Source organism: Haliotis asinina, chromosome 2 (genome assembly GCF_037392515.1).
Source record: "Haliotis asinina isolate JCU_RB_2024 chromosome 2, JCU_Hal_asi_v2, whole genome shotgun sequence".
NCBI classification, from domain to species: domain Eukaryota; kingdom Metazoa; phylum Mollusca; class Gastropoda; order Lepetellida; family Haliotidae; genus Haliotis; species Haliotis asinina.
The window spans coordinates 35,901,573-35,973,661 of NC_090281.1; the positions used below are offsets into that span (position 1 = coordinate 35,901,573).

General features: G+C 40.1%; 2 protein-coding genes across 3 annotated transcripts; one reads left to right on the top strand and one right to left on the bottom strand.

Annotated features, from left to right (window-relative positions):
- Nucleotides 1–2,729: 2,729 nt before the first annotated feature.
- LOC137272513 (alpha-tubulin N-acetyltransferase-like) lies at nt 2,730–17,266 on the bottom strand. The gene is made up of 11 exons (XM_067804902.1): nt 17,092–17,266; nt 15,684–15,747; nt 14,307–14,398; nt 10,070–10,241; nt 8,918–9,065; nt 7,596–7,649; nt 6,327–6,484; nt 5,429–5,514; nt 4,508–4,674; nt 4,026–4,149; nt 2,730–3,103 (listed from the first exon to the last, which is right to left on the bottom strand). The coding sequence occupies exons 1-11, from the start codon at nt 17,187–17,189 to the stop codon at nt 2,890–2,892; spliced, it is 1,377 nt and encodes a 458-aa protein (XP_067661003.1). The 5' UTR covers nt 17,190–17,266; the 3' UTR covers nt 2,730–2,889.
- Nucleotides 17,267–17,463: 197 nt separating this feature from the next.
- LOC137273663 (guanine nucleotide-binding protein-like 1) lies at nt 17,464–29,328 on the top strand. 2 transcript variants are annotated; one of them, XM_067806452.1, is made up of 13 exons: nt 17,464–17,694; nt 19,138–19,294; nt 20,592–20,679; nt 21,354–21,482; nt 22,183–22,323; nt 22,661–22,874; nt 23,715–23,807; nt 24,446–24,613; nt 26,497–26,549; nt 26,746–26,871; nt 27,471–27,636; nt 28,003–28,143; nt 28,826–29,328. In XM_067806452.1, the coding sequence occupies exons 1-13, from the start codon at nt 17,622–17,624 to the stop codon at nt 29,023–29,025; spliced, it is 1,749 nt and encodes a 582-aa protein (XP_067662553.1). In that variant the 5' UTR covers nt 17,464–17,621; the 3' UTR covers nt 29,026–29,328. The 2 variants fall into 2 exon arrangements, with proteins under 2 accessions (XP_067662553.1, XP_067662554.1); XM_067806453.1 differs by having other exon boundaries at nt 17,473–17,694; nt 24,449–24,613.
- The last annotated feature ends 42,761 nt before the right edge of the window (nt 29,329–72,089 follow it).

Below are 72,089 nucleotides of genomic sequence, written 5' to 3' on the forward strand. Positions count from 1 at the left end.
AGTTATCATGAAAATATTTCAGTATTGTTATAACTAATTTTAGGATTAAAATTCAGCCGTTAAATGTGTCTTCATCATGGTTCAGAGGCTGTGGGGTAGTCTAGTGTTTAAAGCATTCACTCGTAACACCAACGGTTCAGTTCCACAGATGGGTACAGTAAGTGAAGCCCATTTCTGGTGTCCCCTGCCATGATATTGCTTGAATACTGCTAAAAGTGGCATAAAACACAACTCAATCACACATGTTGCAGTAATATCAGCAAGGCAGCCAGCAACTGAGAGTACCAACAATTAACTGTGGGTGACAAGGTCCAGCCTATAAATTTACCAGATTATGAATTCCATATATATTTTAGTCAATTTGTTCATTACAAAAGGTCAACATACATAATTGGGTCATCATAGATATTATGACCAATGTGACATGCATACAAAACTAGCAAACAAACAAATACAGTATTACCACATTATGAGAAATTTACACTCCATATCAGTGGAAAGGTGATTGACAAAGAAGAATCATGGGTACTGTGTAAAATCCCTTTGCATACAGCATAACCCCAGTAGTTAGGACATGTCGTTCTCTCTAGAATCATCTGGAATATCTTACTTGGAGTTTAGAATACTGTCAATTTTACCTGAAGTCATGGTGGTGCATACTTTAGAAATGATCACTAAAAGTTTGAAAAGTGGGCGTCCACATTAACAATGTCTGCATGAACATGTAACGTGTGGACAATCCAAAAAGGAATCAAACAGAAGGACAGCTTTCCACCTTAACACCGTTTCATCAAGCTGCTTGTATATGAACATGCAATGAGACATAAAGTAGGGTTTACTGATTACAGTGCTTTGCATTAACAACTAGTGCTTGTTTATAAATTAAGTTATGAAGTTGTATAGCAGACTTTCCAATTTGGTAGTACACATGTACTATGGCAGTGTATGAAATAGTGTCTGCCTGGCGGCCCACTGCTTGCTAGTTACACGTCGGGCTTACAACCCTATTTTAATGCCAGCATGGTGGGCAAATACTCTTTCCAAGGGTATATATTCGGTCATCATTGACTATGGGAAATATTTCAAAAATGATTTACAACTGTGGTAGCTACAGACGTCTGTACAGTTAATGATCAATCAAACCCTAACTTTCACATATCAACCTACCCATTTATCTGACACTCTGATAGGTCTAGAGAATACTTTCATCCAATGAACAATGGTGTTCTTTTCTGATTCAGATGGCAGTGACAGTGAATGAATCAACAGAGACCACCAAGTTATGGTTTTTTTTTCTCCATTTGCACATGATTAAGTTTACATCAGTACAAGTTATTCATTAATTACATTATTTTAATAGTAAAAACACCTTATCCCGATTTCCTATTTTGAATAACAGGGCTGGTTACATGTTAACAGGGCCAGTAAGATTTTTCAGTTACCAGGTATCACCCCTGTGGGCTTTCTCTTTTATTTAGGAGTTTCATACACTGACTATGGATTTGTACATGACATGGAGCGAGGGTTAGTCATGGGTAGTCATTCACATTATACATGCATCTCCATTAATATCATCATCATTCCCCTGGCCATACATCACTAACAGTCCCTGAAGGTATACAAATTCCAGACAGGAGGTGGAGTTTCAAAATTGACAGTATCCTAACTAATAAAGGTATCACTGTATTTTGGGGATTTTCAAAGTCCCAGAAATAACTCTGTACACATCCTCAACCCTGAAATTATTATAATTTACATCCATCTTGGCACACAGTGACTATATACAGTGACAACAAAATGGCATAGTCAGTACTGTGAACAGGGAATATCATATTATGTACATGTAGTATTGCAGTAGGCTATATAAAGGCACATATCTGAACAAAACAATGTGTGAGTGAATGGCAGCAACTGATCGATGAAGACCTAGGGTATATTTCTGCAGGGTTCACAGAATTCCTCCCCATGAAGACCTAGAGAATTCTTTCCGTTTCACTCAATTCATCCTCATCCACTCCACTTCGTATCACCATCTTCATAGTGATCATCATTATCATCATCCATTCCATAAACCACAAAACACCCTCGATCGATGAAGACCTAGGAAATATTTCATAGTCACTGAATTCTTCTGCATCCTCCACATCTTCCTCCACTGCCTCCTCATTATCATCATCAATTCCATCCCAGATCTCCAAGGATGAGTTCACTACATTCAGTAAGAGTAACAGAGTGTACTTCAGTAACAGTGATACTTTGGATACATTGTCAAACCAGTGGAAAAAGTTCACACATTTGACTCAAATGTGGAAGTATGTTTCATAGCAATGGGTTGTTTGTTACAATTATTATCAGACATAAATTAATCTTTCAGTTACCCTGGTCATTCACTAACTACATTCTTTCAAAGATTTCCACACAAATCAGGTCACAATCTTTCCTTAAACTTGCCATGTATTGTAATGCAATTATAACCTTCCCCCTTTCTGGCAGGCTGTTCCTTCACCCTCCTTGAACATTAACTAGCAAAACCTACTGGGCATATTTATCTATATATGTAAAATAAAATATATGTAACATTTTTCACTGGTTTGTTCAATTTGTCCCAGGTCCATTTCACACAGGTTTTCTCACCTCCTTAAGTAGTGTATGGAGACTGTTGTTTCAAATGTATCTGTGTGAAGCACAAACTGCTACTCAATGGAGAAGCAATCCCTTGCATGGTATCACTTATTTATCTCATTCTCTACGGATTAAAGACATTCGTTTGGTGGGAAAATGCAAGGCCTGTGATCAAACAATTCAACCCTGAGCAGTGATGGTGTTGTACATGTGTCACACAACGGTGATTTCACTATAGGAGATTCATATTGATCCATTCAGCCTTGGTCACCACAAGCGACTGTGCATGTTGTGTCGAGACGCAATACTCCTGTGGTTGGGGACGATGCCATGGACTGTCCAGGTGGTGTCCTTGTGAGTGGCTGGCGATGGGGTGAAGGCTGACCGGGCTGATAGGGGGTTGTACAGCACTGGCCCCGGGGTCCGGCCCCCAGGGTTGTGGTAACTGTTGTTATGCGGGGGCCGATGGACTTGTGGGAGGCTAGAACATGATGCAGGGTTTGAAATTAATTGTATGTCAAAAGTGTTTTGACAAGAGAGTGAATGAATATTGTTATACACTATGTTTAGCAACATTCCTGTTATTTCATAGTCAAGGAAAAGGGGCCAAATATGTCATATCCACATTGTAAAAATTCAGGAACAGTGATTTCATAGTCTGCTATTTATTTAGAAAAGTAAAGCATAAGCTGGGATAAGGAAAAATGTATACTTAGTGGATTATACCTTCTTTATTATATCATGGTGATTGTGATTTTTAGGAATAGATTCTTATACCACTGTCAAATACTTCTATTTCTTAAAGTACAAAACTTCTGGAAAATCTCTCTAGAAACCATATCACTGATAATCTACTCTAAGTGAACCCCTATTTCATTTAAACAAATAACAAGATAATTATATATGAAGTTGTAGATTGAAAAGATAATTTCCCGAGAACTAACAATGGGAATGAGGTCATCATATGCTACAACACATTCCAGTTCTATGATGAACATTGATTTGATTTCAAGTGAGTGAGTGAGTGAGTGAGTGAGTGAGTGAGTGAGTGAGTGAGTGAGTGAGTGAGTGAGTGAGTGAGTGAGTGAGTGAGTGAGTGAGTGAGTGAGTGAGTGAGTGAGTGAGTGAGTGTGCAAGCAAGTTTAGTTTAGTTTACAGTGCACTCAGCAAAGTCCAGCTACATGAAGTCAGTCTGTAAATACTCTGGACCAGACAATCCATTGATCAACTGCATGAGCATCAATCTGCACAGACGGGAACTTATGATAGGTGTCACCAAGTCAGTGACCCTGACCACCTGATCCCATTCGTTGCCTCTTATGGCAAGGATAGGTCACAGAAGATCAGTTGATCAGCGTGATCTTCACTGGTGGAAGATAGGGAGATTCAGATGCTAGACATACGTGGATGATGAGTGTGACTGCAGTTTGAGATGTCCCTGCCTGCCCTGGTAGTCCTGATGGAGATTCATCATCTCAGCATAGCCTGGGGGAGGACCTGCTCGCTGCAACATTGGTGGGCCAGGATCTGTTGGACCACAGCACAGTGTCAACATGACACACAACAGCAGCATACATGTCAGCATATGGCAAATTTTGAGAGGTGACTAGCTCCAACTTGACACTAAGCATCATTCTAAGTAGATTTGAGACTGTCAGTCTGGTCAGAGAAATTGAAAATGAACAGCGCTTCATAAATTTGAAAGTTGTGTTTCAGAAAGAGATGACTGACGATGAAGTTGGTTTCTAGCAACAGTCAAGGATATGATTTTCCAGATGTGTACAAAATCCATGACCAGGTGACTTCCCCAGAACAAAATCGGTAACCCCCAAAAATCATCATCAATCCCCTTTGCCAGAAATTGTAAATAGTCTCTTTTGAATACCCTGTACTCTTGACTCCAGTGCATTAAGCCTGTCTAGGCTGCTGTGCCTCTGTAAACGGGTGTCAGGTGGGGCAGCATTGTGTTGGCTGTTCATGTTGATGCCTGCACCGAGGCCGCGGCTGCTGTTACTGCCGGCTGACAAACTTCGCATGTCCAGGTGCACTGGGCTACAAGACAGGTGTGATAGAAGCACATTTATGAAGGATTTCTGAACCTGTTGAAATGTGTATCCTTTCAATTCATATTTTTAGCTTGGGAATGTAACCAAGGAAATTCATATATCTCAACATTAGTCTACAGGACAGGTGTTCACCTAAGTACATCAGTCCTTGGAGTTAACTAATCCTATATGAACATGATCAAAATGTCACCTTTTGGTTGGGGTCTAAGTCTGTTGCAATACTATTTCATTAATGGAAACATGGAAATGTTTGCTTAATTACAGGCTTTACCCATGCTTGAGTGAGTGAGTGAGTGAGTGAGTGAGTGAGTGAGTGAGTGAGTGAGTGAGTGAGTGAGTGAGTGAGTGAGTGAGTGAGTGAGTGAGTGAGTGAGTGAGTGAGTGAGTGAGTGAGTGAGTGAGTGAGTGAGTGAGTTTAGTTTAGTTTAGTTTAGTTTATCACAGCATTTTAGAAGTATTCCAGCAATACGGGAGGTCACAGTGGGTGACACCAGAAATGGGCTTCACGCCTTAACCACTTGAGTACCCCAATATGTTTGTTTTTGAGCTTCCTGAAGAGTGTTGCAAGGAGATCCTCTCCATTATATACTTTGACACATTGACTCTTCATAGTCATTTCGTGAAAATCATCAGTTGCCAGTCTTCAACATTCACTACTTTGGTGGTGAAACTCATGAGGACACATTTGGTCCTGACAAACCACTTGCAGCAACTTGTGTCCTCATATCAACTGAACTTACTTGGGGCTCCTATGACGGGTCATCTCTGTCTTTTTGGAGCCACTGTTTGGACGAGAATTCAAGTTAAGATCAATCATCTCGGGATTCTGAAAATGAAAGTTGGAAGGTTTATGCCTGTTGGGTTACATAAACAACACTGGGTGCATCTAAGTGAGTAAGTGATGATTTATACCACTGTCAGCAATATCAAATTGGGGGTCACCAGAAATGGGCTTCAGACATTTTATCCACGCAGAGAATCGAAGCCAGGTATTCAGCTGAATGAGCATCCTGCTACCCAACATCCCTCAAAATATCTACAGACTGCTGCACTGTAGCTGGAATATTGCCAATTTTGGAATCAAACAACAAACCAAAGAAAAGCATCTTATATGTAAAAGATAAGGGTTCTGACAAGGATCCTTTGGAACACAAGGGGCAGTGATGGATGGACTGTCCAAAGCCAGACTTATATATACAGCAAGTTCGAGATGTTGGGATCTAGCCCACCTGTGACTGGAAGTAAGCACCTTGGAGTTCAGACAACTTTGTGTGCAGACTCTTTCAGTGTTGTCACAACCCCTAGTGTTTAGTCCACAATGATTTCCATTGGTAAATGCCCAAATGGTGACCACAAGAATATACAGGTACAGCAAACATGCAGTAAACCAAGATAGTAGTGCATAGTCCTGTGACAACATGTTCACTCAGCTGTAAATGAGTATGTCATAAGCCTCATTAGCTTGGTGTGGCTGCAAGTGTTATATCCTCCCCAGGGAGTTGAGATTGATAATATGATGTGCTGTTCAGTCATCAGTCGAGGTAAATACAAAGTGCCTGTGAACAGCCTAGCTGGAACATGGCTCTGTATAATCAGATGACATGAACATAACAACATATCATTAAAAACATGACATACTTGATTGTTTTCTTGACCGTCATGTGGGTTGACTGGAGGTGGGTTTGGACATCTGTTAGAGGACTTGCCAGACGGTGGCCGACCACGCACATAACCAGCAGGTGGTTTGCTGTCTATCGTGTAGGCTCTACTGTGCATTCCAATGTTCCTCTGATCCTCTGTAGGAAACATAATTTCATCAATATATCCAAAAAATATCAAAAACAAAGATGCCAATGTCAAATGACAAGTTTCACAAATAATGAGAGTGTGTGAAATAGATTCTTATCAGCTTAACTTATTGTCAAAAGTAGAGGACACTATCAAACAAACAGTACAAAGTTCACCTATCATGAAAATACAAGCCTAAACAGAGGTGAGGTGAGTTTTGGGCCGAGATGTTTTATGTGTTCTTAAGGAATGCAATACAGATGTTTCTAGTGTATCTTGGTTTAGAGAAAGAAAAGCAAAAACTTTGAATCGCAAATCATGAGAGTTCATGAAAGGTTTTATCATCATCTTACTTCTCTCAAAACTATATACCACAAGTCAACTAATCATGAAAATATGAACTCTGTCAGGCCAAATAGACCAAATATCCTCTATGTATTTGCAAAAAGTTACATCTTCATTTAACTTTATTTAATGTGTTTGTTAAAAGTAGCAGTCAGCAATATTCCTGCAACAATCTACACCACTTGGATATGATAATACTAGCTAATTCATTAAAGTCTCCTGTGACCTCTATGTTACTAGGTACTGTGTTAACCATCAGTGTGCAAATTAATTTCCAAATTTTGCTGGCCATTTGGCTTAGGTTTGTCTGAAATTTGCTAGTCCATAAATTAATTCACTACCTCAAATGTAGAAACTAATAAAAATATTACAAAAATAGATGATAATAAGATATTGTCGGCATAACATGGGTTTCATCATTAAGCTGCTTATGAGATGAACATTTTTATCCAGCCATAATCTTGCAATCATGAATTACAAGTTACAATAATGTAACAAGACACAGAGAGAGTGATATATTTACTAGCCAGTTGGACCAGTGATCAGTGAAATTTATTGGCCCAACTGGATTTTTACCAGCAACAGGCTAGCAGGTGAGTATATCATACACTGCTAACTGTGAAACACCACAGTATCCTATTTCAAATCACCATTTATTTTCCTTCATAATGAAACTCATTTTAGGGGTACCCCTCTTTCAAAATCCGAAGTTTGGTAGTTTTGTTTAGTCTTTGAAGTCTTCCAAAACATATTTCCCTTAACACAGCTTATTACCTGGTTTTCTGTAAACTGGAGGTCGACCACTTCTTGATCTACTCTGATCCACATCTGTAAAACAGAGATGCCTTAATGACTATTCATTCAGTGAGTGATCGAGTGATAATTACGATGTTAATTCTGTTACATTTAGATCAGATAAAGTATTCTGATTCAGTCACTCTCTCTTTGAGATTTTCATGGTGGTTAACCATTCATGTCAGGTGAACATTTCCACCAGAATTGTGGTTCCAGAATTCTCCATTTAAAGTATGCAAAGTAACATATTAGACTTTCAGGTATTCAAGCTGAACGTAAACAGGAATTTATAAAAGGAGAATACAAACCATACACATTGAATATTGTGGATATTTAAACACACTGTTGTTAAATTAGCATTATCTATTCTTCATCAGAAGGCTTTATCATCAGGATCAGATTTGTTGGTGATTTATAGGGCTGCAATGATTTGGTTTGATTCATCAAAAATCAAATCTGACATCTTAGTTTCAAGTTTTGATAATCATTATCACTGTTTCGATTTGGTATTTGAATCACAAAGCCGGAATGCAAGTTTCAAGTGCTGAAATGGTTGGTGACCCTGGGTTAATTATCCAATGAGAATTGTTGTCAGCAGACATCACCAAGCTGATGATAGATTTTTCATGCTACAAAAGGCTGACTCTGGGAGATAATGGAACCTGGTGATGTTTTTCCTTGTATGAAGTATCAAATTGAAAATGATCCCATCAAGGGTCCAATATTGAAAACTGAATCGAATTGAGGTCTGGGTAAATCATTGCAACCCTAGCTATAAACAGCAAAAGAATTGATTCAAATGACAAAGAATGCTAGTTACAGCTAAGTAACTATGTCAGATGAGCTTTGCATGTCAGGGTTATTATCATTCATAAATAAGGAAAATTTAGATTAAGTCACAAAACCACCAAAACTTTTGCTACAATGGGAGGCAACTCTGTTCAAACCTTGCTACCACTTATGATAATGACTGATGTTTGATAAACTATTGTCCTGATCAATGCTCATGAAATGTCCAATATCTATTGAAAATTAAACTTTAAAACTAAATGTTTCCATATGTTCCCAATTCCACAAGTCGATACACATTACAAATAATCCGTCAATTAAATAAAAACACTCATTTGTATCATGACAATAAATGTTATTTTATTAAATAAACTAAGAAGGCGTTTAAGTGACTGTTTCAGCAGTGAAAAATGTTCTTTTCATCTGATCCTATATTCTTTCCTTCATTAAGGTTAGAAAATCATATATGATGTTTCGGTATTGCTTAGTTAATACCAAACCAAGCAACTTACCAGTTCTGTTTGAGAAGAATCCCTCAAAGACAACAAAGTTGTTGACCTGTGGTATGACAGCCCGTAAGTTGTAATGCTTGGCCAGAAACATTGAGAACTTGTGTGATGGCTTGTCAATGGCAAAATGATTAGGACGAACATTTTCACACTGAAATAGAGGTAACCATACTCAGAGAGATTTCACTGTTTGTCATTGTGCTGGAGCAGTTGATTGAATAATCAGTCATTCATTTGATCTCAGCAATTATTGATGGCCAGAAAAGTGAGTGAGTTAAGGTTTATGCCACACTCAGCAATATTCAGGCTATATTGCATCAGTCTGTAAATAACTGAGTCTGGACCACACAATCAAGTGATCAACAGCATAAGCATCAATCTAAGTAATTGGGATATGCTGAGAGGTGTCAACCATCAGCATGCCAGGTCACCTGATCCCATTAGTCACCTCTTATGACAAGCATGGGTTACTGAAGATCAATTCTAACCCGGGTCTTCATGGCGCTTCGCAACAACCATAAGTCTGAGGGATTTTATGGGACAATGAATCACAGTTTCTTTGGTCGCACCTCAGTGACCTGAGTTGCATTGTCATGGTGATTGAATTACTTAAGGCCAAGCAGTTCACTTAGAATCACAGATCTTACCATCAAGAGACAGTATGCACAGACTATGTCTTAGCCTGGTATGTTCCCATGGTTACAGGCTTACATACAGACACTACAACAGTATAGTCCCTGTATGGCTAGTCTGGGTAAAAAACACCTGATACTAATTATCTCTGAACTGTTTTTTACCACCCTTTAAGGTATACTTTTGTGTAGTGATTTGGACTTACATCACCTTGACAAAGACTTTTGTCAAATGGCGTAAGTCACCGACTGGTGTATGTATACATACATGGTTTACACAAGAACATTATGAAAAGTGTATGTTGCTTATTCCTGAGTATTTTGACTTCTATATTCCTGAGTATTTTGACTTCAAACAATTACATAAGAGGCATAGCCGAGCTGTCATAAGTACGTGTTAAATCGGCAGATGGTATTCTGTTTATAACTTCTTTACGGAATGTAATTTTGGTAATGATTTACACGTCAAATAGTAAGATCAGCTTGTATCCAAGGTTGGCTATTACCCCATCGACTGACTCACCTTGAGCATGTATTCGAAGAGCCGCCTGCCACACCCCTGCCTCTGTCTGGACTCATGGACATAGAAGTCCAGTATACACAATGGCATCATCTCATGCTGTACCCCGAAGTTGTCATACACAAACAGTTTCTTGTGTCCCGTCTTCAGTAGTCCAACTATTGCACCTCGGCCGCTGGAACCAGAAACATGAACTCTGTAACCATATACTATCATTTTTCAATGCATGCTTCTCCATAACACAGTCCCCTGTAACACAATATATATCCATAACACAGTCCCCTGTTACACAATATATATCCATAACACAGTCCCCTGTAACACAATATATATCCATAACACAGTCCCCTGTAACACAATATATATCCATAACACAGTCCCCTGTAACACAATATATATCCATAACACAGTCCCCTGTAACACAATATATATCCATAACACAGTCCCCTGTAACACAATATATATCCATAACACAGTCCCCTGTAACACAATATATATCCATAACACAGTCCCCTGTAACACAATATATATCCATAACACAGTCCCCTGTAACACAATATATATCCATAACACAGTCCCCTGTAACACAATATATATCCATAACACAGTCCCCTGTAACACAATATATATCCATAACACAGTCCCCTGTAACACAATATATATCCATAACATCTACAGGGATTGGGACAAAGAACTTTGACAATGGGACATTTTCAGTATTAATAGTCATTTTCTGAGTTTAGAATGGGCCACTGCCCTTGTGTCAATAGTAAACTTCAAAATTTAATGGGCCATTTTTTATTCTAAACTGCAAAATGGCCCATGACCCCTGCCTTTCCCAATCCCTGCATCTAATATATGACGTGGCAAAGTGTGACCAGATGTGCAAAGGCTGTGGACACTGGCCATATTACTTCATGAACAGCTAAAGGAGTTTTTGCTGGACCCCATTTCTTAAAGCTATTGTAGTGCTTCAACTGTTGTACCTCCTATGACTGTGCATAGATTCAGGCGTAGCTCTATGACAGCTTTCTCAGATGGGGACCTGAACAGTTACACAGAGATGCCAACCCTATTTTGATCCCACGTGTAATGACGTTGAATAAAAAGTGTAATTTGGGGGGTTGGAAGTGTATTGATGAAACAATTAAGTGAGCTCACCTTTATTTTTATTACTGTAGAGAAACATATGTTGCCTTCTTTGCTTTCTGCAAAAGATTCTTATCTGGGATTTGTTCATAGCATTTCAACTGTTCAGCTCCCATGGATGATTTCAAAATCATCATGGAAGAAAGTGCTTCTACAGATAGATTTGGCCTAAAGTCAGTCTTGTTTTTCCTCATTTGAGAGAAAATTCTCTCACTATCAGCATTGCTGTGTGGTATTACACATATACCCAGCATCACTTGTGGCAACAATTTGTACTTCATCTGTCCTTCTGGGGTTTTAAGTAATGATACTAAATTCCAAGCTTCATCAATTCTCTCTGACTGTAGGATCTCCTCATTCAAACTGTCTACTTGACAACTGAGAAATTCTGATTCCAAACTGTCACTGACATCACCAGATTCAGCCTGCAAGGATTTGGTCAGAACTGGGAATCTAGTGATGAAATACTCCAAAGAGAGAAACTCTGTAGTAGTTCTCAATGCAATGTCCAAAACTTCAGCATGCTGAAGAAGGTCCTTCTCCAATGGAAACGATTTCAGCATGTAGTTACATGAATTAACAAAAAACTGTCTGACTTCTCTGTAGAAATCTTCTACTGTCTCCGATTTCATTCCTGCTTCAGTCTGGTCTTTGATATAAGTCCTGGCTGCAGCTCCAATAACTATCTCCTCTTTATTTCTCTGGTTTCTTCTCTTTTCAATGTCAATATTAAATATGTCCTTAGCTTCTGCCACAGCTTTTGGAGTTAAGAATCTCACATAGAAATCTGTTAACACTCCTTGTACAATCCTTTTCATTTTATGGATTTGTGGAGACTCCATTTGTAAAGCCAGATTGGCTTTATTGAAAATGGGCAAAATGTTTATCAGAAAGAGCATGTACAGTTTGGTTCTGGGGTCCTGAAAACCTGCCTGTATTCTTGTAATCCTTGCCTCACTACCATGACCTTTCTCCAGAGTCTCACTTCTACTTTGTTTCTTCTTCTCAACTTTTGATCTTGCAGCCTGTCCAGAGGATGAACTTTCACTTTTCTCCTTTTGCTTCAAATTGTTTTGTGATCCTGATTGGTATTTAGTTGTTTCCTTTGCCGTTTCAGCATGATCATTTTTCTTTGAGTGTTGCTGCTTTATTTCTTCCTTTGTTGAATGGTTATGATTCTTAGTTTTCTTACTTTCACTGTCTTTTGGTTTATTCTGTTTTGATTTTGGTACTGGTTGTGACATGAAATATTCTTTCAGAGGTTCCCACAGTTCTACAAGTCTCTTGACACAATCTTCCAGTGACAGCCATCTAGTTGACACATGCTTTATCACTCTTTTAACTTTCATTCCATATTTCTGTTGCAGTTCTTGCACTTCATGTTTTCTTTTAGAGCTTTTGTCAAGATAAAAATAACAGTCTATCAAAAACTCTTCAATGTTGCAAGTCAAAGCTTTGGATGCCTTTTGTGCAGCTAGGTGGATTAAATGACAAGGACAGCCTTGTATGTGAACATTTGGATTTTTGTCTAAAACAAACTTTGACACACCTTTGTGGACTCCCATCATGACTGAGGCATTATCTGATCCAAATGAAACACAATTTTCCCAAGGAATGTTTCTCTGACTCAATTCAGTGTCCATAATTCTGAAAATGTTTTCACCATTCGATTTCCCATTGCTGTCAGGCACTGACAACAAGACAGTCACAACTCTGCCAAGCTTACTGTCAAAATATCTTACAACAATTGGGTACAACTGACTACTAGTCCCATCATTGCTGCCATCGGTACAAACTGAAAATGGACCCACTTTCATATGTTCTGACAATTTCTGTGTTTTATCTTCTGCTAAAGTATTCATAACTGCAGTAGTTTTACTTCTTCCACATGCGTATTCCTTTGCTATTCGCGAATCTGGAAACATGCTCTTGAATAATTTTGTTGCATGGTCAGACGCTGCAATCGGAAGATTGTGTTCAACCAAAAACTGGGTAAAGAGCACTTCAGCATTTGTAATGGAATTAACTTCTGTCTCTTGCTTAAAGAAAGTTGACAAACGTTTATTACTTTGACAGACTGTAGCATAATCGGTATGTTTTTTCGTTTCAACATGTCTTTTGCAGTCGTAATGGCCTCCATGAGAGACTGAAAAGTCAACTTTACACAATGTACAGAAAACATGCGTTTCACCTAATCATGACGCTTTCAGACATGGTCATTCCTTGCTATACTCCTGTCTGAACTTTTGAACTAATTTCTTTTGCTTTGTAGAAGATTCATTGCCTTCCATGTCGAAACTCTTTCGTTTTGACATCTTGATCGCAGAATCACGAACCGGAAGTACTGAGATGCAGCGAAAACGTGCACACAGCTCCTTACTTTGATATGAAACATCACGTGACTTTTACTATCTAACATAATGTAGGAATCGTCTGGAATGCCATGCAATGCTGAGATTGCTTAAGCATTATGGTGAGTCGACAGTTTGTTCCCTATAAGTGGTGTGTTAGCAACCTGTCGCCTCTGTTATTTTGCACACAACAGACTATCGGTGATTTTTTGGTTAAAAATCGTAATTTTTTTAATGTGAAGCGTAATAGCGTAAAATGGGCATGAAAAACGTAATGGTTGGCATCTCTGGTTACAGGTGCCTGTAGCTGATCAACTGCATGGGTGCCAGACTCAAGACTGTTAATTATTCTTGTCCAAAGGAAGACTAGTTGCCTTTTAAAGTTGTCTTGTTAATGGCAGTGACATGAAGCTCAGCGACAATGAACTTGAAGAACATACTTTATGTTGTTTACTGAGAAGATGCAGGTTAAAATTGATTTTCAGCAAATCATGCTTGTCATGCGAGGTGTCTGATGGGATCGGGTGGTAAGACTCGCTGACTTGGTTGACACACATCACTGCATCACAATAGATCAATGCTCATGCTGTTGATCACTGAATTGTCAGTTCCATACTTAATTATTTTCACTGCCAAATAGCTGGAATATTGCTGAGAGCCTTGATGAACAATAACCAACCAGTCAACCAACCAGTCTTTCGGTTTGTAAATGACTCATGCTGATGGTTACAGTCACTTACCTGTTAGCACCTGGATCCTTCATGAGATAGAGGATGTGATCAGATAGTTCCAGTTTACGCCCTCCTGTGATGGCTCCATACAGGCCTTGAGCCTAAAACAATGACAAAGTATGATCCTTGCCATAATTAGAATTCAGAGACATCCTTGTGATGTTACAGTAGTCATGACTAGGTACAGCAAACATCTATGTAACATGTTGTTTAAGTGCCCCTTAGAGGTGTACAAAGGGAGATGGCAGCCCACACCATTACAGCCTTGTGTCAAACCTGTTCTCTTCCTGCATGCAGTGTAAGGAACAATATTCCCTACAGTGTCTGTCATCTTCCATGTATGGAAAAGAGAAATGCACTAAAGCAAACAGGCAAATATCTGTGATGCATAGACAGTACTTCTAAATCCTTACACAATCCTGGTATTGGAGCATCTTTCACAACGAACCCATATGAGCTTATCCTGTGTAGCAGCTGAAGCTTGTGGTTGATAGGACTGCAGCTAATTCAGTTTGATGCATCAAAAATCAAATCTGATCTTTGTTTAGATCTTCATTAACCATTATCACTATTTCAATGCGATATTTGAATACCTATTTAAATTATTTCCACACAGTCAGATCAAAATTTTGGAATCCAACTCATGCAGATTCGAGTGCTGAAGAAAGGCAAAATGTGAATGACTCTGTGCTAATTATCCAGTGAGAATTGTTGTTAGTAGACATCACTAAGTTGATGATGAATTTCAAGCTAAAATAGCCAATTCTGAAAGTTACATTAAATCTGATGTTTTTACTTGTATGTAGAATTGAATCAAAATGATCGAATCAAGGTTCCAATATCGAAAATCAAATCAAACTGAGGTCTGGGTGAATTGTTGCAGTCTTACTGGTTGACCTGATCTGGGTAGGTTACGAGTTGACCCATGTGTCTGATGACAGTTCATCAATGGTCTATTTATGGTGCTTGATATAAAGGCAATGGCCTAAGCTGAGTTGCCTGTGTGCAGTTAGGTGATAGCATTGCTGGGTTCAGCTTCTGACAGTTGTGTCATGTTTTCACTTTTCACTTGCTGTACAATTGTGATGACAGACAAATAAAACAACATACCATTTTCATAGCCAAAAAATCCATGTTTGACACTGGTTTGTTTGGCTGCCACCTCTGCACATGATTTGGTGGACATTTTGTGTGTTTCACACAATTTGTGGGGTATTTTGTGTCAGTACTTTATCCCAGCCTCACCTATCACCATGATCACTTCCAGTGCATGCATACATCAGAAATTCATATTTGGTCTTCACTTTGTACAACTATCAGCAAACCTTTATCAGATATTTACAACTTTTCTACTTGCAGAGTATATAGTATCTTTAATATTGTTACCTTAGCTGATGCCTCCCCCATCCTGTCAATGACATGGAGAAGCTGTTTTCTGTGTTCTCGGCTTCTGTTAACATAAAAGGCAAACATGGCCAGATAAACATATTGCACCACTTGTACATTGTTTGCTGATTGTTACTTAATAACAATCATAAAATAACCAGAGTCATGTGGGATTGACTGGTCATACTTGGTGACCTGCTTGATGCTTTGGGAAGATTAAGTGGATTGATTTGATATTCATGAGGCCATAATGGACTGTCTAACATTAGATAGCCCTCATAACTCCAAAGTGCCGACATGGGACATTTATCTTGTGTCTGGGATTCTGCTTCACCATGTTAAGTGATACCTATCGCCTGCTCACTTCATTAATTCACATATTTCTACTAGAGTTTGGAAATTGAAGCCAAAAATATATCATTTCTCCTCCCTATCACTAAGCCTTAGTTGACATCTAGTCCTGTCTTAATTTGCATGTAACTGAAAATTCAACATTTGACAACACCTCATGATTCTGATGTTTCAATATTGAACTTACAAGAATGTGTCATGCTATAATATGTGGTGGGATTTCTTATATGATCGAAAACCAATTATACTGGAATATATCCTGCCGTTTCCCATTCTCGTGGTTCTTACGGATATCGGATGAAAAAATAATACAAACAGTTCTTTTCATGTCAATGCTTGTTGTTTTAAAATGAAGAGACTCTCCCTCTAACATATGCATGGCCATTCACTTGTCGAGGCGTCTTCCATTCTCACGCCATAATGAGGAAGTAACCTTATTAAGTGTAAAGAAAGGGAATCCTGAAGGAAACGGCTCGAAATAATTATGATTTTTCCAAGTTGGTAAAAACTCATGAACATTCGTTATATCTACTGCAAAATTTTGAACATTCACAGACCTGGGCCACTTCCTAGCTACCGGTCAGTGACGTAAACAACCGCTAAGTACCAAGCATTGGCGATCTCTGGAGAAAACGTGTTTACCGCGAGAATAGGAGACGGTCATATAGTATCTAAGTGCTACTGAGACATTCACCCAATAACATCAGACATTATGATATATTTGCATGATTATATATAATATAAATGTAGAATTACCTCTTACACACCTAGATTGCATGTTTATGGGGCCTGTCGCTCTCACCATATTCCGCATTGTTCGGTGATACTCTACCCTGTCTACATGGTTACTGATCGACATATATGAATAATTAACACGCACTGTCGTTGACAATGGTTATATCTATTCTGAGTATTCACGCGCTTCAAACGGTTCTATTCACCGTAACCTTGCATGACACCAGCTATTTCATGACCACACTTTGATGCTATGCAGCACAAATCATTCACCATTCATCTACCAGCTAATTTCTTTAGAAAATAGATTTCTTAATCTCACCTGTCATTGTTCATATGAGATCCCCGTGGAAGTACACGATGGTCCAGTCGCGTAATGACATCTTCAAGTAAAGCGTTTACACTGAATTCAAACTCCATGATTGTTACAGATCGTTGAAATCATCAGCTCTTGAGATATTATGAAATGTGTTCCTCACATTCAACTACGCAAGTGCTTTCCGTCGCCATGTTTACTTCGCTAGGCAAACATTATAGTCGCGCAGTGACTTTCTGAAAACAGTAGAGTGTTATCAAAATTAGAATTTTCATTTGAGACAAACACAAACCCATATTGTAACAGTACCCATATTGTAACCTGCAAAAAGAAATTGCTCTCTCTCTCTCTCTCTTGAACTGTCCTATGCTTTTAGTTAATAACTTTACTGCGAACCTTCAAGATGTCAGCTCGCAGTCTGCAGCTATTTCTCTTGTTATGAAATACACTGAGAGGCGGTATTTCCAAAAGCGAAGCAACCCGAACACGTTGGAACATTATTTCCTTGCTAGACACATGCGGATATTAATGAAAAAATGCCAAGAAAAGTAGCGTTCAGTGTTAAACAGAAGAAAAAACAACTGCAAGAACGACGACAGAGGAAACACGGTTTGTTTATGTATTAATCAACAAATGGTGACATTTTGCTTTGGTGACGTTTTAGCCTGCACCCATATGTTTCTGTACACAGTAATGTACCATAAACAAGGTCAAATATAGAAACATGCCCGGCCCTTTACACAGACAATGAGTCCATATTTCAGAACCAAAAACCAAAACCTTACCTGCTTATGTAGTTGTTCCCATTCAAGTGATTGCAAATGGTACTGTGCTGCATACAACTGAATAACTGCTTTGAAAAAAAAAAAAAACCAGAAAAACACTGGGGAGTGGAATTGTCCAAGGGTATGTTTCTATATTAGAATTTTGACTAGGGTATGTTTATTTATACAGAAATATACTTGAGGAAGACATCTGTAGAACCCGTGGGGAAAACAGCCCCTTAATAGATGTATGCTGATACTGGCTGTCCATATTGTGTGTGTGTGTTTTTAACACAAACAGGTTTTGTACTGTTATCACTAGTATAACTCTCAAAATAAAGAAAACCCAACTCTCTAACTCTATTTAACAACAATATTATTCCTTACACATTGTTTTATTTTGTGTCTCCATCACAAATACACTGTATACCAGGAAATTTTAGAAGTATTTAATTTTCAAGGTTTTCGAGGTTAGTAATGCAACCCCAAAAATGTTATATCCATGATTTTTTCCAAACCTTTGGGTTAGATTTTCTATCAATCAGCTTTTCAACTGCCAGCAACCAATTACTTCCTGACATGCACATAAACTCTGTAATGCCTGTTTAAAACTAATCAAAATGTTCAATGAACCTTGATGGCCTGAATAAAAAAATACAACAGAAACGTGGTGTCAAGACTATTTAATTGTAATTGTCATGATTATTGGTCCAGAATGACTAACATTACATAAAAATTAGGTGATTCAGTCAGTGTCTTACATGTGAAGTCAAACCAACTGTCAATACACTTGATGTCACTCTCTGACCAAACATACTGTATCAGCAATAGTTAGTTGTTAAGAAAACAATAATGTTGAGAAAAATAACCGTCATGTTTGAACCCTGCCGAGAGAGTGTTTCATGGGTCATTTATCACAACAAAGGATCAAACATTTGTTTTCATTACTAGTATTGCTGCCATGGACTGGTATATCGGTAGTTATAACTGTCAGAAGGCAGTTATCACTGGCTACTAGGAGTTTTGCTGATAGTTCAGTGAGTATTGGTCCGGTAGGTGATGTTTCTGGCCACTTACTTGTAACCTTGAAATAAAAATTTTTTCTAAAATACTTATATACTTTAGGTCCCCAAACCTCGAAATATAAATCACCTTCGAAACCTCTGGGGGTCTCAAACCTCGAAATCTTAGTGCTTTGAAAATTCAAGGTTTACAGTATACATGTGCAACAATTTGAACTAAGCTGATAGAGATGCTAAAATGTTGATGTAATAATTTACCTGTTCAGCCAGATCAAATGCCGACAGTGACACCGACTCCGACAATGGTGATGTACAGGGTGGAAGTGTGGCTGAAGGAGCAGCTGCAGCAGCAGCAGCCATTTCTGTCAACAAGATTAACCAGCAGCCTTCAAAGGTTCCAGATCGCCGACTCGATCCTAACAGGTTTGCCATTTGTTTCTTTCTTTTTGGACAGTTGCACGAGATCTAGAATTTTACTTTTTAGTCTTATTGTCATATTCTTCATTCATATTAGCCAACTTTAACCATGATTATAATGATTGCTGCATTAATTGGAAAATGTTCAGGTCCAGTTTGGAAAATTGCAGACATTTCCTGCAGATACATTTCTGGATATTACCCTCTAAGCCTGTATAGATAATTCCCTGTGATGTTGTGAATAGCCTCATCTGTGAAACAAGAAAATAAAATGATCTCTGGAAAATTTAGATTAAACATTTGTCTACATGAATCTTTAGAGTTCTTTGTAATGTTTTAGGCCCAGGTGCCATGTCAGGAAGAACTTCTCAAGTTGCTGTTCATTTTTCCCACACTTAGGTTTTGCAGGTTCTCGACCAAGAGAGTAACCCTGCTTGAAGTAAGAAACAACAAATGGGATCGAGTGGTCAGGCTCAGAGTATCCCAAGTGTGTAGATCGATGCTCATGATGTTGAACACTGGGTTGTCTGATCCAGACTTGATTATTTACATATTGCCATACAGTTGAAATATTGCTGACTGCAGTGTTAAACATCAGTCAAACAAAACTTATTATTTTTAATGTTAAGAATAAAATTGTTTGCCTGGCCATTTTAAGGGTTTGAGATCAGTTTTATCCCTTTTTTAGAAAATTTCCAACAAGGTCACGACAGGGGACACCAGAATTAGGCCTCACACATGCTCATGGGGGCAAATCAAAACTAGGCCTTCAATGACAAATGAATGCTTTAGCCTCTCAGCTACCCGTCGCACCTTCCCAATGTATTGATAAGGTATTCTTACTAGTGTCACTATTTGAGTTTATGTCACAGGGGGTTCAATTCCCCATATTGGTACTATGTGTTCACAAACAGTGATTCAAAATAGGTCCTGTAAGTTTCAGATGTCTGTCAGACCCACTGAAACTTCACAGGACCTATAGAATAGAAATTTAACTCACACTTCCCATTTATTAAATGATTTAACATTTCTTTTGATGTGCATTGAAATTATTTACAAACATGAAGTTTATAAACCTGAAACATGTGTCACGTCTCATATGTCACTGACATCTTCAGTCAGAGTCAAAGTCTTTGTAAAGTATACAGTCCGACAATAGGGCAGGTGGATTGCAAACTTCCAGCAACTGTGCCAGATTTGTCAGAGGGTCAGACACTATTCGTGAACACTGCCTATGCATGTATTGCCTCATATTGTCAGGACTGTCATTTGATATGATGCTTCTGGTCAACTCTATTTCCAGATTCCGCCTCCATTTCTTCAAACTGAGTGACAAGGAGCTTGAAAAGAAGAAAGAAGAATGTAGGAAACCTATTATGATTCTACCAGAGGTACTGACTTGGAAACAGAAAATGCATGAAATGAAACTCAAGACATGTTTAAGGGGCATGAACATGATGAAATGTGAAACATTTACTCTACTTTGCAGTATTTAAGTTGAATAACTATCATTAGTGGTAATAAGTTTTATTCACCCTTTTGACAGATCTGTGATCAACCAAGTGAAAAATAGAGGTGAGTGAGTGAGGTTAGTTTTCACCATTTTGAGCAATTATGCTGCAATATCATGGCAGGGGACACTAGAAATAGAAGTGAAGCGACAGGGGTTTAACATCCTGTTAAAGATAAATGCATTTATATACTAACATGCATGTGAGTAAGTTAAGTTGTACACCACCCTTGGTAATAATTCCAATCACAATTGGGAATACCAGAAATGGACTTCACATGTACCTCATCTGCTGAGCTGAACGTGGCTGTTCAATGTGATTAATGAACGTCTTAACCACTAGACCACCCCCACCTCTCTGGTTGTATGTGACAGCTAATGTTGAGAGTATTGCTGATTGTACGAGTCAGACTCATGGTGTTAAGCTACTGAGAAACCATCAACATAGATAATGTACAACATGATATCTCAGCAGATACACCTATGAGTACAGTAATATTAGACATGACACTAAACCCTATTTCTCCTTGTATGACTGACATTCTCTGATAACAGCAAGCCCTGGAGACAGACATAGATGACATCTATAAGCCAGGCACTGTCTTAGACCTACCAAAGAGACCTGCATGGACAAGTGCTACATCTAAAGAGGCTCTTGAGAAGAGAGAGGATGAATATTTCCAGGTAAGGACATATGGTTCCATCTGACAAAATGTTTCCAGTCTGTTTATTTCCTGTTTATTGTCAGTGCTCAACATCAAGCATGAAAGCCGTGAAGTTCCATAATCGTAAATGCTGAAGGTTTTTTAGACTCAAAAACAGTGTGAACAAACTTTTAATGATCCTAGTGCCTCATAATCGTTTAAGACAAGGGAGATAACTCCAGATTATATACAGATCCACGCCATACAGCTGGTATATTGCTGAGTGTGGCATTAAACAACAAGCAACCAGCAACCCGAGGATGAAGATTGCCATCCAACACTGGTTATATTAAATGCAACATATTTAATCTGTCAGAACTAGTCTCACAGACAAATCTTTGGGACTCTACAGTATTTAGAATTGCCAATTGTACAAGTTTAGAAACTCTGCGTGCTGTTATGGTTTTACCAAATAAAATGCAGCACGGACTGTATATGTTAACATGCTCTCAATGTTTGGATTTTGAAAAACTAATAGTGATTAAACCTGACAGAAACTGTAATCATTTTGAATTATTTTTGTGTCTTTTCAAGATCTAGCAACACACTTAGAGGACTGGTGAAGTATGGTTTCCATTGATCCTCTGGAATCTCTATAGCAGAGAGAGTTTCACTGTCCAGTGCGATGTGCGACAACTGATGAATGTCAAAATGTATACAGTGATCTCCAATTGTTTCAGAGTTACCTTGACAACATATTTGCTGTGTATGGCCCCAAGGAGCTGAGCTTCTTTGAAATGAACCTAGAGACCTGGCGTCAATTGTGGCGGGTCACAGAGATGTCAGACATCATGCTGCTTGTCACAGACATCAGGCATCCAGTATGTGCTTCACACAACTTGTTTCAGACAATCAGGCATTTGTTCATAGGAATTTGACAGATGGTAACTCACTTAAATATTTGTATCAAAAGTTCACTTTGATTGATAAATTACAAGATGGTTGAGGTTGCACAGATGGCATAGAGTTTATGGTGCTGCAAGTTTTCACTCTCACTCACGCATGCACACACACACGAACACATGCATGCACTCACTCGTTTCATTATTGTCATGTGATAGGTATACATGAATTACTTCCTCAAGGATGTATTTCACTCACTCACTCGCTCCTTTATTCACTCGGGGTATATTGAGTTGAGTACCACACTAATTTCAGGCCCTTCACTTCTCACCTGCTCTTTACGATCACGTGACACGGGACCTAAACAAACCCATGATACTCGTCCTCAACAAGGTTGACCTTGCGCCACTTGGCCTGGTTGTGGCATGGAAGGACTACTTTCAGAAACGCTTCCCCAAGTTGCACATTGTCTTCTTCACATCATACGCTGAGGCTGCAAGCCACCAGGGAAGCCTGCAGCAAAGTAAATGTAAGACATTGTTTGATAAAACTACAAAACAGTATGGCAGATTGTTTGCCTATGTTTCCTAGTTTAAGAGAAAAGAAAAGAAACAAGTGCTTGCAGGACTTTTGTTTTGGCAAAAGAGTGGCCCAGTGTAGACATAATGGTGTACCGGTATACAGAGTTACATTCCTTTGTTATGCCAGGATTGTGATTTTGTATATGCTACTTGGTTTGACAGCTTATGTTTGTGTGTTTCTTGAAAGGAAAAGACTGTTGAGTACGGTTAACATTCTTGTATTTAGGGACCCTTCATGAAATATGTCTAGGGGTGGGTGATGTTTTTAATACAGAAGCATGTACAATGTACAATTTAAACGGCACACATGTAATGGTAACCTGCACCAGCTATGTTAACATGCACCTATGCAGGCTGTGTATAGTGCAGTCTCATGCTGTGGGGGTTCAATAACATATACCAGGTCAGTCACTGATGAGTGTTCTCTTGTGAGGCACCCAAGACGATCTGGGTTAGAATTGGTCTTCAGTAACCCATGCTTCTTGTAAGAGGCGACTAATGGGTTTGGGTGATCAGGCTAACTTAGTTCACGCATCATCGCTTCCCAGCTGCATAGGTCGATGCTCATGCTGTTGATCATTGCATTGTTTAGTCCAGACTTGTTTATTTACGGAGTTGGTGTAAAACTAATCTCTCTCACTGGCTGCCTTGTGAGGCAGCTGTAACAGAGAAGGATCTGTCGCTGCAGTTTATGTCTTGGTACAGACAAGTTCTAAGGTTCCTCTTATAACCAGAATGGACTGCTGAATATGAATTGTAACCTCACAGTAGTAATCTTTGTCCTACAGGTCTGATCAAGGGTCACAAGAAGGGAGGACAAATTAAGTCAGTTGGATCTAGGGAGCTTCTAGAGGCTTGTGAGAGTCTTGTTTGTGGGAAAGGTATGTAGTTTCTCGAGTTTCCCCTTTCCTGTACCCTGGTTTATAATTCAACTAACTCCAAATGAACAAAAACAGTATTCTTTATTCTTGTGTGTGAAGCCCATTTCTAGTATGCTGTGCCATGATATTGCTGGAATATTGCTTAAAGCAGTGTAAAACCTCACTCACTCACTCACTCACTCACTCACTCACTCACTCACTGGATCTTTTTAGTCCTTGAGATCTTTGTGATGGTTTTCAAAAAGTTTTATTAACGCTTAATTGTAGATGATTAGAGAACACTTCGAGTGAAGTATGGCTTCCATTAATTCTCTTGAAACCCATGTCTAAGGCTGAGAGGATTGTGGGGTAGCCAGTGATTGAAGCAGTCGCACACCCCGGCAAAGACCTGGGTTCGATTGCCCACATGGATACAGTGTGTGAAGCCTATTTCTGGTGTCCTTTAATGTAATATTGATGGAATATTGTCTGAAGTGGTGTAAACCCAAGCTCACTCTAAAGCTGAGAGTTGTCTGACTGTTCAAATGCTGATGATTGTCTAATTTATGCAGTGACCTCCTATTGTTGGTTTTCAAGGAGTTTGGTGAAAAATTCATTGTAGAAGATTGGAGAAAACATACAGAAAATCTTGTTCACAGCAGTTGACCTGAGCAGTTGGAGGTCAAAGGTTGAAAGTCAGGAGGTTGACAAGGATGAAGATGCAGATGTGGACACAAGTGAGGTGCCTACATCACCTGGACAAACATTCACAGATGACAACGGTCATGTGAGGTACAAAGATGGTGTGTTGACAATAGGCTGTGTAGGTGAGTTGGAACTTCATCTGTTCTTTAGTGAAGATATCCTCTCCACAAAACTTCACAAAAAAGCCAGAGTTGCGTTTCTTTTGCTGTTCAGTATATTTGTTTCCTTTATTTGAAGGTCACATGCAACGTAAAATACAACTTTGCAGATTCTGATACCTTTCGGTATGCACTTACCGAAACAAATCATCAAAAATGCCAATTCACCTTAACTTATAAAGTTGAAAAAAACGCGATTAAAAAAAGTCTGAAATCGGAGTACAAATGACTTACTAAATTTCCCCCAGCACTGGCCGAAAAAGTGGTTTCAACAGCTGTGCTGCACTGTACCCATAACACATGTGCAGTGAATAGGTACACAGAGCTTGAAACAGTATGCATTTCCAGAGTATGAGGTTGTGAGCAGTAGTCTAATGTTGGTTGTGTACACAAACAAGTAAATAATCTACTCGTTTACATGAAAGAACTTGCTGATTGTGGTAAGCAGCCTCTGTCACAGAGAAAGCTCAATGTCTGGTTTATTGACACCTATATGTCTGCCTGTTGTCTGCTAAAGACAATATGCAATAAACAGCTTCAATCATTGACCACACGCAATTTGAACTTAACACCTATCAGGCTATGCGCCATAAACAAAACAAATTGATTTATGACTCGTGAACCCGAGTCCTGTCTCTGCCACATTATGTAATTAAGCAGGTGTGAAACTTGTACACATGACATGTCTTTATGTCTATGGGTTGCAAACAAACTACATCCATTTTTCTCGGATAACTGGGTCTGACGGAAACTGGTGCAAACTCTTGTCAGTTTCAAGGCCTGCTTTGTACTTGGACGAATGACAGTTTCCAGCCGTGCAGTAATTCAACCTCTCTACAGAGATGATTTTTGATTGGATCAAACACAGATTCAGGGAACATGTAGCTACAAAACCCAACGTCTCTATACACATTCTTCATGGACAAGAACCTCTTCTAGTGCATATGATTTTGTTTGACAACAGTATATGAATCCATACTAAAACGACGCATCAAGTACAATAAAAGAAGTAGTTATCCATGAAGAATCTTACTTTCTTGTGACTCGCCATATTTCTAAAATGCTCATCAAACAGATTATCTTTCTGTACACACAATGAGCACTCAGCGTATCAGCAATTGAAACAGCCAATCGGAAGCCATCGTAACACTTGAGTGCACCCCCACCCACTATGACTGGGTTCCCGAAGGCTTCATTTCGAGGGAAGTAAGCCCAAGTACAAAACATTGCACTCTTGAATCGCGATTGTACGCTTGTAATTTTGTTTATTTGTTTTTTTACAAGCAACAATGTATATTATATGTCATGAATAATTGATAATTGTATTTTAGTTATGTTTGATTTTTTGGTTGCATGTGACCTTTAAGAAATAGATTTTTGTCTTTAGAAAGAAGAAAGAAGTCACAGATGCTAGTATTTATTGGCCTACAGCTGAAATTTGTAGCAAACCTTTAAAGTGATTCAGTGCAGCACAGAGAGTTTAGTTGCTTATAAAGTTTTGTTTTAATGTCATTTAGTGCTGGTGGGGTAGTCTAGTGGTTAAAGCATTCACTCATCATATGCAGAAGACCAGGGTTCAATTCCCAGCAAGGGTAAAATATGTGAGGTCCATTTCTGGGGTCCCCCCACAGTGATATTGCTGGAATTCTGTTAAGAGCAGCCCATACCCATACTGACTGAGTGTAATGTCTTTCCCCTAAAATGTTTGGGTTAGAATTGGTCTTCAGCGACCCATGCTTGTCGTAAGAAGTCACAGAGAGGACTGTCACAGGATAAACAGATAAGTGCCTCTCATAGCTGAAGTATATTTGAGTGCAGTGTTAAACAATGTTTATTTCTGTTGCAAGGATATCCCAATGTTGGCAAGTCATCTCTCATCAATGGCTTGGTTGGAAAGAAGGTAAAAAGACTTTTGATATTAATATGTTAATGTGTTTTAAGTACCAGTATCTAACTTGAATTCAGTTAAATGAACATGCTTTGAATATGTCTGGTGTGTATCCATGGTAACAAGGTAGTCTCTGTGGCAGGATATGAACTGAAGATGCTTGGTCAAACTCACCATTTTCAGACTATATTCTCTCTCTGTGTTGCAGGTTGTGAGTGTGTCAAAGACACCCGGCCACACAAAGCATTTTCAGACTATTTTCCTTACACCAACAGTCAAGTTGTGCGACTGCCCCGGACTTGTCTTTCCGTCTCTCATAGAGAAACCATTGCAGGTGATAATATTTTCATGTGAATATTTCAGCTGAATTGATATCATTTATTGTTTTTGGTGTCAATAATAACTTATGCCAGTAATCAGTGCTGTTAGTGTGGTCTGGAAAATAGTATTTAGTGATCACAGTGAGTGAATGAGATTGTTGGATTTTCAACCACTTTTAGCATTATTCCACCAATATTATGGTGGAGGACACCAGAAATGCGCTTCACACATTGGACCCATGTAAGGAATTGAACCCGGGTTTTCGGCATGACAAATGAACCGTTTAGCCACAGGGCTATCCCACTACCCCACTTAGTGATCTCAAATAACAACGGTAGCAAATGAAGCGAGCATTATAATGTGAGTATTATTGAAAATATTTTCCTACAAAAAAATGCACAGGTGACACATGGTCTCATCCTAGGCAAGTGCTCATAAACAAGCTCTTTTCACCCAGCATTGAATGAGTCGTGTGACTATAACCCTCTTGCACCTCACAGCCAGCTTGGGTTATCCGGGCAATAATGTTCTAGCGCCTTGAGCGTGCACAAGTGCATGGAAACAAGTACTTTATAAATAGCCATAAATTGATTAAGTAACTATTGACTTCAGGTTCTTGCTGGTATTTTCCCCGTGGCTCATGTAAGAGATCCATACTCATGTATTGCATACCTCGCCTCAAGGATCAGCCTCCCTCTCATCCTCAAGCTTATACATCCTAAAACAAATCAGCTGAATGTCAAAGATCTCAGATGGACAGCATATGACATATGCACAGGTAGGATTTACCAGATTATTGTATGTCAACATCATCACTTATCCCGTGAAGATCCGTGAAGAACTGATCTTCAGTAACCCAAGTTTGTCATACAAGGCGACTAACAGGATCAGGTGGTCAGATTCGCTGACCTGGTCAACACATTTTTATATCCCAATTGCAGAGATAGATGCTCAGGATGTTAGTCACTGGACTGTTTGGTCGAGACTTGATTAGTTACAGATTGATGCCATATAGCTGGATAATGCTGAGTGCAGTGTAAACTAACTCACTGACTCAGTAAACACAACACATGGCTGGTTATATGCATGACTTTCACCCATGATAATCTGCTGTGAACTACCTCCATGTCTTTCATATCTACAGAGTGGGCAGTGAAGTGCGGCTACCACACTGCCCGTGGAGCACGTCCAGACATCTACAGAGCAGCCAATCATATTCTCAGGATGACAGTAGATGGGCGGTTACGACTTAACTTCACCCCACCAGGCTACACAGAGAGTAAAGGTACTTTTACACTCCACACACCTCCTGTGAAAGATTTAGTGTTAACTTGTAAAATGACCAAGTATCAGATATATACGTTTTTATATATTTCATAGGAAAATCGATCTCTTTAAAATGGAGCTCCTTTCAACTGAACTATAAGGATTAATGTCAGAGTAGTTATGTTTGCAGAGTGCTGTCCCTTTGTACATATGTTAACCATGCAGAAGTTATTGAATGCGTAGCAGAGGTTTAAGTGGACAACCCTGAGGAAAAGGAATGTTTAATTTGTGTACATAACCCTTATGTATTATGAATACTCCATTCCATTTAGAAAGTCAAATGTAACATGTTGTGATTGGGACTTCATTTTCTCAGTAAAGTAAAGATTCTAGTACTTTTGAGAGTTGAGTCCCATCTCAAATTTGAACCCACACACTCAGAATGAGGCAATGGCCAGTGCTCAAAGTCAGCAATCTAACTCATACAGCCACCATGACTTCCACAAAATGTAAGTCCAATGACTGGTAGTCTCAACTACATACTTTGTCACAACCTCTGATGAGCGTAAATATTCATGGCTGGAAGATCAAACAAAAACGTACTTGAAAGTGAACTCTATGGAGAAAGTGTAATCCCAAATGTTGCATTATGAAGTATAGCTTCTTTATGTGGATTAATGTTGAAACCTCCTTACTGTCAGATACTTGGCGGAGTCATCCCGAAGTGACAGTGTTACTGAAGAGGGGTCAATCTGTTTTACGTGGATATCGGAGAGAAATCGATACAACATTATCTAGTGACACTGATGAGGAGGAAGTTCTCTCATCTACTGCATCAGCTGATCAGAGGACAGAAGAGACGGATGTCAGCAACCCCTTCTCTATGCTGTCTGGAGATTGAGGATGTGGAACATTAGGAAAGAAACAATTTTTATCAGTGTACTCAGATATTGTCCCGTCTGTGATAAAACTACCCTTGTGTTGGTTCATTTGAACATTTTAGCATCACAGGATCAGCATTAATATCTTGCTGAAGATCCATCCTGATCATTAAGAAAATGGTTTTTACGAAATGTGTTTGCTTGGATCAACAGCAGCTTGTCATCCTTCCCATGAAGACGATGCAGCAAACCATTCCTCCTTTCATGTCTCAATCCCTCCTCTGTTCAAGCTCTGATGGAAATAATAAACAGATGAATATCTCCCTAGTCTCAGCATCTAGTTACATAAGCTGGTCACCTCACATGTCTTTGGTCAAAACCAGGAGTGAGCGAATGAGTGAATTTAGTTTTTTGACACTTTTGGTAATATCTGAGCTATTTCAGGCTGGGGATACCAGAAATGGACTTCTCTCATCAATGTGGTTAATCAAACATGGTCTTCAGCCTGGCAAGCGAATGCTATAACCACTAGGCTATCCCACCCTCCACTTACATCCAGGAACATGAGATTGGTGCTGACACACAAGAACAGTGTAACGTTTAATGTCACATCACCAGTAATTCAGCCAGGGACGTGGTCCAGTTATATACTGAAAATCATAAGGGCAGCAGATTGGGAATTCATTTCATACCACGGCCTTCAGTAGCGTTCTGCTAAATAAATAAGGGTACAAGTCTTAAGACAGCATTGCTTCTGGCTTTAAACTGTATCCTAATTTGACATTTCACAATCAATTAGAATAATGAATTCTATTTTTTACGATGTATTTAAATACAATTGAATCCATTTCAAAGTACAGGATAAAGTACATTCTGCACAAACACGCAGACTTTGAGAATGTTAATATTTTATGGCCGCTTCACATGTTCTTATCATAGATAACCGGCACTCCTCACCTGCATACCAGAGACAACTATTCCAAGCCGTGTTGTTTCCACAGGACGCTGTCTACGAGAGCCGAGTACAGTTTTTTGCAGCGAAGTTGTAATACTGGTGGTCAAAGTGTACGACCCTAGATAAGTCAGCTGTTAATGTTATAAACTTCTTTCGATTTGGGATGTAATGACTTTTATCAACCTGGTCCAAGAGGCTAGCCACCCAATCCAATCAGCTGTAGAGGGAGAGGCAGTACACGATTACATCGTCAGATTTTGCAGCCAAGTTTAACCTTGAGATTATGAAACCTGAGAGAGTGAGAGTAGTTTTACGTTTCTTGTAGCAATATTCCAGCAATATCATGGCAGGGACACCACCTACTTTTGTCCTGCACGCTTAGTTAGTGACCTCTGAAACTCATGAAAAAATGAGAAATGAATTTTGTACTTTGAGATAGTAAGCTACTGAAAAAACATTCATATTGAGGGTTTTATTCCCAAGTCGGCGCCGCCAGTCGATTTCACATGTTTGGATTCACCCTTATGGTTTAATGCAGCAAGTTTCACTCACTGTATGGCAGTTTTCAACATTGTTATCACTGTTTAACACCCCGCTCCTTAAACCATGGTTCAATAGTTCAATAGTCATGAGGCCATGAAGCCTCACGTCTCGCTTGAAATCCCTAGACATCCGGGTGACTTTAGATGTCAACCCGTTGCGTACCCGGATGGTGGTGGTGTCAAATGGCCAAAACTGAAAAAGTCAAAAGGGCCAATCTAAGCTCAAAAGCACGATAGATCAAATTAAAAAAAACATACAGGCTAATATATATTTTATATGTTTATTATATTTGAAGCAATAATAGTAACAATATAACCTGTGTTCATCATACTTTCGAGTGTTGATATGTGATCAAATATTCATACGTGGTTCAAATATTCGTGATTTCTTTAAGGTACAATGCTGCCATCATCACTCCACACATCAGCTTGCACATCAATTATTCCTCTAACGTGGTGGGGTCATAAATCCAGGAGCATATGTTCAGCAGTGCAGCAGGGCTCAGTTCTCCATCCTTATGCACGTGCCATGCTTCAAACAGTTCTTCTTGCTCCTTTGTTGAGTGTCTTATGTAGCGCTGGAGTTTCCCGTCATTCACTAGCTGGACCCGCAAGGGTAGGAGAATGACTTCCTTGTGGAGAGTTGGGATCATTTTGTACATTCTCCACAGCTGGACTGCGCATCTGGCACCTGTCTGTCTGATGCAAATAAGAGATGCTTCTCTCCTTTCACTCGCACATCATATCTGAGAAAAGCATCAGACAGGTAGCTCTTCACAATCTGGGACAGAATATAGATTATTGATCATTTAAATAAAGTCATTGGTTATTGTTACATGTTGAATATTTTTTGTTATTTAATGTTTGCAGGCGTAGCAAAACCATAGTCGTATGTACGTCAGCATCATGATCCCATGGGCGATTGACGTCGACGTATAGTACCCCATGACAAGGATGCAAAATCACCTCATCGGGCACCTTATCGACCGCTCACAAAGTCAGTCGTCTAACCCTCTCAGCCACCGCGGCTTCCGCTAGAAGTCCCGAATGGGACTCAATCCAACAACAGTAACAGAATCGATCTGTACTTTACTGAGAAACTATAACACCAAATATAACGCATTGTATGTTCAAATAATCAGTCATGATTTGGGCAGATCTGGGTCACAGGTAGTCGTAACGATGTCTTGGATAACGATACCTTTAAGAGCCCATTTACCCTTAGTGGCCTTGACCTAGGCCTAACACCAGCTTCTGCGAGACACAACATTTCCCGCATGGTGCGATTTTACCTACACTATGTCGGTGGGCGTGACTGCAACACAGAGTTACCCCCCTTGGTACGTGACGGCTCTCTCATCCACCCAGCATGTAAACGCTACAAGCATATCCAACAGAAATAAATATACACCAGAGCAAGGGTTATCTGAGTCTGCCCAAGGCCCTCAAGTTTGCAGAAATGTCAGTTAAATATCCAAACAAAACTGGAATAAGTCACAATTTGGGGCATAATATGTCCATTTCATGACATGTATTTCAGCTAAACAACCAAGACGCTTAAATGACTTATTTTAAGCATTGCACCGAATTCAGTTTTAAAAGAAAATGATAAAATATCCATGAATGTAGGGAAATTACTTTCAAAATTTCAACGTTTCAGAATAGGTTATGTGGCACTCCGGCATTCAAGACAAGTGTGTCTCTGGTCCATACATACGGGTTCAATACCATGTGGCAACACTACCTTGCGTGTTACTTCATTTGAGACCGATACATAATTGCTCACTATTAAATTGAAATTTCACTACACATGCTCGTTGATTAAATGACTGTTCTACCAGCATATAGCCCCCCTTGTGGGAAATAGCGAAAAGTGAGACAAATCGTCAGAGTTGATCTGTCAGTTCCATATGACTGCAAAATTTGGTTTTGTTGCATTTATTAGAATTTGTGTGAGTGAGCAATTCATCAGATGGAAACAAATTAACGGACTATGTGTTGTGTGCAAGAGAGGAAGACTGAACGTGATTTATAATAGCCTGTGACAGATGTAACGTACCCCACGTGGAGATAATTAGGTTTATGAACTAGTTTTAGATTTGTTCTGAAAATGTTAATACTTCTGTCAGTGATAGAATATAATTAGACCTGTCTTTTCATTTCCTTTCTTGTTTACGCTTAATTGTATTATTTATGTAGGAAGGAAACTGACTTAAATACACTTGTTTACAGCTTAAAATATGTGAAACTGGAATGATCAAAATACAACTTCGTAAGAGGCGACTAACGGGATCGGGTGGTCAGGCTCGCTGACTTGGTTGACACATGTCATCGGTTCCCAATTGCGCAGACCGATGCTCATGTTTTTCATCACTGGATTGTCTGGTCCAGACTCGATTATTTACAGACCGCCGCCATATGGCTTGAATGTTGCTGAGTGCGGCGTAAAACTAAACTCATTCACTCACTCAAAATACATGTATACTATATAGTTGTAATGTTAAACATGTCGGAATTTATGATTGGTGGAGATGCTGGTAGTAGTGGTTGTGGTGGAAGTAGTAGTAGTAGTAGTGGTGGTGGTGGAACAAAAGTAGTAGTAGAAGCAGCAGTAACAGTAGTGGCGAGAGCAATGGGGATTGGTGCTAGCTTGGTCAGACCGTTCTAGTAAGGGTTGCCCCCCTTTGTCTGTTTATGGGATATGGTATTCCTCGCCATGCATGCCAGGTCTCCTCTCATATCACTCATGAAACAAATATGAAACCCAGTGTCATCTAACAATCACGCGACTGTAAAATCTCGCATATTAGAATTTCAGTGTCGATGTAGCATTTCAGCTATCAAGATTCCAACGGGATTTATTAGCGTAAAGACACCGTATACAGGCAGTGATCCATGTCATAATTCTAACCCGAGTTACATTATCAACAAGTGTCATCAGCAGACTTTAATCAGTTCCATTAAACGAATAGTCAGGTCCAGACTCAGGCAAAAACAGACCGCCGCTACATAGCTGGAATATTGCTGAGTACGGCATTTATTATACACAGCAAACAAAGAAACAGACAAGAAAATCAATTACACTGATCAATAACATCAATCCGCAGTATCACATCGACCAGCAATGTCGTCTATCAACAGTGGCATGTCGAAAATCACTTCAGTTCCTCCTGCAGGTTCATGTGTACCGAGCTATTTGCAGAAAAGCCTTTTCCCAAAACGTGACAATGAAGACTGTTTTCCTGTGCAGACGTTGTGCAGAAAAAGTTGGCACTGTACGTCGTCGCATCGTGAGGACCTCATCCCGGTTTATTTGCGAGTCTTCTAAATTACTGTAGCTTAACGCACGAATCCTTGACAGTGTGCAGATGTTGATTATCTCCAATATCCCCGAAAACACTATTGAAATTATGACAGGGGCCATGTGTTTCGGTGTTAACGATCTTTGACATGCTGCACTGGGGCATGCCGAGTGCATGAGTTCAACAATGGTGCCATCGATTTACACTGGGAATCTCTCACACTTAATACAGGAGGACACGATCTCAACAAATACAGAATACACTCCTGTGTCTGTTGTAATGTTGTTGTCCAAGCAGTCAGTTGCATTAATACCTGCATGAGTCAGGGACCTTCAGACTTGTCATTGCAGTCTGAATCAGCCAAGCTGGTGGTTGATAGCATAATCAATAATAGAAATAGTCAATGACAAAGTCATCTTTTTGTCGTCATTTACTTTATTAATATGGGATATTTGTTTACCAAGATCTGAACCATGTACAAGTAACGAGTGAATGATGTTATGAGCTAGTATCTACGTAGTCGGAATGAACGATACCCTCGTCGTCACCCCGAACACCCGGGTTCAAATCTCCACGTGGGTACAATGTGTGAAGCCCAGTTCTGCTGTCCACTGCCGCGAGTCACCAGCAGATGGCTTGTTGTGCGTGATGCAATGGTGTTCTGTTCGTTTTTTGGGACAACACTTTGTCCAGTTGGTATTCAGAGCTTCCATTAGATGTCAGGATCGGATGACAGTAGATTTCGACGTGATAATATCGGGATTTGTTTACCTTATCATAGTCATGTAGCGTACTTCTATTCTAACTAAACTGTCAAATGTCTGTTACCTGCATAATTACACATGAGCATCCAGGTTAGGATTTTTCTTCAGAAGCCCATGTTATAAGAGGCGAGAAACGGGATCGGGTGGTAAGGTTAACTTGGTTGACACATGTCATCCTATTCAGTTTATGTACATCGATGCTCATGATGTTGACCACAGGATTGTCTGGGCCAGACTCGAATATTTACATACCGACGCCTCAGCTGGAATATTGTAATTGTGTTAAACAATAAGCACAATACTTTAAATAACAAATATCTCTGTCATTGTTTTATTCCTTGTACATCCAGCTGACATGTCATGATGTAACTGACTCACTGTTCAAGGAGACTTCAAACCTCATTCACAAATCAGCAGCATCACCGACAGACCTATTTCATTCACGCCAAGGGTTACATAGTTCGAATTAAAATGAAATTCATATTTCGACTTTCATTATACACTAAAACTCATTCATAATCTTAATAAATCGAAGCAATGACGCTCAAGAAGCTTCAAAACCAACCCTGGTCCCTGAGGTCTGTTGCGCAAGCACTTCGATCACTCGCAGTGCTCAGAGCTGATGCATTCGTGACCAACTCGTGTTAGTCCGGGACAATCCGAATACAGATCTTCTTGGAGGTTTCGGAAAGGGGCGAGAGATGACCAGTGACCTTGGTAACCAGACCACGATATGAGGCCCAGTCTCAGAACAGTTCAGTCCAGGATAACAGATTGCAGAAAAAGTGCATCTTCGAGATGAAAAAACTCGGAGCCGAAAGTACAGAATAAAATTTTGGACACTATGATAAGAAGGCGTTATTAGTTTGGCTATTCATGTTTATCTTCCAGCTGTTTTCGACAGTGAAATACGTTCTAACCATTGCGCCCAGATTGACTAAATGTCAGCAGGATTTAACACAAGGATGTTGAAAATTAATCTTATCAAATTTTAACCAGGTTCAATAGGTGTGTGTAAATTGTTCTTGAGCACTGAACGCATCACTCCACAAACTGCCTTAGGCTGGTTTGACCCAGTAAATAATTAAACTTCCATCACGCTCCAATAAGAACACGTTGAATTAAACAATACCTATTAATCCAAAATCGGCAATGGAGCGCATAGGAGATGTTTTAGTGTTTTATTCTTTAGATCCTGAAAACAAACGTTGTTAGTAAGTTAAACATTGCCATTCAGTTAGTTCATTTGATTGGGTCCGATGTAAGCAACTCTTTAGTATAGTGTGATATCGTTGTGGTTGGATGCGTGACCAGTCTGACTTCATTCCCCGCATTTAATATTCTCTTTCATATCGTCTATTTATATTTGGTAGGATTCCCTTCTGAGTGCATACATTGTGCTGAAGTCTTTGAACATCGTCAAGAAGTGCTACCATCACATACAAATTCACTTTGTGTCGTTGTCATTTGATGCGCTGTTGTCTATTGACCTGCATGGCGCCTAGCTGTTATCATGAATGTCATGATGATCAAATACAGAGGCAATAGCCTCCTCCGGAAACATCTTCAATGTGCAGTGTTTTTTGTTAAATGTGCAAACGCCATGTGTCTAGCTGGTTGTTACATCCGACATGTGCCAAACAGTCGTGCAACATCCGCCCCGTTGCCTTGTTACACCCACTATTTTCCCAGAAGTGTTCGCTCGTCACAAGTCCCGGGTTTGATTCTCCACGCGGATATAATGTGTGAAGACCATTTCCAGTGTCCCCCGCCGTGATATTGCTGGAATATGTTTGCGGCGTAAAACTAAACCCATTCACTATTTGCCTTGTTACATCCATTATTTGCCCACTAGATCCATACACTGTACATCCACTGGATCCATACACTGTACATCCACTGGATCCATACACTGTACATCCACTGGATCCATACACTGTACATGGATGTGTACTTTGTCTCGTATTTGCAGTCGGCGGTGATGTAGCTGAAACGTTATTAACCACGGAGTCATGCACCATCCAGTTCCAGACTCAGCGAAAACTTGTCAAGAGAACGTCAATAATATACATCTGATGAACCAATCTTATAATACCACCCTAGTGGAATTGATATCGTGCATATAGTTTAACACAGAATATGGAGAAGTCGATTTACCTCTAACACCACAACGCCCTCAAACGATGTATTCAATCTCGAGGAGACAGAAATACCTCAAATTTCAAAGTCCTCAATGAACTTTTTTAAAAGCTGAACTATTTTAGCAACGTAATAATGTATTCAGACCACACTATTTCTTGTAACTAATTACCATACCAGCAAGGTGTATAATCAAGTCGAGACACATACCTGTTGAAAAGACTGTTCTAGAAACTGACTATAATGACGCCTTTTATAGCCTTCATGGGAAGACAGAGTGTGTAAAGCAGCCAGAGGCAAGCGTAAAACAAATAATGAATCGATGGTTTAATCGTGCGACCGTGAGCAAATATTTAACATCCCACGGATAATTGATGGGGCTTTTTTGTGGCTCCGACTGTCACGCTACATATGTTGTCAACACAGCAGTGTTGTTGCAGTAGATAGTAAACAGGAGACTTTGCATACCAACAGTTGTTGGGTCCATGACCATCATCATGCAGTGATTTTTATATTGGATCATTACATCAGAGCTGAAGTGTTTTCTTGGGCCAGGTGATATTGGTCTGCATGGCTCAGCGTGTCCACCCCCAACTCCATGTCCATTAGATTGGCGGGGTGGTCTAGTGGTTGACGCGATCGCTCGTCACGCCGAAAACCCGTTTCAATTCCTGACGTGGGTGCCGTGAGTGAAGCCCATTTCTGGTGTCCCCAGGCGTGGTTTTCCTGGAATATTTCTAAAAACCACGTAAAACTAAACTCACTCACTCTTCATTACTGCTTTTTCTATGAGATGATTTAGCCTGACAACGTGTTTACCGTTTGGCCGAGACAGGAATCATCCTTTGACAAGAAACACGTTGATGCATGATCTCAAAATACAGCAACATCATGTCATCAACACCCGAGGAGAATCGACACTGGTCACTCGAGTCCGAACAAAGGGCGGTGCATTCATAGAAACCTAATCTCACATATCCAAGTTTACAATAATGAGACCAGGTGTTCACGAAGAGACAGATGACTTACCTACCGGGAATACCACCCATGTATCAAGATGCGTGTCTCTATACACTTTATCCTGCCATCTACCCAACCCGCGTAGCTCTCATCGGTAGTGAGTGAGCTTAGTTTTACGCCGCTTTTAGCAATATTAGCGTTGACTTTGATACAGTCGTAAGTTCGACAGAGCAACCATTGACTTTATTCGTTATGTTCCTGTACTTTTTCTTGTCTGATTAAATAGCTTCAAAAGGTCGACGTAAAGTTAAGTTTAGAACCTGTAATGTTCTTCACTTGAGATGGTCGCAGGATCTGAGTAATTAAAAGAGCAGTCAAATAGTTTTTCCATTCAGTAATTATCAAAATTCCATTTCTTTTTCAGTTTATGTATGATAGTTCGAGTAGGATACTTTATAAACCAAACCAAATGCTTTTCGTCAGAAATAAAACACTGATCATCGATATGCTTCAAATATGAAGGTCAAACCAAGTTTATATATCGTGAGCTCGAAAACTGACCTTTCACCACTATAACAACCCCACCCACGAAACAGGGTCAGCCGTGTCATTCTAACATTCAGAGACACCTGTGCGATTTTTAGTTCAAATAACAAAACCTAAGACGTACACTGTCCTTTACTTGGTCGAAATACATAATGACACACGTCAGTGAAATTTGTCATTGTGGTTCGAATAGTTCCGTTCTGTCCTACTGGTCTAATTAGCTGACCTTACAGATAATCGGGACCGCCAGTCATTTCTTCTTACTACAATAAGCATACGCATGTGGCATAGAAGTCGCTTTGGAATGAACACGTACGTCAAAATTGACAGACGTGTGGTCAGGCTTGTTCGCATTTACGCGCATGCGCAATGCGGTTTGTCTGCGATATTTTGAGATCGAGGCTCGTGACGTCAGTTTGACCCCAGAAGGACACGCGTCTACCGTCACGCTGCTGTTGTGTAAATTCACTTGTAGATTAGTTAACTGTGATAGCAGTGGGATTAAAATGTCGCCTGGGTCGCTTTTTGTGTTCAGTGTCATCGCAAACATGGGGCTATTTGGTCTGGGGGGTCGTATTTCACTTGCCCGCCCTGTGAAACTTGAAAGTGGAATGCAGTGGACAATGACTCGCGTGGGCCACTTGACGAGTACGGTATTCTTGAAGTAACAGCGTGGGTGCCGTTGTACAAAATAAACTTAGCGCTAAGGCTACCCTGATTCTATGTTTAGGTATGGAAGTTACGGTCACTTTAGCGCTAAGATCGCTTGTAAAACGGCACCTGGTCCCCGTGTATTCCTTATTTAGGCATCAGTTTGCGGTTGTGTGGGACTTCGGATATCTCGAAGTATTTATGTAATTCCCATTACCTTCGACACAACGGTATTTGATTGTGCATTGGGTATATGCCTAGACTGCTATTTATAAAGGATGCAGGTCCATGACTCACATCACGTATTATGACACCTGTCATAGTGTTCACTTTGACAACATTGACTGATGTCAGTCGATCTGTTACACTGACTGATATCACTTTGTTCATGAATAAGTGAACGGCCTTTGTCGATCAAAGGAGGACGATCCGGGTTACAACTGGTCTTCATCATCCCATGCCTGTCATGAGAGGCGGCTAATGGGATCGGGTGGTCAGGCTTACTAACTTGGTCGACACATGTCGTCGAATCCCACTTGCGGAGATCGATGCTCATGCTATTTATTACTGGATTGTCTGATCCAAACTGGATTATTTACAGACCGCCGCCATATGGCTGGAATATTGCTGAGTGCGGCGTAAAACAACAAACCAACATACCAGTCAATATCTATTAAGGTTGAAAAAGTTAATAAAATGTCAAAATAATGACCCTTGATTCGACGATTATTAAAACCCTTTCTCAAGGTCTTTTCCCTTCTCATCGTTAATAGTACATTTCTACATCCTCTAGTATTGCCACGAAAGCATAAAGCACAAAGTAATCGATAGCACTCTCAAACAGATCAATAATGCAATCACCTGCTAAGTCAGACACGGGTGAATTTGATGACTGCGTATTTCTTTTGTGACGTTGCTGCGCGGGTGGTTGAATTGAAGTCTGCTATCTTAGCGTGGCAGGTCCATCCCATTCATATTATTTCAACCAATCAAGAACAGGGGAAGCCTTTTCAGAACGAAAAATAACTATATTGATCACTGGAGCAATCGATGTCCATGTTGCGCGACATGATGTTGCCGTTGTTTGAGGACATGATTGTAAATATGCTTGTATTCATGTTACTTACATACCGTGTGTGGGTGTGGGTCGGTGTATGTGTGCGTGGGGGTCGGTGGGTAAACTGTTGGGGGGAGAGGGGGTTGTGTTAGGGGTAGCTTAGTGGTTAAATCATCCTCTCATCACGTCGAAAACCCAGGTTCGATTCCTCACAATATTGTCCAACAATGTCGCCAAACAGGCGTAGTTACCTGTTTTTTGCGTATAAGATATCATTTTCCTATGTTGTATATTTATGTATAACTCTGAGGCATTTCATTGAATAAATGTTGACTGAATGGTTGAGAGTGTTCAGGTTTGTACATCTATTCGGGGATTTTCACCATGCAAGGGGGTGGTGCTGTAGCCTCGTGGTTAAAGCATTGGCTCATCAACTCGAAAACCCGAGTTCGATTCCCCTCGTGGGTACAATGTGTGAAGCCCATTTCTGGTGTGCCCTGCCATGATATTGATGGAATATAGCTAAAAGCGACATTAAAACCATACTCACTCCCATCGTGATGATCACAGTAGTATCCCCTGAGTGATATAGGTTGGGCTGATAAAGGTGACTTTGCTGCGGGTTGAAACTTATTTCTTAAAAATTATTTTTAAAGAAAACAGGTTTTGATGAAGTCAGCACTTTTCATCACTAGCAATGTCACTGCATATTTTTTAACAAGTGAAGCCAGCAAGACGGCGTTGTTTGTCGAGGTCCGGATGAGATGTAAAACAGGTTTTGTGGGCTGCTTCTAGGCCTATTGATAATAGGATCGCTGGAAGATTATATAAGGCGACATATGAAGCAGTGACTATGAAATCCTCAGTACAAGTAAAGGATGGAAAAATGGCTGGGTTTGGGTTGTCAAAGAATGGTTTTATGTGTAAACGGGTAGAAAAATAGGTGGTTTGGTTTGTAAGCGGGTTTAGCTGTCAGTGGGTGGGAGAATGAGTGGTTTGGCTGCACGTGGACGAGAGATGAGATGGTGTGGGCTGTAACCGGGTGGTTTTAGTTGTGAGTAGATGGGAGATGATGTGGTGTGGGTAGTAATCGGGTGATGTTAACGTTAAGTGGACGTGAGATGATGTGGTTTGGGTTGTAAGCGGGTGGTTTTAGCTGTAAATGGGAGATGAGGTTGTGTGGGTTGTAATCGGGTGGTTTTAGATGTAAGTGGATGGGAGATGAGGTTGTGTGGGTTGTAATCGGGTGGTTTTAGGTGTATGTGGATGGGAGATGAGGTCGTGTGGGTTGTAATCGGGTGGTTTTAGGTGTATGTGGATGGGAGAAGATGTGGTTTGGGTTGTAATCGGGTGGTTTTAGGTGTATGTGGATGGGAGAAGATGTGGTTTGGGTTGTAATCGGGTGGTTTTAGGTGTATGTGGATGGGAGATGAGGTTGTGTGGGTTGTAATCGGGTGGTTTTAGGTGTATGTGGATGGGAGATGAGGTTGTGTGGGTTGTAATCGGGTGGTTTTAGGTGTATGTGGATGGGAGATGAGGTGATTTGGGTTGTAATCGGGTGGTTTTAGGTGTATGTGGATGGGAGAAGATGTGGTTTGGGTTGTAATCGGGTGGTTTTAGGTGTATGTGGATGGGAGAAGATGTGGTTTGGGTTGTAATCGGTGGTTTTAGGTGTATGTGGATGGGAGAAGATGTGGTTTGGGTTGTAATCGGGTGGTTTTAGGTGTATGTGGATGGGAGAGGAGGCGGTGTGGGTTGTAAGCGCGTGGTTTTAGCTGTAAATGGATGGGGGTAGACGTGGTATGGGAGTGAGTGAGTGAGTGAATTTAACGTCACATCGGCAATAGCTCAGTCATATCGTGACGAGAACATTTATTATTGAAATGAAATATATGTATACTGTAAAAACCTGTCAACGAAGGACAGTAAAGTAACTAGAATATCACAAATGGGATTAAAACTAGTGTGGAACTAATATCACTATTTGGACAATACAACATAAAATCAGGCTATAAATTGCCAAAAACTGGAGGTAGATCACCATACTAGGGACCATGGGGACTTACAGTACCTTTGCTACCTGCATGGACCCTAGTTGGTTTTACATCATTCCCTCAGTTGTTAGCAATTTAGACACATCTGGCCAAAAATTAAAACTATGCTGCGACTAAGAACAGTGGAAAGTTTAAATTTAATGTGAATGTTTTTGGACTTACGTATACCCTCTCAGGAGGACAATGATTTTACAATACATCAACCCCTTTTGAGGGTACAGCCACCAACAATTCCAACCCAAACTACCAAAAATTAAAATACATCTATTTACAGAACATATTATTCAAAATTCAACAAAAAAAATCAAATTCTTTTTTAAAAAAAATTAAATGAGAACTAACGCTGCTAAAAAGATCTTTAATTGTTTTAACTGCAAAATATTTATCCCTTGTGATGGAAAATTCAACACAGTCAAGCAGAATATACTTGACCGTGACTATGTCATCACAGGGGACACAAAACGGAGGATCCTCACCTTTTAACAGGCATACATGAGTATATCTTGTATGGCCAGTGCGACATCGGCATAAAATAACCTCTTCAAATGTGGACTGACAGCCCAAGCAGGTGTAACCAATATACGGTTTTATTTCATGTAATTTATTTATACCTACTTGGGTGCCCTACTTCTTCTGCATCAGATCACGGATGTAAGTAATGTTAACTTTAAAATCAGAGTATGGAATAAGAAGTGGTGTCACAGATTTGTTGAGTGCTGCCTTGGCAGCAAGATCAGCCATTGTGTTACCAGAAATGCCCACATGGCTTGGTAACCAACAAAAGACGATGTCGTATTGGCCAGTAGCAAGATCATTATACAATTTAATAATTTCTATTAAAAGTGGATGTTTACATGATACGTTTTTAATAGCCTGAAGACAAGAAAGAGAGTCTTAATAGATTATATACTCTTTATGTTCAGGATGTTTCTGAACATATTTAAGAGCCGTTAATATGACATTAGTTTCAGCAGTGAAAATAGAGCTATTATCCGGTAATCAGGAAGATATTGTTCTGAATCCAATGACAGTGGCACAAGCCACTGCGCCACTGTCCTTTGATCCATCTGTAAATGAGGATTTATAATTGCTATACTTATGTTTTAATTGATGATATTCTTGTTTATATTGTAAATCATTCGTTTCTGATTTTTTAAAAGTGGTCAATGTTAGGTCCACTTTGGGCCTAACCAACTGCCAAGGAGAAGAAAGAAGACGGGAAGGGGCTATATTATCTAACTCAATGCTGGCAGCCGAAATAAGTGGTTTTATTCGTAAACCAAGAGGCGGCACAAGAGAAGATTTCTTATTGTATAAATCCTCATACAGAGGATTGGAAACACATTTATATGCAGGACTGGACTCATTGGAATATAGTTTTGTTACATGCTAATTATATACGGCGCTGCTCAAAAGATGGTTCATCAGGACAGAATCTAATAGTTTTAAGTTGCTTTTGCAGGATCTTCCATATACGATGGAGCCATAATTAAGTTTAGAACGCACAAGTGATCGTTATAGATGGAGAAGACTAGCTTGATTTCCTCCCCATTTAGAATTTGAAACCACTTTTAATAAGTCAAGTGCTTTCAGGCATTTAGTTTTAATTTAGATTTAATTTAGATTTAATATGCGGTATAAACGTGAAGTGTGAATCAAAGATTAGGCCCAAGAACTTGGCTTCCTTCACAACTTTAATTTTCATGCCATCTAAAGACAGTTCATGGTCTTTATGTGGTTTATATTCACGACAAAAAAGTATGCTGTTAGTTTTTGATTTAGCGAATTTAAAGCCGTTTTCAAGACACCATTTATTAATCTTGTTTAAACACAACTGCAGTTACCTTTCAATGGTACGCATATTTTGCCACGACAAGAAAATCATCCACAAATAACGATCCATCAACTGAATCGTTTAAAACTTTTGATAGACTATTTATCTTTATACTAAAAAGTGTGACAGACAAAATACTGCCTTGTGGAACACCCTGATCCTGATCGTAATGATCAGACAGAGTAGAACCAACGCGGACTTGACATTGTCTATTAATTAAAAGGTTGACTATTTGTTCAGGACGTCGCAAACCGAAATCATGTAAATATCTTAAAATGCCATATTTCCAGGTTGTGTCATATGTTTTTTCAAGATGTAAAAAGCTAGACACAGCGTGTTGTTTATTAATCAGGGCGTCTTTTACAAATGATTCCAAACGCACCAAGTGATCAACTGTACTTCTGTTTTCACGGAAACCACATTGTATATCTGTGATAAGGGTATTAGTTTCCAAGTACCAAACAAGTCGATTATTCACCATGCGTTCCATGGTCTTGCAAACAGCTAGTTAGTGAAATGGGTCGATAATTGGATGGATCGGTATGATTAGGTCCAGGTTTAGGTATTGGTACTACTATGGCGTCACGCCATGAGGGAGGAAAGTTACCCGATGTCCAAATATCATCAAAAATATTTAGAAGAGTTTCTAGGCAGGATTCTGGTAAATGCTTCATGAGTTGATAATGTATTTTATCAGTTCCTGTAGCAGTATCATGAGCTTGATCAAGAGCAGTATGGAGCTCATGGATAGAAAATGTTTCATTATAATCCTCCCCATTATCTGAGTTGAAATTAATCGTTTTCTATTCTTGTTGTTTTTTATACTGCCGGAATTTAGGTACATAATTAGAAGAGGATGAGTGTTTAGCTAGGGCTTCACTCAGTTTAATTGCAATATCTGATTTATCAGTAAGTAATTGATCACTATGTTTACGATGATGGACACTAGATTTAGTACCTTATTTTGGATACGTAATTTTGCCAAGATTGACGTTTGTTCTGTTTAAATGTACGCCGCGCTTCAGCATTTAAAATTATAAATTTATTTAATTTATGCACCATAGGATGGCGACGGAAATAATGTTCCGCTTTTTCCCTTGCCTTCCTAGCTTGTTTGCAGTCATCGTTGAACCATGGTTTTCGACTATGTGGAACTACAGAGGAATTTGGTATACACTCATCAGCTATGGAATTCAGTTCATAAGAGAAAGCATTTAATAGCATCAGGAACATCAATAAAACGTTCAGGTTTACGTTTTGCAGCACACAGTGTTTCATATAATGCCCAGTTAGCCTTTTCAAACTTCCGTCTTGGTGATGGAGTAACATCAGATGGAGTTACAGATTTTAGTACAGTAGGAAAACGGTCCACAGAGGTCATCGTGGACTGACCATTCGAATTCATTGAGAAGTCGAGAGCAGAATAGGTCCTTGTATCAGGGTGGGTGTAAATATGTTCTGGAACCATCATTATAAATACATAAATCATTGTCAGAACGAAAGTCCTCCAACAATTTACCCTTAGCGTTTGTAGTTGCACTACGCCAGAGTGTGTTGTGCCCATTTATATCTCCCATTATAATACTGGGTTGTGGGAGTTGGTCATATAAAGCTTGTAGATCAGTTTTGTCAAACGTCGAAGACGGCGAAATATAGAGAGAGCATAATGTAAACGCTACATGTAAAGTAATTCTCATTGCAACAGCCTGCATATTAGTAATAAGGGCTATGAATAATGTTTTGTCTGACTTGAATGGATGATCCGCCAGTGGCCCTATCACCCGGAGGAGAAAAACAATGATATACATTAAAATGACGAGGGTCAAATGTATCTGTTTGTTTTAAATATGTCTCTTGGAGACATATCGCTGAAGGTGTAAAATCTTGGACTAATAACTGTAATTCATGTAAATTAGACCTCAATCCTCTGCAGTTCCACTGTACTATATTATTGGAATAAACTGTCTTTGTGGGGGATTTGTTGGGGATCTACCCCGCACTCTTTTGGAGGGCGACAAGCTATGTGCCCTAGAATGGACATTTTCAGAAACGTCCATGTCTTCAAGAGACCGATATTTATTGAACAATTGAATTTTATTTTGTGACCCTTTAGGAGCTCTGCCACTTTGTTGTTTTGAAGCATCAGGCTTAGGCTTAGGTTTACGTTTAACAGTTTGTTGACTATCAGCTGTCGATTGAGACTTTGAGAGTGACTGAGATGACGATGTTTTGTGATCAGAAGAAGACTTTGATGTACTAGCAAGTGATTCCTCAGTCTGAGATGATATAGCAGGATACAAAAGCTGTGGAGAATCGCAATTTACCCACGTCAAGGTAGTTTTGCAGCCTGTGGGTGGTTTTGGTATTTTAGAGCTAGACTCCAATGATGTTTTTGCTGCTGTGGCATAACTTTCTGGAAGATCAGATCTCTTTACCAGTCTTTTTGCCTCAGAAAAAGAGATATTTTGAGTAAATTATATTTTGTTGATCTCCATTTGCTCTTTCCAAATAGGACACTGTTTAGAAAATGAAGAATGGTCGTCTGTTTGGTTTTTTTTAAAATCACTGTCACAATCTTCTGTTGTGTGTCTTCTCACCACAGTGAGAAGTATTTACACGGTGTCCATATTTACACGGTGTCCATATTTCTGGCATTTAAAACACCTGATCGGGTTGGGGATGTAGGTATCAACTAGAATATTACAGTAGCCTGCCTTCACTGATTTGGGCGCATTTGGAGAGGAAAAAGTAAACAGGCACGTATTGGTTTTGATGGTTTCATTGTTTCTTCGAGTTTAAAAGCGCTTGACGTAGAGTACACCTAGATCCTTCATTTTAGATAATATATCAAGATCCGACAAGGTCATCAAACAATCGATCTCGGGCTCTAACGATACCTTTGCTTGTGTTCAAGGTTTTGTGAGAAGACACCGTGACCGGAATGCCCACGAAAGATTTGATGTCCATCAGGTTGGTTGACTGTTGTTTTTTCCCACACTCAACTAACAGCGCATCCGAACGTAAGCGTCTAATGTTTTTCACATGCCCAGCAATACCTTGAATACCTTTGGATACAACAAAGGGGTTCAGCTTTAACGGTGTCTTGTCAGGAGTCTCAATCACAACGAAACCCGGCCAATACTCAATCGATGCAGACGGTCTGTGGTCAGTATCAACAGGGTCAATTTCAAGTGGACGTTTTGTTTTTTCGGGTGGAATTTCATAAGCCATATTTAGTGTAATTTGGTTCATCATCCGAGCTCCCCACCCACCACGGAGTATCACAACGACAATGCTAAAGCAAGCGGGACTCCAAGGATACCCAGATGACATACTCCAACGGAAGAATTAAAAGATTAATAATTCCACAAGATTGGCCCATGAGCCACCGTCTTCTGAGCTCTAGGCAAAAACATGAGTTTGTAAAATTGAATTTCAGAAGATCAAAAAATCGGCCAACACCTAATAATATACATATACCAATTCTCAAAATTTTGTGCAACTTTTGTACCCTATAGTAATGCTCAGGGTTTGGCGTGACCAGCCGACTGGTTGAACCGGGCACATTCAACCACCCGTCTAGGTGAAATTAGGGCCGAAATGGTGTGTTGAGCAATAGGAGCACTGATCCTGCTCCCATGCCCTCAACCACCAGGATCCCCTCCTCCACCGACACAGGGCCACAACCCACGGCAAACGGGTTGGTGGACCAAATATTTCCCCGGGTCCACAACGAGGGTGAACGGTTCTTGGCGTTACCCAGCACCCACCACGAGGAGGTGGCCGTTCACTGGTGCCCGTGGTATGGGTTGTAACCGGGTGATTTCTGCTGTAATCGATGATGGCGGGCTGTAAATGATTCTGTGTGTGGATATAACCAGCGCCTAAACTTCAAGGCACACTAACACATAGATCCGACGTATAAAGGTCACAGCATTCAGAATACGTGCAGTTTGGTTGTGTTAATGCTTGCATCGGAAGTTGTCGTGTGTTCGGCTATCGATCATATCATCTGTCGTACCTCCTCTGACAACCAGCATTGATTTCTTTTGTCCCCGTTTTCGTATTGTTGATTAAGACGGAAAAAATTGATCAGGACATTTTATGAGCGATGAATATCAAGAATATCAATATGAAGGAGTAAAAAATTCATGATTGGATGTGTGTTTGAGAGGCCTTACATATTTATTGTATTGACTGCGGTTAGGAATTATACATCGGGACCATTTCAAAACTATTGGAGCCTATGGGGTAGTGTTGTGGTTGAAGAGTTCACACCGAACACCCGGGTTCGATTCCCCATGTGGGTACAATGTGTGAAGCCAAATTCTGGTGACCCCCGCAGTTTCAATCCTGTAATATTGCTTAAAGCGGCGTGAAACCATACTCACTTACTAATTCATGTTCAAGTTTGAAACAGGTCAGAATTTGATCATCTTTTTTGGTTAGGTATATATTTGAACTCATGACCAATTGATCATGGCATAACAAAGTTACGCAACTGTACGGATGAAATTTCCACTTAACCATCCATGACTTCATTCGTAAGAATGATTTTCAGTTTGACGCTTAAGATATTTCATCTCAACAAATATCCCATTCCAGTGTGAAACTCGTCTACTGTTTTATGTTACACAACCCAATGCTGCAACCGAATCGTTGTCCGAGTGCATGTTCAGTTGAAGGCACAGCTGATATATTATCTACCTTTAGGGAAACAGTTTTGCGAGATTCGACCTCTTACGTGAACAGGTCGATGACTTTATGTCCGACAACCGATGTTAATATTCATTATTTGCTGTTTACTACACAAATGCATACTTTAAAAACCAAACACAAACAAAAACAAAAAAACACAGCCCCATGTATGTACTGTTTTATAAATACGATTCTGGTATTAAATATCAACATGAACATAACTCATCATAATACACCAACCCGGGATTATTTTACTACACAGTCTGCGTGAGTGAGTGAGCTGGTCGGAAAGGTCCGAGCAATGCATGCACTCGGGTGAGTGAGTTTAGTTTCACACCGCACTTTTAGCAATACTCCAACTGTATCAGAGGAAGAAACCAGAAATGAGCTTCACACATTGTGGGAATCGAATCCCGTCCTTCGGCATGACGCGCGAACGCTATAATCACTATACTCCACCGTGCCAGATGTGTTTCAACAACATATATAATAACATTAAGTTATAATGGTAGGATAAAGATTAACGTCAGATCGGCGTATTATCAGGCACATAGCATCTATCACAGGGCTGGGTAGAATACACAAGATTTTGTTGTTATTGCCTTAACTGTTTGAAGGTTTTCAAAGACGATGCGCAATTTTCATTTACTTGTATACCTTTATTTTTATGTTTCATGATCTTAAAGGATGAACCAGCCTTGACAAATTCGAGCGCTGTGAACTGTATAATTTCGAATACGTCAATAAAATATGCACTCCATGGCCAGACAGAACCAGGTTGGCTGAGAAACATGGGAGTCACAGCACAGTTGATGTGGTCATAATGTTGTCAATACCGACTGGAGACTAACACGAGGACCTCATTAATACACGTTAATGGGCGAGAACGAGCAATGTTGGTGACACAGGCATTAGTGACACCAGGACTGCTGTTGTCTCCTCGTTGTCACATCCTAGAATTATCACCGCTTCTCTGAACGTGTCGGGACATAATCGTAAGCCTCATTCTGTGATCACCGTGGGCAGCAGTCATTGGCGCCAGCTTGACCACTTCCTACCTCACGTACAGACGAGTACAGAGGCCGTATTCATGGAGATTGTAAATGTTTAAGAACTTAAGTCATGAAGATGAATATTATAGTTTGACAACTTTAAATCATGAAGATTATTAATGTTTAAAAAATATAAGATAGAAAATTCCACGAAATTCTAGATCTTATTTAGCTGAAATCAGATGTTATATCTAATAAATATAGATAATCCCTAAACTTCGTGAAGTAAGCATTGTTTCAGGTAGTTAAAAGTTTTCTTAATAAAATCTGAGCGTCGTTGCAAATAAGGAAGCAATGAGTGTTTGCCCATTGATTCACCTTTAAGATTTAAGACAGCAGTATTGACTGGCGCTATGATTGACCTTTGCAAATGGGTCAAGGTGAAGCAAATACAGATGAGATACTACATACAACGGTTTAGTGAATTTTGTCGTTTCGGGTTGTTTTCCGGATTTTGTTTTGGGGGTTTTGCTTTTTTTCGGTTTTCTTGGGCTTTTTCCATAATTCCATGTATGTCTCACTCCGGGTGAGATATTCTCGCGCAATAACCACTGCACAGACGTAGATCGGCTGTAGCAAATTTGCTGATTCATCAATTTCGCGGAGCCTTGTCACAGATGCTTATAAAGAGCGTGCTCTTGTGCAATGAATTGTGAAGGAAATTGTGTCAGGTCGTGTTTATCAATCACACGAACACATCTTTCCCGTCTCACATCAATAACTGTACCAACCGCCTTTGAACAGCACATGTTGCTGCAACCATAACATCTGGAAGTAGTACACCTATTCCAGAGCTATAAAACTACGTTTGATACACGTTTAAGAACCAGCAAACGCAACCCTCATCGCACCTGTCCAAAGAACAATTTCATACTTCTTCGTGTGAAAAGTGCAAACATTTACCTTTCTTTCACATAAACCCCAGTGATCAAGTTTACACAATAAACTTTCCTATCATCCCTCCTTATAACACTTAGAACTGACGTCATAAAGTCCATGCATATATACTGTATTTTCATCAAGACGAAGCTGGACAATACAAAATGGCGGCGTGTCCGTCCGTGCATGACTAACTGCTATGTATCAACATCTTAGCCAGACCTTGGCCACAGGTCATCCGTCAGTTTTACCTGTCAATCATCCTTAACGCTTTGGTCAATGAATAATCACAATGGCTCAAGTCCTTTGGGATATCAATCCAATGTATTTATAGCAGGTACGTGTTTCCGCTGTGGGGATTTGCATTAACCCCCCGTCAGCCCATACCTGTAATTTAAATATGTTCAGCCCTGATCTCAGTGTATTTTTTGGTGAAGACTGTTTGAGGGTTGTCCCGTCTAGGCCATTATCAGTAACCTGACAAATTGAGTGTTACTCGAAACCCGGATGGGTGAAACGAGGAACTGAAGTTGTCCTTTGAAACATGATCAATGATTTTATCTAAATCGAGTTAGGTTTTGAAGCGAGACTAGTTCTGTCGTATGAGGTGAAAATTAGTGTACGTGAGTGAGTTCGGTTTAATGCCTCTTTGGATGGTAGTTCTACATAATATTTAGAAGTAATTTAGGTTTTAGTACTTTGGTGAAACGGGTTTGTTACAAGGTACGATTATAGAATTCTAGTACTCTAAAGGGAAGTAACTCTAGTAAACAAATTGCCACTCCGTCGATAAGTGGGCTGTGCGATTTCCCGAATAACATTTTGTGAAAATATGGGAATGGTGCAAAGAAACCAATTTCACTAAAATTGTGAACATATCTAATATGCTTCAAACGTTCTAACGTGCATCTCAAGTGATGACAATTTTAAGTTGTTTTTGATTAACACAAAGTCGATTTAAAAGAAAATTATTTCGTGGGTTTGAAACTGAAAAAACCGTTCATCTTGGACGTTACGCCGGGTTCATACATCCAATTACTTGAAAATACAAAGACGGCCTTGTATCAACCCTGTTGAACCCTCTCTACTGGAAACCATTTCTTTAGATAGTCACTAAGAGTATAATTGCTGGTTAGGAGAAGTGTGGGCTATTCGACACCTCGAGAGTCCGAACAATGTATGCACTCGAATCAACACCCTTTTGTTATTGTTAATCCTCTCCTTGTGGACTCTATAAATCGCATGGTGGAACTGACCCTGGTCAGCTGTATAGTCACCTTGACCTTCATTCCTGTCGGCTTTACCGTTAGGCTCATTTTTTTAACACACGGTGTCTTCATTTGAATTAAACTGTCTTGACTACATATGGCGGTGCACTTACCCACTCTTCCACTAACTCACTCACTCGCTCGCCATATAGCTGGAGACTGCTGAGCGTGGCTTTAAACTAAACTCACACACTCGCTCTTTCTCCCCTCACTCACTCGCTTGATTATTGTCACGTGACAGATATATATGGATCATCATGCTGATAATGTACTTGCGTTTAGATGGACGCTGCAAGTATTTTCTTCAACGTCACTACCGTTTGATGCTACCGTTTCCACAGATAACAGATATGAGTTCAGATGTGCTGGCCAGATTTCAACTTACACCCATACAAATAATACATCATCATTTAGTTGAAGGGTAAATTGACTCATAAACTATAAAACACCGGCTTTTAAAGGGTTAATGTATCCTAGCAACATCAGGCTGACCACTCGATAGACAGAATGCATAGCGTGTCCACCCATGCCCCCCTTGTCGTTGATTGCAATCATGCGGAGCTACACCTTGCAGGTATACACACCTGTTCAGGTGATATTAAATATTGACGTGGACGCTACCTGAACCCCGGCCACAGACGTTGCTAGGGTCACTCATGCAGAGCTGGAAACAAGGTCAATGGACTTTAAAGTGCAACGTGAAATGTATCGACTCTATACTGGTGTTGATCTATGAACGGTTTGTTTTGTTGGTATGCAGATATCATTGTATAGTTCTCGTTTGCATTGACTGAAACGTTCTGACATTTTTTTTACCTCGATGCTTGATACAGGGATTCGCATCCTGTCCTGAGATAAGACGTTGGTTTAGTTTCGAATGTTTGCTTCTGAAACATAATTATTATCATGGTTTTATTCATGAATATTAAACGGTAAAGCAGGCCCAGCCACAAACCCAATAATGCCCCACGCCACGCCACGCCACGCCACGCCACGCCACGCCACGCCACGCCACGCCACGCCACGCCACGCCACGCCACGCCACGCCACGCCACGCCATCTACCCAACGAGCAACCCACCCGGCTACCCAACCATCCAGGTGTCTACCCATCTACCCAACGAATACCACACCCCTCACCCAAAACTGATAAATATTATTTTATAAAATAAATTCACCTCTGTTGCATCTGCAACCACTGTCATGTTTTCAATATTCAGGTGTGGGGACCAGCTACTAAATAACGCCGGCTCTATTGAGTATATGCTCTATCATGTAGGGTACACCGTAAACCATCCATACCCTATTATTTTCAATTACCTACCACATGCTTAACATACATTTCAAGGTCCGAATGACTGACGGGTCTTGCGTGAAATGTTCTTGAAGTGTAGTGTGTCTAACAGATACATGTTTACATATTCAGCAACCCGAAAAATGAATTTCCACTTCAGCTGACATTGTCAGATCCCAAATAAAAGAATTACCATAATTTCTAGAAGTATTTGTAACAACATGGGCGACGGGTGAATGTTATCAAGGATTAAGGGTGGAAACTGCTGGGAAAGGAATTTTCCATCTGATGTAACGCGATGCTTGCTTCAAAGGATTCTTCATGTCACGTTTATTTATTGTTGTTGTTTGTCAAATAAATGAGTAAACAAGTGGTACTATCACATTCAACGTTTAGTGTTTAGTTATCTAGATAACACGATAATTGTATCTCTACCTGGAATTAAAGCTAAGCGATTGGTTGTATATACAAATGAAAGCTTAATGGTTTAAATAAGCGTGGTATGTCTTCTTATCCGTGTGTTGTCCTTCTGACCTTTCTATGATCAGTATTGTGATAGTTATCACTCTTACGATATTCCCCTTTTCAACACTGTATGGTTATTCAACACTGTGCCTTGTTGAACAGGGCCTAGATTTTCGAAGATCTCTTAGCACTAAGATAGTCATAAGAGCCATACATTAACATTAACTACCATGGCGCTGAGAGAGCTTTGAAAATCTACGCCCTGCACGGTTCGTCGAAGAGATGGTAAGGATAACGTTTGTCCAACACCTATGATCAAGGTCAAGGACGGATCCAATAACGATATGTTTTGGTTCAGGTTTTGTTTTGTTTGATTTAGTTTTGGCAGGAGAGGTGCACTGGGTCAGTCTTCAGTTGACATGGGCGCAATCTCTCGTAATTCCAACAGCTGTCCGTGTAGTTTAAGTCACAACAGAAACGGGGGTTCTGTTCTGTTTGACCTTGTGACCGCTGTATCATAAAAACAACCTTGACGACATATCAGATCCCCCTTAATCGTATCAGCGCCATGGCTTAGCACCTTATTGGGATTAACTGAAAAGAGTTATGGATAAAGATATATCATTCGTTAATCGACGTCAGTATTCACAAGCTATGCTACCGAGCTATTCTATCCCTTCTCTCTCTCTTTCTAGTCTTGTATAGTGGTATCGAGTGAAATTCAAATGTACCTCTCATTTGTTGTAAAATTTGCCGAATTTGCATCTTTTGAAGGGAAGCTTCATTACGTTTGTCAGGACCTGTAACATAACGAGTATAGCGAGTTGCAGAGCATTCTTGTTTGGCGTCGCTTCAAGCGCATATCTTGTCAATCTGGCCTGACACTTCGACTGTAGCTCAAGTGAAAGAGAATGAGTCATGCGGTCGAGGAGGTGAATACCTGAATTATATAGAAACATGAAAAATATACGTTCTCACGTTTCTGAGCACACAAAATCCGTATCTGGGTCATCCGAGCTGGTGTTATTGACAATCAAGATTCGACAGAAATCGATCACTTTCCTCACAATATAACGGTACATTGCCGACCCACTGTTAATGAATGTCATTGTGTATATGTTTGAGATCTGATGATGTTTATGATGAGCTTTGTCAGTGATATGTATTGTCGAATATTAACATCGACTTTATTTGGGTTTTTTTGTTGCAGAATATTAAAAAAGATTGCACTACCATCAAATAAATCATTACATGTTATAGATTTGTTCTCAGAATATGCATGCGTAACTTAAGTGCAAATATCTCTTGAAAGAATGTCTCCTAAAACCAATATGGAAATCTATCCAAAGAATATTATAGGAGGCAGACTGATATTGATACACACACGCTCAAAGTGAATGAATTGCAAATATATTTGCACAACAAACACATCGTCCTTCAGACCAACTATGCAAATATTTTCATTTTATTTGGAAGGCGTTATAATCGTATCTCAACAACAAGTTCAATAAGCCCAAGGGTGTAGCTGGTTCTGTGTCGTTAAGCCAGAATACCCCCAGAGGTTATACAGGTCAGTGACTCCGATGTCATCAATGGACGGTGTAAGCAGGCCAGGTGTAGGAATTCAGGAAAAACACGCCTTGGTGGCGATGGGTCAGCACGAGCTCCTAGCTCTGACTGTAATCAATCAAGTGGTCAAACGTAACATTATGTTTGAGATTACTCTCTCTTCGTAAAGTACAGCTTCTGGTACTGACGATTAGGTGACTCCGAGGGTGTGGGTTCGAATCCCGAATTGGACTCAACCCAACAAAAGTACTCGAATCTGTACTAAGGTGTAATCCCAAATATAACTGTTATATATATATATATATATATGTGGGTGTGGGTGTGGGTGTGGGTGTGGGTGTGGGTGTGGGTGTGTGTGTGGGGGTGTGGGTGGGTGTGGGGGTGTGGGTGTGTGGGTGGGTGTACATGTATATGTATATGTATATGTATATGTATATATGTGCGTGTGTATATATATATATGTATATATGTATATGTGTTTCTTCAGTAACCAGACTTCACTAAACACAGAATTTGCTTCAAACTATGTTGTATATTGCGTTGAGAGATTTTTTGCTCTCAGTTAAATATGCTCAAATAAATGCAAATATATCCACCCGAATGTTTGCTGAAACATCCGTACAGTTAAATACTTCTGGACAGGTAGACCGAGTGTAGATTTATGTCCGCAAGTGACCAATTACAGTAAAATAATTGGAAGTGGTTGCCTCACAAAATGGTTTAACATTTTTGTACTGAAAATCCCAGTAATAACCGTATTCATTAGTATTTTAAGAAAACAAAACACTAACGTGCAGATCCTAAACATCACCATCGTTACTGAAACGGATGGGCGTGTCCACTAATGCATGGGCGTGGTTGGAACCACCATCAATAATGATAAAGCAGGGAGGCGTGGCCAGTTATTGATGAGCGTGGTCAAACTGGTCATCTGGTACAGAAGCATATCATTCTACAATGCGTCCATGTGTTTCTGAGCCAATAAGACCTAACATGACCAAGGGGCAAGCAAAGAAACTGGACAGTGTCCACGCATGGCTTGAAAATAAGGTTAATAATGCCGTTAAGACCCAGGGCAAATAAATCTATCGTTCTATCTGGCACAGGTGGCTTGCTTCTTGGAATATTTAGAGTAAATAATCGATTTCTAATGGGGTACTTAAGAGTAATTGATGGGAGAATACCTTGACCGAGCCTATTGTTACGATTTTGAGAATCTACTTCTGGTTTGAATTCTACTGACTATATCGCAAGGTGATTCGGACATGCTTCATAGCACATGCTCTGCGGCTTACTTGTATGTGTAATTTTATGAACATAATTATTGTGCTCAAGAGTTACCGTGTTTTAATTGTTTGATATTGGAAATTAACAGTTTGAAGGGGCGTTTTCCGTTTTAGATGTAACGTTTCAGAGGCTGTGAGTTGTAATCCCAGAATAACACCTCAGGAAAGTTTTATCATAAATTTGAATAATCTATCTTTGTTGTTTAACGCCACACTCAGCACTATTCCAGTTATATGTCGGCGGTTTGTCAATAACAGAATCTGGACCAAACGATCCTGTGTCCAACATCTTGAGCGTCCGTCTGAGCAACTGGGATAGGATGACGTGTCAGCCAGCCGGATCCTGTTAGTCGCCTCTTATGACAAGCATTGGTTGCTGAAGACCTATACCACAGAGTAATATAAGTCGATTGTAACCGTGCATTCTTTACCACAGGAATAGGACTGAGCTTGGTCTTTCGAAAGGGAGTCTGGACATTTGACCTTTTTTTGTTTGACCTGTCACCATTATGGTATCCTTTACCAACCCGCAATCCCGTACTCCATTGACCGAGTTTTCCAGCTCCTCAATGTAAGCTTAGCTGAATCGACCCTGCTTGAGAGTCTGGAGAAAATGTACTCAGCACCTGATTATACAGCAGATGAGTGGAGGGGAACTCCACACACCGCCTTTATTGTCTCCCCTACTTCAGGAATAAGTATACACACATTTCTAAGTAAACATGCTTTAGCACCAACAAACTCGCAGCATATACACAGTGGAAGGTACTAGCGTGGTGCTTACGATTTATTGATTAGGTCCCTGTAGTTAAATAATCTGATAGAGTGAGTGAGTTTATTTCTATGTCGCTTTTTGCAATGTTCCAGCAATATCACGGCGGGGGACACCAGAAGCAGGTTTCACATTGCAGCCATATTTGGAATCGAACACAGCCACCATACAACAGCAGGAAGATCATGTTTATGGTTTAATAGTTAGGCAAACGAGTGAGTGAGTGAGTGAGTGAGTGAGTGAGCTTTAACACCGCTTTGAACAGTCGTCTAGTCTTATGGTGGGATGTTAACCGGCGGCAAGACAAGCCGAATAAATACATGTCTGGCACGTTTAGAACTGTACCGGAAGCAGGCAGTGTCCTTGACGGTCAAGGTCACGTTATTGTTGACCATAAGTCAACTGTGCTACTGCCGTAAACCCTGAACACCCGTTTTAGAACTAACTCAGTAACCTATACCTGTCGTAACAGGCGAGCAACTGGATCGAGTGGAACAGGCTCGCTGACTTTGTTGACTCATGTCATCGCTACCCAGTTGCGTAGATCGATGCTCATGCTGTTGATCACTGGATTGTCTGGTCCAGACCAGACTATTTACAGACTGAGTGTGGCATGAAAACAAACGCACTCACTACTGTCGTTGACATATTCGTCTCTGAGATTTTTTTTCTGAAGATTTAATAATAAATCAAGTGCCCTGTTGGACTAACGCCTACTCAACACTGGTAATTTCCTGTCGATATTTAGTGCATACTGTATTGGCATACGACTGCGTGAATACATGGCAATAAAACCCACCTTAAAGAGTACATCAGATATATCACACATTGACACATGAGAAAATGTCATGATGGGAGTGCCATACACCGTTTTATTCGTCATGGATCAATCAACAAAGTGCAAAATGTCGCAGCTAAATGACTTTTTGTACACGACAGTCCAATCCCTCAAATTAGCATATGCATGCACTCAGATTGACACTTCGAGGTGATGGTTTAGCAAGTAGCTGCGCCCAAACTGCATATCACGTGACCGGACTTCCTTGGCAGAAGAAGTGGAATTGAAAACCTTAGTGCAATACATATTTCAATATGAAGTTCAGACTGCAGATCTTTACATAAAAAAGCTATCATACGAGGTGGCCATGTTCGGTGGCAGTGTCTGCTGGCATTGTCACTGATAAGTGGCTGGATGAACATTGTGAAATGTCATGATATTTTCAGGGGCGGATGCACACTAGTTGAAGTATCGGAGCCTAAATTGCAGATTTTTAACTTTAAGGGACAGAGGTTCAGTAATCAACGTGTTGTTCAGCGAGTCTCCTTGAGTGTGCGAGCGTGCGTGGGTGTTTGTGTGCATGCGTATGTGTGCGTCTGCCTGTGCGTGATTTGGTGCGCGTGTGTAGTTCCTCGGACACCAGTGTGCCGGTGAATGCATGTGGGAGGTGGGAGTAGTGGGAGTGGCGTGGGTGGGGGGTGGGTGGGGGTGGGTGGGGTGATGCGTGTGTGTGTCTGTGTCTGAGTGTTTGGGTTCAAGTGTGTGCGTGAGCGTGTGCGTGTGGGAATTGGGTTGTGGTGTGTATTTTGGTGTGTGTGTGTGCGCCTGTGTGTGTTTCTTTTTTGGTGTGTGCTTATGTGTGTGTGTGTGCGCGCGCGCGCGTAGGTATAGGTGTATTTTGTCTTGCGTGAAAGATAAAGCAGGTAAATTAACCCATCTCAAGTCTCTCAACCGTATTTTATACTTAGTTAAGCCATAACATGTACCCATGGCAACACCATAACCACATTTACACTTTTCCGTATGTAACAAGGACATGATCGATTGGAAGGCTGGGTCAGATTGGGCGTCATCTGCTGTACGGAACTTCTCCCAAATGCTATTTTCGAGCCAATCGGTAACAGACTAAATGCACTGTCCATTATATGCATCGAACGACAGTGGAGTAGCCTAGAGGTTAAAGCGTTCGCTCGTCACGCCGAAGACCAGGGTTCAATTCCTCACATGGGTACACTGCGTGAAGCACATTTCCGGTTTCCCTCACTGTGATATTACTGAATAGTGCTAAAAGCGGCGTAAAACTGAACTCACTCACTCTCTCACTACACATGTACATCAACGCATAATAGCGAAAGCTAGGTTAATCGAGACCCTAGTATATTAAAGTCTTTTTCTGTAGGTACGTACACCTTATTTTACACGGCATCCCGCAAAACAGGTTTAAAATGATGAATATGCAGTTTTTCAAGTCTTCTTGTTAACATGTCATTTGCTTTGAATAGAGAGCTCGCCATGCACACAGATGTCTAAATAGATAGAGGTTCTCTACTGACGGCGTCTTCTCAATTGACAGAATACAATGCATGAGGATGTACATTGTATATTTGAAAGAACATGTTACCTATTATCTATAAACATATCATATATTTATCTTGTAAATAGCGAGGGTTACCGAGGGTTCGGTGAGTCATGGATAAGTTTGAAACATTCATCTGTGTGCCCGATCGTTGTTTTTGGATTGTATACAGAGCATCAGAAGTGAAAAATAACTATATTTATTCGTGATTATAAAAAAAACTTATTTTTATTTTTTTTTGTCATGGCAATCCGGCAATTTCAATGTGTGCCTGAATCCTACTCGATGTTGTACAGCGTGCCATGACATGGCTCGTGTATTGCTGACTGTGACTTTGAACTGATTCACTTTCTCACAGATATTATGTTTCGTTGCAAACGAAAACCACAAAACCCCTTCCATATTCATGAAAAAGGTTATGCAATACCAAATGATGACTTGCGCATGAGTGACATGCTTCGAATCATCATAAACAAGTGCATGCAGAGGCAAGTCAATTTTTCATCTGATCGGAATATGACAAGTAATAAAAGGGATTATACGGGGCATCATTCCGTTTACTGGTACATCCGGAAATATGTTACATGTGTCTAACGGTAAAATGTCTGGAACCCTTCTCTTTTGAACAGGGTCGGTGAGGTAACACAGTAGTTAAAACGCTCGCTCGTAACGCCGAAGACCTTTGTTCGACCCCTGACATGGATGCAATGTGTGAAGCCTATTTCTGGTGTCCCCCTCCGTGATATTACTGGAATATTGATAACAGCGGCGTAAAACTAAATTCACTCGCTCATTCACTCTTTTGAGCGTTTACAACGAGCGTGTGTATATGTGAAGTGCTAACATCAAAGGCAGGAAAACGTCTCCAGGACGGAAAACAATACATTTGGAAGGTTGACGTCATCACCTTTTGTCTTACTGTGTCGTGGATAATTTTCTTTGCACTGTTGAACTTTATGTATATTCTGAAAGAGACTGCACAGAAGACGATTTTCGTGTTGCTGTTTGTTGACGTGTGTATTAGGTGGCACGTTTTGTTTAATACGACATGCTTGTCGTAAAGTTGAATGATTTAAGGTTGAAATGCAACAAGGCTATATATGGAACCAAAACTACCTCAGTGAAATTTCATGATAAACACCATTCAGTAAATAGTATCAGCATATGTTTAAACATACAACTGATCAAGACAATGGCGTCAGTTGTTGTGAAAATTTTACTTAAATATTTCTCCGATGTCATAATTATCGTATGAAATATAATTTATTTAATAAAACGCCCGACTTGCAGACTCAAAGAGATGAGTTAAACAGCCATCTAGCAATCTCACGACAGCGATCTTTCATCTCCTCGACAGAACTATGCATATGTTTAATCCGCTAAGCTAGCATCAAGGAGAGGCTGAGACAGGGTGATACATCCGAACCATGCTTATTGAAAGAGACGTTGTAGAGAACGTCGTCGTGGAGCTTTAGCTAACTCGACCATAAAATGTGGTATCTACATACATGTTAGTTACTACTGAAGTTACTACTGAAGTTTCAAACCAGATAAGTTATTTGTAATTTAGTGTAGAGATCAGTGTCCTTCGTGGCGTTTCATGCCCTTTACAGTATTGTATATCCGCTGCATTGTTTCATGTCCTGTGGGGTGTCATGTCCTCGGTAAAGTTTGTTAGATGTGTTTCACGCTCTACTGATTATGTCATATCCTACATGGTGTTTCATGAACTACGTAATGTTTCGTTTATATGCCCTATGAAATGCTTCGTATTCTGTGTGGTGTTTTGTGTAGTTTTCATGTCATAGGTAATGCTTCATATTACACTAGTCTTGCATAACCAATCTACAGGGTAATGCCCTGTTGCTTGTTTCCTAGGCCAATGTGTGTTTAAATTTCTGTTATGCTTCCAGTCGAAAATAGCGTTTCATGTCCCATGTATTTGTTCATAATGTCTTTCATTTTCTACGTGCACTTTCCAGTTCAATGTGTCTTTGTGTGTTTCATTAGCTCTGCAATGACCTAATGTGGCTTTCATTTGCGATATCATGTTTCATCTCCTAGTGTGTTTCTTATGCTATGTGATGTTTCGTGGCCTGATTTTCCCTTCATTTGTTATATGATGTTTCATGTGCTAATGTGTGTTTCATTTTCTAGCTAATGTTTCATGTGCTAATGTGTGTTTCATTTTCTAGCTAATGTTTCATGTGCTAATGTGTGTTTCATTTTCTAGCTAATGTTTCATGTGCTAATGTGTGTTTCATTTTCTAGCTAATGTTTCATGTGCTAATGTGTGTTTCATTTTCTAGCTAATGTTTCATGTGCTAATGTGTGTTTCATTTTCTAGCTAATGTTTCATGTGCTAATGTGTGTTTCATTTTCTAGCTAATGTCTCATGACATAATGAGTTTCATTTACCGTGTGGCATTTTACACTCCTTGTACTGTTTCGTGGCTTAAGATGGACTTACACGCTATGTTTTCGTTCTTGCCTATGGTGTGTTTTTCCTCTAATAAATCTACTACTGAGAGTCACGCCCTAGTTCAGTGTTTACTAAGCTGGGTGGCTGACATTAGATCCGGGAACGTTATCATTGCCTGTACACCGAGTGCACAATTGTATGTGGGTGTATCTTTAAAAAGACTTGTGCTGTTTTCCACCTACTAAGCAAAACAGACATCATGCTTGTTGTGTCCTGTTATATGGCTCCTACGCTTACAAACATAATCGCATTCACAATAACATAACCCGACCTTCCATTGTAAGAGGTTTTTTTAACGATTTAGCTATCCCACTTGTCCTATTTATGACGGAAGGTCCCTTAAAGCTGCACACTAAAGCAAGTGTGTGCACTTTAGGTATTTATATAGGATAAATACAGGACGTCAGTGGTAAGGAATACCAAGTCTTGACCATCCTCAGAAACAAATTCCATTTGCTATAAAGGGGAAACTTGTGAAAGTTACATAGATGGAGCACTGAATATCAGTGATGAGACCAGGTGTTCACGAAAAGTGAAGTTTAATAAGAAAAAGCAAAGACAATGAAGTAAGATGGCAATATGTCATGTCTGTGTTGATAACTTTGAACGCTTGTAAACCAAAGTGGTAGCATAAGAGGCGATAATTAATCATCAATTAATCAAAATTAAAAAACAAATACTCTGAAGCTGAATTGATTCCCAGTATCGCGGGGGTGATAGGGTAGGCTCGTGGTTAAAGCACTCGCTCGGTACGCCGAAAACCCCGATTCGATTCTCGTAATGGACACAATGCGAGAAGCCCATTTCTAATGTCACCAGCCGCGATACTGCCGGATTATTGCTAAAGGATTCCTAAAACCATCCTCACTCTCCATATATCACCCTCATAATACACGTATTCTACCCAAGGGGTCATCTCAGAGAGGGGATCAGACACTCCGGGTAGCAGACCCTCCACTTTGGGGGAGAAAGACATTGTGTCGCCATGTTTTCGTGACGAGTGACAACCTACATATTGTGGGCTACCCACTGACTGCGCGGACCTCTATGTTTGGCAAGGATTTGTCACGAATGTATATGCAATAGTATTACTACCTCACTTACGTGGATACCCTTTGATGCCTTTATGTGCATATAGAAATATGCACATAAGCGTGTTTGTGCACTCGATACCCTACAAATATTAATGTCGCGTCGACAGACTTGGGCTACGTCCTTCAGAACCTGTGTGGTGGGTTCCTGGGGCACTGAGTCGTGGGCTCATGTCTAGGCTTGCACTGTAGGTGACATTGATGGATCTTGACAACACGGGCTGCGTGGGGATCAAAGGCGCCGACAATGTGGACACACTTTTCAAGGCGTTGTGACGTCATGTTGAGGGGTTATCTCAAAACTAATTTGATAGTTTGTGCAGGAAAGCGACCCTGTCTTGCTTCGAAAACAGGCGTAGTGGGGGTCAAAAGCTTTATGAAAATAACATCTTATAGAAGAGTGGTGGAAAGGTACTTTGTCCAGATGCGATAAACTCGATGTATTGTTTCGTGGACTAGGACCTTTGGGTTTTTTTTAAATGTTTGTAACGTCCATACTAGGACAAACCAAACCACGAACCATCGCATGCAAGTCAAATATACTCTCAAAGTTTATTTACGCGTTCATAGGGCCAATTCTGACATTTTCAATATCAAATTTGTTGTAGAATTTTATTTTTAGAAATTACCCCGCGGGCATGATAAGCACATTGACATATCATCTGCGTGGGTGTTCCACGTTCCATGACCCGATTGTATGCGAGAGCCACTTATCTGCGTTAAAACACCAGAAAACATTACTTCCAGCCAATCATTGAAAACATTTGAAAAAACAACCTTTTAATCAATCTGACGGCTTGTTTGATATGGATCTGTTGTTGGCCATGATACCATGCTGAATACACTCCCCCGGTAAAGAAAGTGTGTACCCATGAAGATCCGAGTTCAAATTGATATTCAGTAACCCATGCATGTCTTAAGAGGTGACTAACGGGATCGGGTAGTTGGGCTAGCTGACTTGCTTGACACATGTCATTTTAACCCAGTTGCGTTGACAGATGGTCATGATGTTGATCACTGGTTTGCCTGGTGCAGACTCGATTATTTGCAGACTGCCGTCACGTAGAAGGAATATTGCTGAGTGCGGTCTGAAAATAAACTCACCCACTCATTAAAGGAGTGTATTTGATATTACAAAAGAGAATCATTAAGAAATCTTTACATGGCTGAAGAATGTCGTCGGAACCACTAATCCTAATCTCCCAAATATATAAACAATAAATAAACATTTTGTTTTCTTTTTTTTAAAATTTTAGCCACCATTTAACGTGAGCGTTGGCTTTGCTTCACCTGACTGTTCTGGGACGCCGGGATTATAGATTATGTTTGTTCTGTGTAGTGACTAAATGAGTACATGAACATAAATTTACCATGAGTACTTACCTGTAAGTAAATTGAGCGAACTTGGCACTTTGAACTTTATTTTATGTACTTGATGTTGTTCTTGATATGGTCTTTGTTCGGTGGGACCTGTGAAAACGATTCGGGAGGTGAAATTGAGCCCATTAATGCTGAACGCCAGGCAGAGACCAACAAGTACCTACGTCATTTGGTATGACGCGGCCGAGGATCGAACCAGTTGTAATGAAAGATGCGGGAACATTAAATGAGTCGGAAACGGTGTGGTAGTAATAGACGTCGTCGTGATACCGCTAAACCGAGTAGCAGTTGCTGTGGTAGTTGCTGTGGTAGTTGCAGAAGCTGCAGTTAGAATGTAGTACATGGTAGATTACAGTTATGGGTGTAGGAGGGGATTGGTAACCACAGAAGAAATTGTTGTTGCAGAAGTCGCCGTGGCAGTAGTGGTAGTAGCTGTAGTAATTATTGCTGTACTAGCTTTATTTTAACAGGTAGTAGCAGTAGTAATTATTGCTGTGCTAGCTTTTTTTAAGAGGTAGTAGCAGTAGTAATTATTGCTTTATTTTAACAGGTAGTAGCAGCAGTAATTATTGCTGTACTAGCTTTATTCTAACAGGTAGTAGCAGACGTAATTATTCCTGTGCTAGCTTTATTTTAACAGGTAGTAGCAGTAGTAATTATTCCTGTGCTAGCTTTATTTTAACAGGTAGTAGCAGTAGTAATTATTGTTGTGCTAGCTTTATTTTAACAGGTAGTAGCAGTAGTAATTATTGTTGTGCTAGCTTTATTTTAACAGGTAGTAGCAGTAGTAATTATTGTTGTGCTAGCTTTATTTTAACAGGTAGTAGCAGAAGTAACTGTTGTTGTAGCTGTATTTGCAACAGTAGAAATAATAGTTGTGGTGGTTGTAATGGATGTAGCACAGTAACTGAAAGTAGGTAGAAATTTAACTTCTACCTACTACTGGAGGCCAGTGTTAGAGAGATGTACACGTGGTTGCAGTGACAGTCCCTGAGAGGTATGACGCGAGTAACGTGTGACCCCAGTCAGACTACTCGCTACAAATACCACTGTAGTAAACTAGCCGGTTGTTCCTGTTTAGCAGAGCAATCACATGTTCTTGCTTTGAATGTCACTTTGTGTCCTGCAGTTCACGGAGCGTGGGACCTGACGGGTAGAAAGGTGCGTCTGTGTGCACAGACGCGGTAATATGTGTAAAACGTGTTTGCTTTAGTGCAAGTGATATTATTCCGAATTGGTTATGTAATGCCATCTTAGGCTGAGACTTGTATGGTCGTTTTTCAACCAAACCAAAACCAAAAGAGAGAGAGAGAGAGAGAGAGAGAGAGAGAGAAATGCGTATAATTTGTAAAAACATCATTTTTCAATGGAGAGTCGTATTCGAGAGAGACTTATGTTTAACAGAAAAGTATGTTAGACTATCCACACTCTTTCCTCTGCACGCACTGTGACAGTTTTGTGGTCAATTATGCATTAATAAACCTTCTTGCCACTTCATAGATCACCCACTGTGGTTTTACATCGCATTACTACTCCGAAATGGTCGTATGTCCAGTGAGTGAGTGAGTTCAATTTTGCGCCGCTTCTAGCAGCAACTTTCCAGAAATGTGTTTCACACACTGTGCCCGGGTCTTCAGCGTGACGAGTCAAATCTTTAACCTCTAGGCTACCCATATGTCCAGTATACATGCTGTATTAAATTCCAAACATGTTTTGATTATGAAATTGATGTGTTACTATCAAAACACATTACAAAACATGTTTGGGTATGGACAAAATATTCCTTTTGAAAGCAAATATTAATGCTCCTGATACAAAAGTACGCCATGTTTAGTTCTTGTTATTTTAAACACTTCCCTGTGTTGAGGTCAATTTTCCCTACAACGACCAAGCTGCAGCAGACAGTGTTAGAGACAAATCCGAACATGCCACAATATGTTGGATCAAGTCAAGATCGAAGATGACACGTGGTAAAATGACATTTTGATTGCAAGATATGTTCAAATAACAGTGAATATCGAATAAAAGTAACCGGTAACAGTTATTCACGTGAATGTAGATTTGCAGGTGTTACATTTGAATTGCATTATTCAAAGGTCATTAGTCCAGGTGGGAGCAACTAAAACGTGGAAAAGCTAATACATATTGAATTTTAATACAACCTCACCGCCAAGAACAAACACACACCGACAATAAAACCATTGTTATGCGTATGCGTGAAAGCTTCTAGTAAAGAGAAATGATTTATGCGTAGCAAGCACATTGTAGGCAGCGTGGACGACATTTACTAGAACACGTTTTGGTCTAATATGGTCTGACGGGCGCCTGACATCCAATACACATTCACCGTTGTATCGTGTTTTCGGATTACATTCAACATATGTAAAATGCATCGATCTTATATTTGATTCAGACTCTGAGAACGGCCTTTTAACCCAAAGGGCAGAGGACAAAAATGTGTCGAGGTGAATGAATAAGGAGACAAAGGTGGTGTCATGTCTCAGTCAGAAGAGGTGTAAACGACAACATTAGTTTCTTTTGCTAGTTCAGTGATTTCTTGTAATGGCCCCTTAATCGAACTAAGATATGATTTAAGAGACATGTCAATGAGCTCCAGTTTAGCACAGCACACTATCGCATACGTATTGTTATGATAAAATCTGAAATGACTTTCGATATATGTGACAAGGTGAACCTCTTTCTCCATGACTATTTCTAGTGAGAGCGGACAGCGTTTTACAACATTATGTGACATTCATCTTAAAGTGACACAAACTCAAATTTACGCTTATGTCGCTATGCAGTGAAAACGTGGCCTATATCTTAGCGTCTTTCCGGAAGGTATTTTGCATAAAACGACCGCACCTCGTCAATTGAAAACATGTTTGTGTGGTACAGTTGCCGATGGCTACACTTTGTAGCTGGGGATATCTTCACGCTTGACGTGTTTTCACACAAAATTCGTTACTCTTAGCTGTAAACGAAAGATGAGATTCTTAAATAAATTGCAAATATTGCAAATATGCGATCAGACGACCCAGGTCAGGAAACTGGCGGTATCAAAACGACATTTATGAAAAAAGCATCCATTTACGTTGCCATGGCAGCAACACGAAATAACCGGTCCATGTTAGAGATAAGATATGACTAAGACAGGTGGAAGGCATGGTTATTTACAATACTGCGTTTTAGTCCCAGTCAATATTTATCATAATGTTTATTAGTACTTTAGCTTTACGTTTTAGTCTTGTCTTAATAATGTTCACATTGGTATGTCGACATATGGCTGTTATCGTTTTTCACAGGCCATAGGGACGGGTAATCTACATTTTTATGGCGAATTTTATGTGGTTTTAATTTGTCAATTGTATACCACGTGACACATTCACAAAGTGTTTTATCTCTTCATCATCTATATTCCAGATGAGAATGTATGCATGATGCATTTTCAAACCAAACATCCCAATGATCAACAGCACAGTAGTTTCCAGTACGAAACATACCAATAGATGTGTCAGAAATACACAGCTCAGCTATTTGTGTTGAAGTAACGCCAGCATGGAGAGTGGAAGGTGGATCATTCGATCCCTGACCGCGAGATACCAGACGGTTAAAATGTGGCACCTGTTGTTACTCTGGAGGGATTGAGGGAATAAAACCTGGACATTTTGCTTTGCAGTCAGTACACTGTGCCTGCGGGGCATGATATGTCAGTACGCGTGCACTGTACCATCCCAAATATAGTTATTGCATGCCACTATTTAAATGCAAAAAAGTGTACGCGATCGTACCCAATTTCACCCTATTTACGTTTAAGTTCGGACCATCTGTTATGATCGCACTCACGACCACGTGTTACATAGGTTTTCTTGACAGGTGAGTCAGTGTACTGCCAGGATGTCACCCGCACTACGCTTAGAACAGATTGTACATCAAATCTGAAGCCGTCACGTTACATGGTGATGGAGGATTTCCGTGCAGAACTTCCGGGGGTCGAATCCTAACCTGGATGCAATATCTGAAGCCAGTTCCTGGTGTAACTCACCATCATTTCAGGAATGCATCAACGCATTGGTCGCTTGAAGCAATGTTCCAATGGCGGGGAACACCAGAAATGACCTTCACTCATTGTATCCCAAGCAATCGCTTTTACCACCCCACTGTCCCAACCTGAAAAGATATGAGTGAGTGAGTGAGTAAGAGTTACGCCGTTCATAGCAATATTGCACCAATATCACTGCGGGGGACACCAGAAATGGGCTTCACACATTGTACCCATGAGAGGAGTCGAACCCGGGTCTTTGGCGTGACGATCAAACGCTTTACCCACTAGACTTCCGACCGTCCCGAAAAGATATAAACATACATGTACACATAAATGCCTTTTTCATTATTTTAACTGTTTGTGTAACAACACTCACCCATTTTGTATTCCAAAACCGTTCTTCCTGTCAAGTCACTTCAGTCATGACAGTGGTTTTAGACACTTTATTTCAAATACTTTTGTTTGTTTCTGAATTCACTCAGTCTTGATGAGTGAAGCAATACAATGTACCTTTTTGTTTTATTTAATATCATTTGAATATTTTATTAGCTGAATATGTTTCGTTGCTGGAAGCAACAATCCGTTGTCATTTCTGCAATCTTCACCAATTCATGCTTTCTCACTTTAAGCTAAACGGATGGAAGAAGTTCAGGCGTGTCTTCAAAAGGTGCTGGATTATCTTTATGAAGTGTCGTACACTATACGTATTCATCGTATTTTCAGACACAGAATTTGCTGAATATACAAGTTCCAGTGAGGCGGTTCCACTGGCGCGGTGTTATTGGTGTCAAAAGGTCAGTTAATATTCAACATCTACATGACCATTGTGTTTTACACGTGAACGACCATAAAATGCCACAACACAGCAGGTAGTATCTCAGGGCCTGTGGTGATAGGAATTCACTCATACCAAATATGATGAAGGGTGATAATGTTTGAAATCAATACATTTATCACGCAAAACTACCTGGTTAAACAGATATGACCTTTGTTACAATAAACATCGATGTGATGGTATCCCCGATAGTAAAAGGAATTTTGATCCTAAAAATTTTGATAATTGTCAAAAGAGCCACAGGTAGGTCATATGATAGGAATAAAGTCGCTTTTCCCCAATATTTTATTGCATTTTGACGTCATACAGTAAGAAAAGTATTAATCAGACAAAAATATAATCTAAAAATAACCCAGTGGCCGGAAGTGACGTCACAGGCCATGTCATTCCTGTGTGGCTGTTGTTAATAAAGTGCATACATTTGCAAGTAGCGGACACTACCGATAACGTAAAAAAGCCAACGATAGAAGGATTAACTGCAGTTCAAAACAGCGCATGTAAACCTATGCTGATAATTCACAGATTAGTGAATACTGCTTTATGCACTGTCACAATTATACAACAGCTACCTAAAATTCAATTTTCAGAACGACAACACAACAATAGTAAATGTCATGGGCGGGTTGGCAAAACGCAATATTGCCAAAACACCTCCCAAACAAAAAATACAAGCCCGGCTCTTCTGACGCCACACCCAAAAACCTGCCCCCGGCAAAGAGGGGCACTGCTCTACTGGAGTCATCCCCGTTACAATAAAACCACAGGGGGAAGGCGTCACCCTTGCGACAAACCCTGGTAAATGTCATGGGCAGGATGGCAAAATATATTATGCCCAGACAACCAAGCCCTGACACGAAAACAAGGCGAGCCCTTCATGGGCACAATGGCAAAATGCATTATTGCCAAGACAACTTCCAAACAAGACAAACAACCCAGGCCCGACTGACGCCAAAATCCAAACCCCGTCCCCAGCAATGAGCGGGACACTATCCCAAGAGATTCATCCCCGTTATAATAAAACCACAGGGAGAAAGATGTGACCCTTGAAACCAACATTGGGATCAGCAGGGTCTATGAAGAATTATCAGCTATAAAAGTACATCCATGTATCGCTCTAGTAGTCGGTATTAAGGAGCTTTGTCCTGGAGCCGACACGGAAGGATGGCTTTTGTCAGTACCAAAGCCCCACATGTTAAGCATGCATCGTGTAACATGAAATGCCTTACAAGGTAGCGTCTTTGGATCAGTGGTCTTATAGGCGAGCTCTGAAAAGGGGATACACTTTGTTCAGGTTTTATGAATAGCAGACCGTCGTTTTTTTACAGTTGTTAAGTTCAATTTCGGGCGGCGGTATTGGTTTATCGGTGATATTGGTTTATTTGGTGATATGAGTATCAGCTTGGTTTTAGGTGTCTGTCAGACCACTGAGACAACAAGCAATCTGGAGTTCAAAAACACGTTTATGGGATGTAGTCTCACTTAAGGGAAACTACTCTGCTCATTGCGTGAGTTATTGAGTTTGGTTTTACTCCGCATTTAGCAATATTCCAGCAATATCATGTCACAGATGGGGACACCAGAAATGGGCTTCACACATTGTGCCCATGTGGGGATTCCAACCTGGTCCTTCGACTTGAGGAGAGAATGCCTTAACCACTAGGCTACCCCTCTGCACTTTGAACTGCGGCGTCTAAAACGACTTTGCCACCAAAGGTTATAATAGAAGTGAGACTAGGGATCAAGGCAAGGTCCGCGGACCAGAGTGTGATGGCGAATATTTTTATGGATTAAATAAGATTCCATTCATATCTCTAAGTTTTCGTTTTCCTTCCAAAACTAGGCGTTTATTTATTGCACTATTAATCAATACTCGTGTCAAAAAATATATTCTGATTTCACACTCAACATGTCTATAAACGGACCTCATCCACGTCGACATGTGGAGCCACCATTGCTGCCGGCACCATCTGGCTGTCGAAGTCAAACACGGGACATGAGTAATGCTAGCATCATGTTACAACACGTCACTTGCTTCCAGCTGATCCAGATGAACCTGGATGCAGATGCAGACGAAATTGCAGAATTGCGTCCATACTCACAGACACGTAGAGGTCATTGTGACACGATTCGTTAAATGGTTCATGCAGAGTTGTGCACCTTGGCCGTAAGTTCGAATCCGTTGTAAGGTTCTATTCCACTCTGGACCATCGAACACGGATTTCCTTCTATATTGTAAACCAAAAGTCACTGTGTTCCGTAATCTGATTGGTTGAAAAACATGATCAAATGGTATTAGATTCCCGGAAACTGTAAGACTATTCACTGCGTATTTACACGTAAACAATTGTTTTGCTGTGTCATCAACAGTAGTGACGTCATTCAAATCATATTGTAACGTAAAGTTAGAATGACGTCACAAATGAGCAACTCCAGACGTTACCATGGGAACCAGCTGAAACGGCCAGCTGATGACACTTTACTGCTGTACTCATACTCGATGTAAACGAGTGCAGACAGTAAAACCCCTTTGGTTTACTTTTTTGTTTACAATGTCGATAAACATCATGTGTTGGCCAATTTCGGGGAGTTATTGAGTATTTGAAGCACGGGAATATTTCATTTGAAACCTCCGGCTGACGCCGTCGGTTCCAAATGCATTCCCGTGCTTCAAATACTCAATAACAACCGGAAATTGGCCAACACATGATGTTTATCTCCTAATTAATATGTCCTTCCTTAAGTTTGATTAACCAAAGAGTTTTTCAAGCAGCCTTAAACCAAATTGTAAACCAAAAGTTACAGTGTTCTGTA

Coding starts and splice junctions, on each gene's coding strand:
- LOC137272513 (XM_067804902.1), bottom strand. CDS start 17,189: ATGGAGTTTGAATTCAGTGTAAACGCTTTACTTGAAGATGTCATTACG. Junction 15,748..17,091: donor TCTCATATGAACAATGACAG/GTGAGATTAAGA, acceptor TTATGTTAACAG/AAGCCGAGAACACAGAAAAC. Junction 3,104..4,025: donor CAGTCACACTCATCATCCAC/GTATGTCTAGCA, acceptor ATCATGTTCTAG/CCTCCCACAAGTCCATCGGC.
- LOC137273663 (XM_067806452.1), top strand. CDS start 17,622: ATGCCAAGAAAAGTAGCGTTCAGTGTTAAACAGAAGAAAAAACAACTG. Junction 26,550..26,745: donor ATGGCTTGGTTGGAAAGAAG/GTAAAAAGACTT, acceptor TCTGTGTTGCAG/GTTGTGAGTGTGTCAAAGAC. Junction 28,144..28,825: donor AGGCTACACAGAGAGTAAAG/GTACTTTTACAC, acceptor CCTTACTGTCAG/ATACTTGGCGGAGTCATCCC.